A 72,089-nucleotide genomic window follows, 5' to 3' on the forward strand; every position below is an offset into this window, starting at 1 on the left:
ATACATTACTATAAAGGACCCTATGCTGGGCCTTGTGACTATGGAGCAGCACTGCATACACACATATAATAGAACCGCAGTCATTGCTCAGAACTCCTGTGAACACACACACACAGACACACACACACACACACAGACAGACAGAGACACACACACACACACACAGACAGACAGACAGAGACACACACACACACAACCCCCCACAGGTACATCTGCCGTATTTGTATAATATGACATTATCCAGCCGGCAGGATACACAGAGGACAGATAACAGACAATAAAAAGAAAGGTTGTTTAGGAGCAAACTAGTCAAGATAAATACAATATTTTACGGGGGAAAAGAATTTGTATGAAAGTCAAACTTTTTATCAAGTTCCTTTTCTTTCCATCACTCCTTCTTCCACTTGTTATATTTCTCTTTTTCTATCTCTCTTCCACTCTCTCTTTCTCTCTCCTTCTTTAACCTTCTCTTCCCGTGGGATCAGCGTTTTCATTCCGTCACCACCATTTTTTACATTCTCCCCGTTTCCATCTTTCAATAAATAATTACAGTTAAGGTGATCAATCAAAATGGAGACATTGATAACAGAGAGAAAATACCAATAGTCCCCTGGCACACTGCTCTAATGTCATAAATACAAGTAGGGGGAGTGTGTGTGTACATCCGTCTGTGTGTGTGTGTGAGGTGTAAATATGGGCTGTTTTTGGTGTGACAGCAGTTTTCAGTGATTGTGAAAGGAACCAGAAAACTGTTGCGTGACATTGAGTATTATATTACCATCGATATATTGGCTGTTGGGGGCAAAGTGTCCTCTATTACACTGCTATTTGTAAGCATTTTACACTCTATGTGCCTTCAGTAAGTATTCATACCCCTTTGACTTATTCCACATTTTGTTGTATTACAGCCTGGATTCGAACCCGTTACTGTAGTGACGCCTCTTGCACTGAGATGCAGTGCCTTAGATTGCTGCACCACTCTGGAGCCACTCGGGATTTGCCCCAAAGATAACACTTTGTATTCAGGTCAAAAAGTTAATTTCTTTGCTACATTCTTTGCAGAATTACTTTAGTGACGTTTTGGGATATTTGTATACTGTACAGACATCCTTCTTTTCCCTCTGTCATTTAGGTTAGTACTGTGGAGTAACTACAATGTTGTTGATCCATCCTCAGTTTCCTCCTATCACAGCCATTAAACTCTGTAACTGTTTTAAAGTCACCATTGGCCTCATTGTGAAATCCCTTAGAGGTTTCCATTCAAAGTGTAATTAATAACTTCACCATCCTCAAAGGCATATTCAATGTCTGTTTAGTTTTTTCACCCATCTGCCAATAGGTGCCCTTCTTTTTGAGACATTGAAAAACCTCACTGGTCTTTGTGGTTGAATTTGTGTTTGAAATTCACTGCTCTACTGAGGGACCTTACAGATAATTGAATGTGTGTGATACAGAGATGAGAGAGTTATTCAGAAATCATGTTAAACACTATATTTGCACGGAGAGTGAGTCCATGCAACTTATTACGCAACTTGTTAAGCACATTTCTACTCCTGAACTTATTTAGGCCTGGCATAACAAAGGGGTTGAATACTCAAGACATTTCAGCTTTTAATTTCTAATGAATTTGGGGGCATGAATACTTTCTGAAGGCACTGTATGTGTATGTGTATGTGTGTGTGTATAACAGTATATATTAGTATACTGTATATCATTTATATTCTCATTTGTTTACTTAAAGCATTATCTGTCCCCACAACATTGCATATCATATGCAACGTTCTTAATCTGAGGAATGATGTTGAGGTTGTTGGTTTCACAATCGCTATTGCTGCAGCAAAGCAATATCAGTTCATTTAGATAATCCAAGCCCCCCCCCCCCCCCCCCCCCCCCCCCCCCCACACACACACACACACAGCTAGTACCTATCTGCATTGGGAGCCCCTGGGCAGCTCTTTTGGTGTGAGTGATTGGTTCCTATCTGCCATGCCTGGAGGTACAGTGTGGTGCCCAGGCCTCCTGCCAGGCCAAGCCCAGAGAAGAGCGATGATAAGCAGGGAGAAATGGCAGCTCTACCCCCCACCCCCCTTTCACTGATGTACCAGCCAAAATGAGTTTCTGTTGCTTGGATGCTACGGGATTTAACACCTTCACACACATCCACACTTGCACAAAGACAGAAATGTGTGTGTGTCTGTGCGTCACTAAGCAGATCCTCATCTAAGCAGTGTGGCTTCCTCAATTAACAAGGTTTCTGATCATCATTAATGACACATACACACACATGGACACATGCACAAACACACCACACTCATCAGAATTCAGTGCTGATCCATTCTATTTCAGTGCTTTTCCAGAAAACCTGAAAGATGAGCTTCCCTCCCTCCCTCCCTCCCTCCCTCCCTCCCTCCCTCCCTCCTCCTGTGATCCAGGCTGTATCACGTCCGTCCGTGATTGGGAGTCCCATAGGGCGGCGCACAATTGGCCCAGCGTCGTCCAGGTTTGGCCGGGATAGGCCGTCATTGTAAATAAGAATTTGTTCTTATTAACTGACTTGCCTAGTTAAATAAAGGTTCAATTTAAAAATAAAAAAAAATCTGTCTACATGTTGATGTGTTTCTCCTCTACTTGTGTTTCTGATTAATATTGACTAAGCTGTTCTACTTGAAGCTGCTGGGACCCAGCAGACTTGAATAACCTCTAATTACATATGCACACACTCACACACACACACACATTTTTTTATTTTATTTCACCTTTATTTAACCAGGTAGGCAAATTGAGAACACGTTCTCATTTACAATTGCGACCTGGCCAAGATAAAGCAAAGCAGTTCGACACATACAACAACACATAGTTACACATGGAGTAAAACAAACATACAGTCAATAATACAGTGAAAAAAAAGTCTATATACAATGTGAGCAAGTGAGGTGAGATAAGGGAGGTGAAGGCAAACAAAATATATATATAAATAAAAATATTAAAAAAGGCCATGGTGGTGAAGTAAATACAATATAGCAAGTAAAAAACACTGGAATGGTTGGTTTGCAGTGGAAGAAAGTGCAAAGTAGAGATAGAAATAATGGGGTGCAAAGGAGCAAAATAAATAAATAAATACAGTAGGTAAAGAGGTAGTTGTTTTGGCTAAATTATAGATGGGCTATGAACAGGTGCAGTAATCTATGAGCTGCTCTGACAGCTGGTGCTTAAAGCTAGTGAGGGAGATAAGTGTTTCCAGTTTCAGAGATTTTTGTAGTTTGTTCCAGTCATTGGCAGCAGAGAACTGGAAGGAGAGGCGGACAAAGGAAGAATTGGTTTTGGGGGTGACCAGAGAGATATACCTGCTGGAGCGCGTGCTACAGGTAGGTGCTGCTATGGTGACCAGCGAGCTGAGATAAGGGGGGACTTTACCTAGCAGGGTCTTGTAGATGACCTGGAGCCAGTGGGTTTGGCGATGAGTATGTAGCGAGGGCCAGCCAACGAGAGTGTACAGGTCGCAGTGGTGGGTAGTATATGGGGCTTTGGTGATAAAACGGATGGCACTGTGATAGACTGCATACATCAACACAGCCTTCAATATTTCAAATTACTCCCCCAGTTAAAACACCCCTCGCCGTCAGATCACAAATTACAGCAGCAAAATTGACAACTTCAATAAATATGGATGTTATGTGTGTATGTCTGTGTATGTGTGTGTGTATGTCTGTGTGCGTCTGTCTGTGTGTATGTCTGTGTGTGTGTGTGTGTGTGTATGTCTGTGTGCGTCTGTCTGTGTGTGTATGTCTGTGTGCGTCTGTCTGTGTGTGTATGTCTGTGTGTGTGAGTCTGTGTGTGTCTGTGTGTATGTCTGTGTGCGCCTGTCTGTGTGTGTATATCTCTGTGTGTCTGTCTGTGTGTGTATGCCTGTGTGTGTATATCTGTGTGTGTGTCTGAAGTTGCAAATTAACATTGTGTTGCCATGTCTCTCTTTCTCTCTTTCTCTCTCTCTCTTTCTCTCTCTCTCTTTCTTCCTTTCTTTCTTACTGTGCGTACGTATGTAACACCATGTGATCTTTCAATGTAAACCGTTATTTTTACACATACCCACCCACACACACATCATTGTAATGTGCTGGGTGGAAAAATCTCTCTGTCTGAGAAAACATTCCTACTGATTAGTGGAGAATGTGACTGCTAGCTAAACTGGCTTCAGTAATGTGTGTGTGTGTGTGTGTGTGTGTGTGTGTGTGTGTGTGTGTGTGTGTGTGTGTGTGTGTGTGTGTGTGTGTGTGTGTGTGTGTGTGTGTGTGTGTGTGTGTGTGTGTGTGTGTGTGTGTGTGTGTGTGCAATGTATGTGACAGCCAGTGAAATTAGCATGCCCCTTTCTCACATAGATAACACAGCGATGTTGCTTTGCATGCGAGAGGGGAGGCTGTGCTGCGGTTCACTACCAGCATAGAGTCTTAAATACAAAGATACGCTAGTTGGCAGACATCAAACACAGATCTGTGCCCTGTGAATCTCCATCTCTCTTTTTCTCTTTCCCTCTCACGTCCGCTACCTCTTCTCTCCATCCTCACCACCAATCAAAGGAAAATTATACGGATTTGACCAAACATGAAACTAACAGGTGCTCAATCTCTCTCTGCTGTCCAAAGTGCAGAGGAGAGGGGGAGAGAGAGATACAGAGGGGGAGAGAGAGGGGAGGGAGAGAGAGGGGAAGGGAGCGAGAGAGAGGGGGAGGGAGAGAGAGAGCGAGAAATAGGGGGGGCTTGAGGGAGAGTGAAGGGGGTGAGAGAGGGGGAAAGAGAGAGAAAGAGGGGGAGAGAGAGAGGAGGGAGGGAGAGAGGGGAAGGGAACAAGAGGGAGAAAGAGAGAGGGGGGGAGGGAGAGAGAGAAGGGGAGGGAGAAAGAGAGCGACAGAGGGGGGGTGAGAGGGAGGGGGGGTTGAGGGAGAGTGAGGGGGAGAGGGAGAGTGAGGGGGGAGGGAGAGAGAGAGAGAGAGCGAGAGAGAGAGATAGGGAGAGAGAGATAGGGAGCTAACAGGCTCTCTCTCCATCTAATATTACCCAGTCAGTAAATTAGATTTTAGATAAGGCAAGAGAGAGGAGTTTTGAAGTTGATAAAACAGACTTTACACTTTGAAGAGGAACAGATCAGAAAACAACATTAGAGAAGGAGAGAGCGAGGAGGCTTTGTGGAACAAAGGGGGGCCTTTCACTTTCACTCCCACTCATCCCTTCATCTCTATCCCTCCCTCATCCATCATCCCTTGTTCCTGCTCTCTTTCTATCAAACCGGTCTGTCATTCTGTCACTCTGCCTAATATCATACAGCCTCAGAGCAGAGTATGACTTACCTTCCACAGGAGGGCAATCAGTATGTGTGTGTGTGTGTGTGTGCAAGCGTACAAGCCTGTGTTTGTGTGTGTGTGTGTGTGTGTGTGTGTGTGTGTGTGTGTGTGTGTGTGTGTGTGTGTGTGTGTGTGTGTGTGTGTGTGTGTGTGTGTGTGTGTGTGTGTGTGTGTGTGTGTGATAAATACACCACTGTTCTTTTGACTGGCTTTTGTCTCTTTTTATCTCTCTAGTCTCTTGTTAGATCTCTCATTTTGCCCTCCTGTTTACCCACGTACCCCCATGATGAGGTAGCTAAAGGACTCGATGCAGGGTACACACACCTCTATGGAAATATTACACTCCTCCAAAAATACCACTCACACACACCTGCATGGAAAAATACACACCTGTAAAACTACCACACAAAACACACACCTGTATGGAACAATAATACACACCTTGATTAGTTGAAATGCAGAAATACACACCATGGAACAATGAATTAAACACACAATGGTGCAGATGGGGATCTGCAACACACACGCTGCAGAGACCAGTATGTGTGTGTGTGTGTGCGTGCGTGTGCTTATACTGGTAAGTATGGTGAGTATGGTGACATCCTAAAGACCAAGCACAATGGCAGAATCAGTGTTTATCAACGTAAGAGCAGAGCCTCTGAGAATGGTAATTTCACGCTCGAGCGAGTTGACTCATGGTTGTGTGTGTGAGAAAGAGTAAAAGCGTTGACTCAAGACCCATGTTCCTTTGAATAAGAAGTCTTCATAAAGGATAGCCTGGAGCGGTGGTTAACACACACACAGACACACACACACACACACACACACACACACACACACACACACACACACACACACACACACACACACACACACACACACACACACACACACACACACACACACACACACACACACACACACACACACACACACACACACACACACACACACACATCAACTATCCTCTTACTTTCTTTCACTCTGTTCCTTTCTGCGCTTCTATTGTGTTCTCTGTCTTCCTCTATCTCTGTCAGTGTCCTCACCAGGTTGTAACTTCCTAGTTACCATGGTTAAGCTTTCCCATCTCTCTATCTATTTGGATGTATACATAGAGCCCCCCCCCCTCTCTTTCTCTCTCTCAGGGGAACACGTTCTCCCTCACTGTGAAGATATTAGCAATTATCTGCTTGCGAGGAGCAGGCTGGAGATAAAACCATCTACTTTGTGTATGATTACATTATAGTTCTGCTCCTCAAAAGGGCTATAGCCCTGTGTGTGTGTGTGTGTGTGTGTGTGTGTGTGTGTGTGTGTGTGTGTGTGTGTGTGTGTGTGTGTGTGTGTGTGTGTGTGTGTGTGTGCGTGTGCGTGTGCGTGTGTGTGTGTGTGTGTGTGTTTAAGCCTTGTGGGGAAACTCTAACCCTTCAGTTAATGTATTTTGGCACTAGTGGAAATATTACACTTCTGTAATATTGTTAGATAATTTATGCTTCGAGCATTGTTTTTATGGGAATGTGTTGGAGCTCTTATACCCGGTAATAACTGAGACCAGTGTGTGTGTGTGTGTGTGTGCGCATACACACACAGAGTCACCGGTAGCTGATGAAATCTCATTATCAATGTATGTATTCATTATGTAGCAGCATCGATTACTGTCTGAACAAGATCAGTTCAACTTATAGGGGACTCTATTGACTGACGCGCAAATACTGGAGATATAGGATATTGAGCAACATGATGTGTCCTTAGTCATAGGATTTATTCACCGTAATTAGTAAAGTTTACTTTGTTTTCTTATGAATTACGAGAAAAGGAGAGGAGCGGAAATGGAATGGTATCTTTTACACAACTTAAAGATAACCCACAGTAAAATCACCAAGAGGGTATTCAACTCTTATGGAGTCAAATGTAACACTCATTTGGGGTTTATATGGTCCCACCCCCATTTTGTGTTAAAACTACTCTGGTCATGGTGTTGATACTTTTGGAATTAAAATGACACTAAATGGAGTAAATATTGGAGTTTAACTCCAATTATCATTTTTGTTGTTGTTTTTAAATCAACTCGCTTGCCATTTGTCACGTTCTGACCATAGTTCTTTTGTATTTTCTTTGTTTTAGTGTGGTCAGGGCGTGAGTTGGGTGGGTAATCTATGTTTTCTATTTCTGTGTTGGTTTTCTGTGTTTGGCCTGATATGGTTCTCAATCAGAGGCAGCTGTCAATCGTTGTCCCTGATTGGGAACCATATTTAGGTAGTCTGTTTTCTGTTGGGTTTTGTGGGTGGTTATTTTCAGTCTTTGTGTGTCTGCACCAGACAGAACTGTTTCGTTTCGTGTTATTCTCGTTTATTGTTATTTTGTTTGTTTGTTTAACGTATTCTATTAAAATGGATACTTTTCACGCTGCGCCTTGGTCCTCCTCTCTTCATACGACGAACGTTACACCATTTTACACCTTTCTGTGCTGTTTTGAATTTCATTCCTCTTTCAGTTGACTTCCTTTGAGTTGTAAGGGTGTAAAGCCTTATTTGAATATTTCTTAATGTGTCATATTATGGTGATTTGCAATGTGATATCCAATCTCTGTTGGAAGCCAGCATGCAGGAGGATATCCTGCACTTTTACATCACTCACAACTTGCATTTAAAATACCTGTCAGAATACCATGTAAACTGGAACAACTATCTCAATAACTGTTGCTATAAATCCAACCACATACAGATTGGATAAGTTAAAAAAATATATGTTTCTTATCTTTGTTTAGCATAATATCAAAAACAATCAATGTACAGTTGAAGTTTAAATACTCTTAGGTTGGAGTCATTAAAACTCGTTTTTCAACCACTCCACAAATTTCTTGTTAACAAGTCGGTTAGGACATCTACTTTGTGCATGACACAAGTAATTTTCCAACAATTGTTTACAGACAGATTATTTCATTTATAGTTCACTGTATCACAATTCCAGTGGGTCAGAAGTTTACATACACCAAATTGACTGTGCCTTTAAACAGCTTAGAAAATTATGTCATGGCTTTAGAAGCTTCTGATAGGCTAATTGACATCATTTGAGTCAATTGGAGGTGTACCTGTGGATGACCTCCACAAGTCTGGTTCATCCTTGGGAGCAATTTCCAAATGCCTGAAGGTACCACGTTCATCTGTACAAACAATAGTACGCAAGTATAAACACCATGGGACCATGCAGCCGTCATACCGCTCAGGTATGACGGCTGTCTCCTAGAGATGAACGTACTTTGGTGCGAAAAGTGCAAATCAATCCCAGAACAACAGCAAAGAACCTTGTGAAGATGCTGGAGGAAACAGGTACAAAAGTATCTATATCCACAGTAAAAAGACTCCTATGTCGACATAACCTGAAAGGCCGCTCAGCAAGGAAGAAGCCACTGCTCCAAAACCGCCATAAAAAAGCCAGACTACGGTTTGCAACTGCACATGGGGACAAAGATCGTACTTTTTGGAGAAATGTCCTCTGGTCTGATGAAACAAAAATAGAACTGTTTGGCCATAATGACCATCGTTATGTTTGGAGGAGAAAGGGGGAAGCTTGCAAGCTTAAGAACACCATCCCAACCGTGAAGCCTGGGGGTGGCAGCCTCATGTTGTGGGGGTGCTTTGCTGCAGGAGGGACTGGTGCACTTCACAAAATAGATGGCATCATGAGGGAGGAAAATTATGTGGATATCTTGAAGCAACATCTCAAGACATCAGTCAGGAAGTTAAAGGTTGGTTGCAATGGGTCTTCCAAATGGACAATGACCCCAAGCATACTTCCAAAGTTGTGGCAAAATGGCTTAAGGATAACAAAGTCAAGGTATTGGAGTGGCCATCACAAAGCCCTGACCTCAATCCCATAGAAAATTTGTGGGCAGAACTGAAAAAGCGTGTGCGAGCAAGGAGGCCTACAAACCTGACTCAGTTACACCAGCTCTGTCAGGAGGAATGGGCCAAAATTCACCCAACTTATTGTGGGAAGCTTGTGGAAGGCTACACGACACGTTTGATCCAAGTTAAATAATTTCAAGGCAATGCTACCAAATACTAATTGAGTGTATGTAAACTTCTGACCCACTGGGAATGTGATGAAAGAAATAAAAGCTGAAGTAAATCATTCTCTCTACTATTATTCTGACATTTCACATTCTTAAAATAAATTGGTGATCCTAACTGACCTAAGACAGGGAATTTTTACGAGGATTAAATGTCAGGAATTGTGATCAACTGAGTCCAAATGTATTTGGCTAAAGTGTATGTAAACTTCCGACTTCAACTGTACATGCAAAAACACAGAAAAATCTACCTGCAACAGAGCATCCTGGGAAATATGACAATGACGCCCATCCCACATCTGTGCATAACTACATACAGTAGATTTAACTTCCTGTCTCTGGTTACTCTTAATGGAGTTAAAAGTACTCCGTCCTAATGAACTCCAGTTAGCAACACTAACTCCAGGGAGCGTATCACTTTCCTGAGGGTTAACTCCCAGTAGAGTCAATTTAACCCCCCAGAAAGTTACACTGTGATTACAACTATCCTTGATTAACTGCAATTTGGAATTTGACTGATTATATTTCATACATTGTCTACTTCTTCTTAGCACAGACCTTCCCTTGGCCAGTGGACTGGAGAGAGAGAAGGGAAAGCAAGGGAGAGAGGAGGGTGAGGAGGAGAGCTGGTAAGAGATACACAATCTGGTTGTTTTTATATCAGTAACTTCCCCTGTCTACACGTATTAGCCCTATGCTTGTACACACGCACACACACACACACACACACGCACGCACGCACGCACGCACGCACGCACACACGCACACACGCACACACGCATACACGCACACACGCATACACGCACACACGCACACACATCCAATCCTATCCACCCTATGCTTGTCTGGTTCCATACAGCTATTGTCTATTCCACAAACGCACTGTCCTTATCTGCCGTTCTCATGCACTCAGCACATTGTCGACCCGCACACCCCCACCCAGCCAATAGTCCTGTTTACACAACGGATCACACACACAAACACACTACACGCATTGCTAACAAAGCAGATTTTCCAAACCAACATACCCTCTGGTCTGTGCAGACCCAGGGTTTGTTATCATTAGTGATGGAGGGAATGACAGAGGGCAGGAGAGAGAGGCGTGTCCAATCCCAAACCAACCCCTTGTCCCTAACCCCTAGCCCCTACTACTCCCTCTGATATGATTAGATAGGTGTAAGCAAAGATTCCCCTTAGACCAGGGCTCTCCAACCCTGTTCCTGGAGAGCGACCGTCCTGTAGGTGTTCACTCCAACCCTAATCTAGCACACCTGATTCTAATAATTAGCTGGTTGATAAGCTGAATCAGGTCAGTTACAACTGGGGTTGGAGCAAAAACCTACATGAAGGTAGCTCTTCAGGAACAGGGTTGGAGAACCCTGCCTTAGAGGACAAGGTGTAGCCTTATCCAGGTGAGACACTAAAACAGCATCTCTTGCTGGCCAGGAGGGTAGGCTTCTACTGAATGTTGGCCAGGAGGGGTAGGACTACTGAATGCTGGCCATGAGGCTAGGACACTGAATGTTGGCCAGGAGGGTAGGACTACTGAATGTTGGCCAGGAGGGGTAGGACTACTGTATATTGGCCAGGAGGGGTAGGACTACTGAATGTTGGCCAGGGGGGTAGGACTACTGAATATTGACCAGAAGGGATAGGACTACTGAATGTTGGCCATGAGGCTAGGACACTGAATGTTGGCCAGGAGGGTAGGACTACTGAATGTTGGCCAGGAGGGGTAGGACTACTGAATGTTGGCCAGGAGGGTTAGGCCTACTGAATGTTGGCCCGGAGGGTAGGACTACTGAATGTTGGCCAGGAGGGATAGGACTACTGAATGTTGGCCAGGAGGGGTAGGACTACTGAATGTTGGCCAGGAGGGGTAGGACTACTGAATGTTGGCCATGAGGGTAGGACTACTGAATGTTGGCCAGGAGGGGTAGGACTACTGAATGCTGGCCAGGAGGGGTAGGACTACTGAATGTTGGCCAGGAGGGGTAGGACTACTGAATGTTGGCCAGGAGGGGTAGGACTACTGAGTGTTGGCCAGGAGGGGAAGGACTACTGAGTGTTGGCCAGGAGGGGTAGGACTACTGAGTGTTGGCCAGGAGGGGTAGGACTACTGAATGTTGGCCAGGAGGGGTAGGACTACTAAATATTGGCCAAGAGGGGTAGGACTACTGAATGTTGGCCAGGAGGGGTAGGACTACTGAATGTTGGCCAGGAGGGTAGGACTACTGAATGTTGGGCAGGATGGTTATGCCTACTGAATGTTGGCCAAGAGGGGTAGGACTACTGAATGCTGGGCAGGAGAGGTAGAACTACTGAATGTAGGCCAGGAGGGGTAGGACTACTGTATATTGGCCAGGAGGGGTAGGCCTACTGAGTGTTGGCCAGGAGGGTAGGACTACTGAATGTTGGCCAGGAGGGTAGGACTACTGAATGTTGGCCAGGAGGGGTAGAGTCTACTGAATGCTGGCCAGGAGGGGTAGGACTACTGGATGTTGGCCAGTAAGGTAGGACTACTGAATGTTGGCCATGAGGGGTAGGACTACTGAATGTTGGCCAGGAGGGGTAGGACTACTGAATGTTGGCCAGGAGGGGTAGGACTACTGAATGTTGGCCAGGAGGGGTAGGGCTGCTGAATGTTGGCCAGGAGGGGTAGGACTACTGAATGTTGGCCAGGGGTGTAGACCTACTGAATTATGGCCAGGAGGGTAGACCTACTGAATGTTGGCCAGGAGGGGTAGGACTACTGAATGTTGGCCAGGAGGGTAGGACTACTGAATGTTGGCCAGGAGGGTAGGACTACTGAATGTTGGCCAGGATGGTTATGCCTACTGAATGCTGGCCAGGAGGGGTAGGACTACTGAATGTTGGCCATGAGGGTACCACTACTGAATGTTTAGCCAGGAGGGGTAGAGTCTACTGAATGCTGGCCAGGAGGGGTAGAGTCTACTGAATGCTGGCCAGGAGGGGTAGGACTACTGGATGTTGGCCAGGAGGGATAGGACTACTGAATGTTGGCCAGGAGGGTAGGACTACTGAATGTTGGCCAGGAGGGTAGAACTACTGAATGTTGGCCAGGAGGGGTAGGTCTACTGAATGCTGGCCAGGAGGGGTAGGACTACTGAATGTTGGCCAGGAGGGGTAGAGTCTACTGAATGCTGGCCAGGAGGGGTAGGACTACTGGATGTTGGCCAGGAGGGATAGGACTACTGAATGTTGGCCAGGAGGGTAGGACTACTGAATGTTGGCCAGGAGGGTAGAACTACTGAATGTTGGCCAGGAGGGGTAGGTCTACTGAATGCTGGCCAGGAGGGGTAGGACTACTGAATGCTGGCCAGGAGGGTTATGCCTACTGAATGCTAACCAGGAGGGTTTTGCCTACTGAATGCTAACCAGGATGGGTTGGATTACTGAATGTTGTCCAGGAGGGGTAGGCCTACAGAATGCTGGCCCATGGACTAACTCAGTGTTTTCCAACTCCAGTCCTTCAGAACCCCCAACAGTACACATTTGTGTTGTAGCCCAGGACAAACACACCTCATTCAACCCATCGAGGTCTTGATAATTAGTTGACAGGTTGAATCAGGTGTGCTCGTCCAGGGTTACAATAGAAATGTATACTGTTGGGTGTACTAGAGGACTGTTGTTGGAAAACCCTGGACTAACTAAGAGGCCAACATCACATGGTCATAGAGTAGGAGTCACTAGGTCCTATCATGATACGTGGAATGTCCAGTGGTCCCTGACTTTACACATGGTGGCTCTCAAATATTTCTCCTCTGTTTAACAATACAATATCCAATCATTGTTTCACAGCATGCTCCTTACTCAGTTAGTCATGAATACCAGGGAAATATCTACTTGGAAATGCTTCAAAGCTAAAATTGGTCTTAATTGCATATTAAGTGGCGTTGTTCATGAATTAAATATGATTAAGGTACGATGTGTTGATTTAAGTACCAATTACTGACCTCGGTTATGAGCTGTGGTGATATGCTAATTAGATGCTAATTGTATTAATAATAGATTATACCTTATAACTTATGCGCAGGTTGAGTAGCCAGTGTCACACTGTACAGGTCAAGAGAAATAAGCGTAGTTTTTTATGGGAGAGATGGTGGGAAGGGAGAGATTGAAGGAAAGAGAGTGTAAGTTGTATAATTGAATAAGTTGAAGGTTATCCGTAAGGTAAATAACTGTCATTTTATATGGTCAAAATAACCAGAGATATGACTACTCTTCATCATTCATCAAAGACTAATCTATGTGCCCAGTAGGGTAGAAAACAAAAGACAGGAACACAAGGAGAGCAAGGAGAGAGAGGGGGAGGGAGGGAGGGAGGGAGGGAGGGACGTTCATTTCATCCTTGTTGAAAGACAAAGGAGTCAATATAAGGACTTTTTAGAGGCCGTCTTTCACCGTCTCTTTGCGAAGGAGTTGTGTGTGTGTGTGTGTGTGTGTGTGTGTGTGTGTGTAGGGGGGGTGTAATATTTCACGTCTGAAAGCTTTAGTGGGACTAGATTGCCTCTTCCTCATCCCCTGCCTCACAACGGTGAAGTCAAACATCTAATTCCTCATCAAATTACACACACACACACACACACACACACACACACACACACACACACACACACACACACACACACACACACACACACACACACACACACACACACACACACACACACACACACACACACACACACACACACGCTGGCCCTAGTATTGTCTCTGCTCATCTCCCGTAATTAAGCCTTCAGCATTGATCCGGGGGATGTTTTGTAAGGTAACCTTATTCCCCGCCACAGCGGTTTAACGTTTTTAACCGTGTGTTTGTGTGTGTGTGTGTGTGTGTGTGTGTGTGTGTGTGTGTGTGTGTGTGTGTGTGTGTGTGTGTGTGTGTGTGTGTGTGTGTGTGTGTGTGTGTGTGTGTGTGTGTGTGTGTGTGTGTGTGTGTGTGTGTGTGTGTGTGTGTGATGAACAACTACTGAGCTCTTCAGCAGATACCTGCTGTGGTTGAGCCCAGAGGTGAGTGTGGTTTGACCATGAAAACCAAGGCTGGTCAGCTCTGGTCTGAGGCTATGTGTACGCTGTTGTGTGTATGCACGTGTGTGTGTGCGTGCATGTGTGTGTGAGTTACCGTTAAGGTATCTGATATAGAAACATTTAGACAGCATACGGGAAGTGGAGTAAGAACAGTCTAGATTTCAGACCCTATCTACTTCAGACACTATCCAGTCTATATAACATGGTGTAATGGAACCTAACAGATAAACTATTATCAGTCTCTCTCTCTGTCTCTCGTTATCTCTCTCTCTCTCTCTCTCTCTCTCTCTCTCTCTCTCTCTCTCTCTCTCTCTCTCTCTCTCTCTCTCTCTCTCTCTCTCTCTCTCTCTCTCTCTCTCTCTCTCTCTCTGTGTCTCTCTCTCTCTCTCTCTCTCCGTCTCTCTGTCTTTCTCTGTCTCTCTCTGTCTCTCTGTCTTTGTCCCTCTCTCTCTCGCTCTCTCTCTCTCTCTCTGTTGCGTTTTATGTATTATTAGATGTGTTATAAATATTCATAGCAGTTTATAGCTCCTTATGCATTACATGCAACCATTCATAGTGCATTCTGCACACTGACTGGTAAGTCATAGAAAGTTCAACCGCCATACCATAATAAAGTCTGTGTCAAAGTTTGACTTGAGAGACTTTTTAATGAAGGCTCTTTTTTCTTCCCAATATGTCTGAAGTCCTGAGAGCTCTGGAGAATTTTGGAATAATTCGGCTTTCTGTGGCTTTTTCTGCTCAGGCAAATCTTAAGACCCCTCAAATGGACCCCTCATCACACAATCAACCAATTGGCTTAATTTCACCCTTATCTTCATACGGCCAAGTATTCTCCTCTCATCTCGCTGAAGATCGCTATGTCTGAGGGATGTGAGAGAAAAAACGTTTTCCCCCTCTCCCTTCCTCTGTTTCTCTCTCTTTCTGATGTCACATGATAATAATGTTTTTGATACAGTTTATCTTTGATGTGTGTGTGAGTGAGTGAGTTTGTTTCTCTTTGATGACAGGCCCAAAATTTATATAAAGTGGTCCATTGTGGGGTTGGTTCTTTGACGTCGCTGTAATGAGGTCTGGACCTTGGAGCCTGGAGGTCTACGGGTCAAATGGCAGTTTTTTGCCCCCAGGGCAGTGAGCCCAGCCGGGCATGGAGGGCCTGGGAACCCCCCTCTCTCTATGGAGGAGAACAGGCTAGTGCTTTAAGGGCTGAGAGACTGCATGGAGACCACAGAGAACTGATAAGACTGGGTTATAAGAGTAATATGTAGGACTGAGTGTGGGAATGAAAGATTGAAAAGAAAGGAAGAAGGATTAAGAAACCCTGGTCTGTGAGGCAGAGAAACGACTGATATTCAGAGGTTTAATTAAAATACATTCTAATCAGATGATTGGGTTATACACTGAGTGTACAAAATATTAAGAACACCTGCTCTTTCCACGACATAGACTGACCAGGTGAATCCAGGTGAAAGCTATGATCCCTTATTGATGTCACTTGTTAAATCTACTTCAATCAGTGTAGAGGAAGGGGAGGAGACCGGTTAAAGAAGGATTGAGTCATGGGTTGTGTACATGTGCCATCCAGAGGGTGAATAGTCAAGACAAAAGATTGCACTGCAGTGCTGCTGAACTTCATCTGGAGCACTGGGGTGTTTGACCTTGAGAAGAGAGCAGTTTTGTTATTAACTTGTCACTCTTGTCTGGTTCTGCTGTTGCTATCCTGCTATCTGTTGTACTTCTCGCCACCATTCTAATCTACACAGCAATCTTCAGTCAATTCCTTTCTTTCTTTCTTTCCCTCTCTCTTTCTTTCTTCATTCTCACGCATTCATCCCATAATCTGTGCTGTGATGTGCTGGTCTTGTCAAAAGGAAGTCATTGTGTGCTGATTTCTGAAGCTGTTTTCTGTTTCAGACGTGGTATTTGGAGTCTGTGACAAGGGGGGAAAAAATGTTTTGGAGCTGTTCCCAAAACACTGGTTTTAATGATGAAAATGGACCAAAAGCGCCTTGCATCTCTTTAACCCTGGCTGAGAGACTGTAGATGGGATTTAGAATGAGTTGGCTGCCCGTTGAAGAAGGGAATGAAACATAAAACAAAGCAATAAATAAAGAAGAATTGACAGAATATAATTGTAAATGTAAAGGAAGACAGTTTGATGTTTTGGTCTTTATCTAAAGCATTCTTGCATGCATGCGTCACCACACACTACTTCTCCAATATTTCCCCTCTTTCCTTGACCTCTCTCTCTCCTTCATCTTCCTCCAACATATATCTCTCCTTCCTATCCTCTGTCTCTCTTTCTCTTTCTCACCTCCCCATTAATCCTCTTATCCTCTCCTGTTTTCTGGTCACGTCCTTTCTTCTCTAACTCTCCTCTACCTTTTCTCCTCTCTTTCTCCTCTCTCTCTCAGTCAACTGTCCTCCCCACGCGGGCAGCAGAAACACTGCAAATCACCAAGATCTCTTTCTAATCCCTCTCCTTTTGTCCTCTCTCCTCCATCACCACTCCCCCTTCTCCCCCTCGCTCCATCCTCCCCCTCCCTCCCGCTTTCGTTCTCTCCCCCATCCATCTCTCTCTCTCTCTTCCCATCACTTTCTCTCCCCAATCCCTCTCTCGTGCTCCATTTCTCCATGCCTTCTCTGTTTCTGATCATGTTTGTCCTGGAATTCTGCTGTTGCCATGGCAAACCTTCTCTGATTGTACGGCCATTCCACTGTTCTGTGGAAGATCCTCACATACTGCATCTTATGGCCACTGTGGAGCGCAGGTTCAGTACGTGTGTGTATTGAACCTGCGCTCCACAGTGGCCATAAGATGCAGTATGTGAGGATCTTCCACAGAACAGTGGAATGGCCGTACAATCAGAGAAGGTTTGCCATGGCAACAGCAGAATTCCAGGACAGCCTGCGTAACAGAAGGCACAAACAGAAGCTAAGCCCTGCAAAGTGACAGAGTGTGTATCTCTATGTGTGTATCTCTATGTGTGTGTCTCTATGTGTGTGTGTGTGTGTGTGTGTGTGTGTGTGTGTGTGTGTGTGTGTGTGTGTGTGTGTGTGTGTGTGTGTGTGTGTGTGTGTGTGTGTGTGTGTGTGTGTGTGTGTGTGTGCGTGTGCGTGTGCGTGGGTGTGGGTGTTTAAGTTTAAGCGTGTGTGTGTGTGAAAAACAGAAGTGCAGCCCTGCGAAGTGACAGCCTCACAGAGGATAATGACGACTATATGAATCCATCCAAACTGCTCCCATCTCACCACCAGTTCACCAGGGGCTCAGTCTGATTGAAAAGAACAAGTGAAGAGGCGTAATGGTTGAACGTTTTATCATGTATGAAAACAATTGTGATGAAGGCCTGAAATGCAAGCGACAGGCACACACACTCCCTCCATGTAGGGTCACACATAGACCCTTGTTTTAACCAACACACACACACTCCCTCCATGTAGGGTCACACATAGACCCTTGTTTTAACCAGCACACACACACACTCCCTCCATGTAGGGTCACACATAGACCCTTGTTTTAACCAGCACACACACACACTCCCTCCATGTAGGGTCACACATAGACCCTTGTTTTAACCAACACACACACTCCCTCCATGTAGGGTCACACATCAGCACACCATCAAAACTAAACGACACAGTTTGGTCCCATACATCTTTATTATGGTCTTATTATTAACCACCCACTTCATACATCTGCGTGTGAGTGTGCGTGTGCGTATGCGTGTGTGTGTGAGCCACGTGTAGGCCAGACTACCTCCCATGCATCTTTCTTTGTCTTTATTATAATGAACGATTGGTACAGCACCCCTGTCTCCGTGACAAATGAACACCTTGTTCTCTGTGACCCAAACTGTGATCCGCTGTTTGTTGTAATGCACCAGAGCAGTGCTTGAAAAATAGCCCCCTCTGAAATAGGTCTTCTACCTGACCTGGGAGAGTTACTGTATTCACACAGGACTACTCTTATTGTAATCTATTCCTGTGGGGTTGAGTTGGAATAAGTTGGTTTATTACATTTTTTATTTAACCTTGAATTAACTAGGCAAGTCAGTTATGAACAAATTCTTATTTACAATGACGGCCTACACCGGCCAAACCTGGACAACGCTGTGCCAATTGTATGCCGCCCTATGGTATTCCCAATCACGGCCAGTTGTGATACAGCCTGGAATCAAAACAGGGTGTCTGTAGTGACGCCTCAAGCACTGAGATGCAGTGCCTTAGACCACTGTGCCACTTATATTACCTTTAAATGCAGCATTGTCCAAATCTACAATTGGATTGAATCCCAGCCATAGTTTCAGTCACCAGAAAAGTTGATAATTGCGTAACGTTGGTTTCCTGACGTGAAACCTTCATGTTCTGCATAATAAGTCATTCTGGCTTCCTGTCCTTGTAAATGAAAGGTTGTCTTTATAAATAATAACTCAATAATTTCTACTTTATAGTGTGGACCTACTGTGGTCATTGTGGAGAGGGAGGAAGAAGAGAGAGAGAGAGAGAGAAAGACAAAAAGAGAGACAGAGAGAGAGAGACAGCGAGAGAGAGAGACAGAGAGACAGAGACAGAGAGAGAGAGACAGAGAGAGAGAGAGACAGAGAGCGAGACAGAGAGAGAGAGACAGAGAGAGAGACAGAGAGAGAGAGAGACAGAGAGAGAGCATGAGATAGATATATATAGAGAGAGACAAACAGACACAGAGAGAGACATTACAAGAGTATTTCCATTCACCATTTAAAGACAATATAGTGTACAATTGTGGTCTAGATCAGTGGTTTCCAAACTTTTAGTCCCGTACCCCTTCAAGCATTCAACCTCCAGCTGCGTACCCCCTCTAGCACCAGGGTCAGCGCACTCTCAAATGTTGTTTTTTGCCATCATTGTAATCCTGCCACACCCACACTATACAATATATTTAATAAACATAACAATGAGTGTGAGTTTTTGCCACAACCTGGCTCATGGGAAGTGACAAATAGCTCTTATAGGACCAGGGCACAAATAATAATAGAATAATAATCAAAAATGTTGCTCTTTATTTAGCCATCTTACATATAAAACCTTATTTGGGAATACAAAATGGTGAATAACTCACCACAGGTTAATGAGAATGGTGTGCTTGAAAGGATGCACATAACTCTGCAATGTTGGGTTGTATTGGAGAGAATCTCAGTCTAAAATTATTTTCCACACACAGTCTGTGCCTTCATTTAGTTTTCATGCTAGTGAGGGCCGAAAATCCACTTTCACATAGGTACGTGGTTGCAAAGGGCATTAGTGTCTTAACAGCGCGATTTGCCAAGGCAAGAAACTCTGAGCGTTAATGCAGACAGAAAAGAGCTCCAACTTCTTAATCATAGCCTGAATTTAGTCCCGCACATTGAATATAGTTGAGGAGAGTCCCTGTAATCCTAGATTCAGATCATTCTGACGAGAAAAAGTATCGCCCAGATAGGCCAGTCGTGTGAGAAACTCGTCATCATGCAAGTGGTCAGACAAGTGAAAAGTATACTCAGTAAAGGATACTTTAAGCTCGTCTCTCAATTTAAAAAAAAATGTGTCAATACTTTGCCCCTTGATAACCAGCACACTTCTGTATGTTGTGAAAGCGTTACATGGTCGCTGCCCATGTCATTGCATAATGCAGAAAATACATGAGAGTTCAGGGGCCTTGCTTGCTTTAACAAAGTTAACCATTTTCACTGTAGTGACTAAAAAGTATTTCAAGCTGTCAGGCATTCCCTAGGCAGCAACAGCCTCTCCGTGGTTGCTGCAGTGTACCCAAGTGGCGTCGGGAGCAAATACTTGCACGCGCGTTAACACTCCACTATGTCTCCCTGTCATGGCTTTTGCACCATCAGTACAGACACCAACACATCTTGACCACCAAAGTCAATTTGATGTCACAAAGCGGTCCAGTACTTGAAAAATATCCTCTCATGTTGTCCTGGTTTCCAGGGGTTTGCAGAAGAGGATGTCTTCCTTAATTGATGTAACGGACATATACGAGTATAAGAATTAAGTCCTCCACATAGTATGGTGTTTGCCTGTCCCAGCCACTCGGTAGCTCACCTTATAAGACACTTCTAGCCCCTTCTTATTAATGGTATCTGTTGCTTTTATACGTCTTACTACTCGAAAGTCGTCTTTATTCTTGCTCAAAAAACTCCCGTGGCTTATTTTTTGAAATGGTCATTATTCATTTCTAAATGTCTGCGCAGGAGTGAAGGTTTCCCGCGAGAGAGTAACGGTTAATGTGATTGGATGTTAATTATTTGAGTAGGCTACCTGTATTTGACATTGTGTTGTTATTTCGCTGAACACTAGATGGTTTAATTTTATTTTTGGCAGTGAAACGAGGCTACTCAGGTGAGAAAAAAACCTCACCCAAATGTATAGCCCCGTTGGAAAATATAAATGTACTGTTTGAAAATGTGAATCACATTTTTATTTGGCGTAACCCCGACCGCATTGGGGGTACCCCTGAGGGTACCTGGTCTAGATGGTTTCTGCTAAGGATAATTGTATTGTCATTCATTTCATAAACATTTATTCTAAGACTTGAATATAGAATTGATATGTAATTTCTCCTGTGTGCAGTTCCATTACTAGCGAATCAAATGAAAGCATTATAATGTATATATTCTATATTGAACCAGTGGCGATTTTAGCATGTAAATCTTGGTGGGGCAAAAAAAAAAAATGTGGAACGCATGCCAGCAAAGCCATTACACAACACAACACTAAACAATACATTAATTGCCCTATAACGGTGACAAACAGTGCCCACAAACTGTTAGGGCCTACATAAAGCTGTCCCAACACCACTGCTAAACCTGGCTTTCAGCGGAGCCTTGTCTGGCAGCGAAGCAGTTCATTCAGCCAAAAACATAGCTGATATGGCTGACTTGTTTAAACAAATGTGGTTTCTACTGACAATGGAGATGTACAAATTATGGCATAAGGGGACGACAAGCAGATAAGAGGCAATCCGTAATTTCGATTAAGACATTAATGAGCGAGCTAGGACGGACATAGTCAATATAACTATTTGTTCAGCAACAGAATTCAGAACATGGTCCGTTCTTACAGTGTTCTCCCTGTACACCAAGTCAGAACCGTAGGATAAATAGATGGGGCATATAAACAGACAATGAAAGCTCTTACAATATTCGGTGATTACATTTATCTAAAACAAAACAAACCCCAAACAGCAAGCAATGCAGGTGTAGAAGCACGGTGGCTAGGAAAAACTCCCTAGAAAGGCCAAAACCTAGGAAGAAACCTAGAGAGGAACCAGGCTATGAGGGGTGGCCAGTCCTCTTCTGGCTGTGCCGGGTGGAGATTATAACAGAACATGGCCAAGATGTTCAAATTTCATAAATGACCAGCATGGTCAAATAATAGTAATCACAGTGACAGGTCAGGGTTCCATGGCCGCAGGCAGAACAGTTGAAACTGGAGCAGCAGCACGGCCAGGGGGACTGAGAACAACAAGGAGTCATCATGCCAGGTAGTCCTGAGGCATGGTCCTAGGGCTCAGGTCCTCCGAGAGAGAGAAAGAAAGAAAGAGAGAAAGAGAGAATTAGAGAGAGCATACTTAAATTCACACAGGACACCAGATAAGACAGGTGAAATACTCAGATATAACAGACTGACCCTAGCCCCCTGACACGTAAACTATTGCAGCATAAATACTGGAGGCTGAGACAGGAGGGGTCAGGAGACACTGTGGCCCCATCTGATGATACCTCCGGACAGGGGGATATAACCCCACCCACTTTGCCAAAGCACAGCCCCCACACCACTAGAGGGATATCTTCAACCACCAACTTACCATCCTGAGACAAGGCCGAGTATAGCCCACAAAGACCTCCGCCACGTCACAACCCAAGGAGGGTGCCAACCCAGACAGGAAGACCACGTCAGTGACTCAACCCACTCAAGTGACGCACCCCTCCTAGGGACGGCATGGAAGAGCACCAAGTAAGCTTTTAATTTGACACGTCAAATAACACAATTCTATTATAGAATGTTGTGTGTGCTGAATTTACAGGTGCAAGCCAAGCACCACAACTACTAACGTTATGTGTTTACAATACCGCGTTTGTAACGTTCGTCCTCCTCCTCGTCTGAGGAGGAGCAAGGATCGGACCAATATGCAGCGTGGTATGTATCCATATTTTATTTCTTTAAGCGACGTAATGAAGAACACTTAAACAAAATACAAAATAACAAAAACGACGTGAACAGACCTGAACTTGAGAACATAAAACATGAACGCACGAACAGGAAGGAACACACGAACGAACGAACGAACAAACGAAACGAACGAAACGAACGAAACGAAACGAAATGAACGAAACGAAACAGCACTGTGTGGCGAACAAACACAGACACAGCAACAATCACCCACAAACAAACAGTGAGAACAGCCTACCTTAATGTGGTTCTCAATCAGAGGACTCTTTGTTGAATTTGCGATTTCCAACTTGTTGTGTAATCTTTATGCCGATGAGCACCGATACGTTTTATCTATAGTTTCTCATCATTATTTATCTTCATGTGACAAGGATTAAAAAGGATTTGCCAGTAGATTGTCGACTTGATGACAACTGATGATGACTGCTAGCTAAGACTTTGAAAGTAAGATGTTGACATGATCAGTCCTATCAAAGCTACTGTAGATAGAACGTGATTTGATGTCATTCTATTTGTGGCCAATGACCTTGAGCCTTCTTGGATGGGCACTTTTAATATAACTCTACGGTAGAACCCAAGGGGCAAACATTTTCGAGCTCTAACTTTAGAATTGTGGATGAGTACTGGCAAGCCCCCCCCCCCGTCCCCCCAAAGAAAAAGTGTGGTTGCTCTGCCCCACCTGCCCTGAATGACAGGTCACCACTGTATAAAACATAGATAAATAGATGGGGAAATAGTGAGGCCAAAGGAGAATACATTGCTAGGTGAGATACATGCTTTAGGAGTGAAAGCGAAGGAAGGAAGGAAGGGAGGGAGAGATGGAGGAAGAGGGCAGAAAGGGAATGGAGTGCAATACTGAGGGGTGCTGAGGCAGTGAAACAAGGGGTACTGAGGCAGTGAAACAAGGGGTGCTGAGGCAGTGAAACAAGGGGTACTGAGGCAGTGAAACAAGGGGTGCTGAGGCAGTGAAACAAGGGGTGCTGAGGCAGTGAAACAAGGGGTGCTGAGGCAGTGAAACAAGGGGTGCTGAGGCAGTGAAACAAGGGGTGCTGAGGCAGTGAAACAAGGGGTACTGAGGCAGTGAAACAAGGGGTGCTGAGGCAGTGAAACAAGGGGTGCTGAGGCAGTGAAACAAGGGGTGCTGAGGTAGTGAAACAAGGGGTGCTGAGGCAGTGAAACAAGGGGTGCTGAGGCAGTGAAACAAGGGGTGCTGAGGCAGTGAAACAAGGGGTGCTGAGGCAGTGAAACAAGGGATGCTGAGGCAGTGAAACAAGGGGTGCTGAGGCAGTGAAACAAGGGGTGCTGAGGCAGTGAAACAAGGGGTACTGAGGCAGTGAAACAAGGGGTACTGAGGCAGTGAAACAAGGGGTGCTGAGGCAGTGAAACAAGGGGTGCTGAGGCAGTGAAACAAGGGGTGCTGAGGCAGTGAAACAAGGGGTGCATATCGCTGATGTCAGATAGCATTTTTTAGACCTGATTTGCTAGTTTGTTTTAGTTTAACTTTGTGAAAATATGTATATTTTGTTTTATATTACTTTATTAGAGTTTTATTTTTAGACAGTGGGAGGCTAGGAGACATTTGTTTTGTAGAGTATTTTTTGTCACGTCATTTCTTGCCACTGCAGGCAGTAATAGATAAGGTGATGAATCAGGTTATTGGTTAGGTTAGGTTTCAATTATAAAGTCAATCTCAATGTGACTTGGATTTAAAAGGAATAACGCAGTGACAGGTGCTAAAAATATGGTGGAGGGAAACTATCCTGAAACTATCCAGCCCATGTTTACACTAATCCAATGCCTTTTCACTTTAGCAGTACAAGGAAGAAGAATCAAGTTAGCAACCTAGCCAATGTTTCCCCTGTCCACTTATCTCTCTTGGACAGATTCTGCGGGATGGGTAGGATAACCAGCAGCAGTAGTTCCGGTGTTTAGGTTTTTTTGTCACTGATTATTTAGACAGATAATGGATTGGCAGGTGTCTTTAAAATTTCAGAAGGGGAGGGGACATTCTGCCTATAGACGTGTCTGTAACGTGCAAAGATAGAGCGTGGAGGTCCTTGTTCCAGTTCCACTTCTCGTTCTAGCATCTCTTCATCGCTTCTCTTAATATGTATGGGCCCAGAACTTAATCGAGCAGCTGACCAATTACGCAAAGCTTTAGTTAACTGAGATTAGCGAAGCATTTAACTGGCTGATTCAGTAACCCCCCTAAAAGCTTGAAACCCCCATTGTAACCCCCATTTGATTGTTGTCCAAAAAACTCACTCACTCACTCACAAACACTATGGTAATGAAACCAAAACGACAACTGAAGGTTGTTGATCGGCTGGTAAAACACACACAGATACATAGCTGGTGACTATGATAATGATAATAGTTTGTCCTGTGAATATTGACAAAACTAGACATACTCACACACTCAGCTCTCCTCACTCCATCTCGCTCCTTTTTCTCACACCTTAAAACTCAGTCGCAGGGAGTCTCCTCACCCCTTCTCCACCTCCCCCTCCCTGTGTGTGTACTCAACCATCCGTGTCACCCCTTACGACTCCTCCTCACCCCTCCTCCTCATCCTCCTCCCGCTCCATGCGTGTGTACTCCCCCTTCACCCCTACCTCTCCTCCCCCCTCTTCTCTTCTCCCCCCCTACCTAGCCACCCTCCTCCTCACCCTCCTCCTCAGCCCCCCCCTCCACTTCTCCTCCCCCCTCTCCTCTTTTCCTCCCCCCTGTCTACCCACCCACCCATCCTCCTCTTCCCCTCACCCCTCTCCTCCTCTTCACCCCTCTTCTCCTCCCCCTGTCTACCCACCCCTCTCCTCTTCACCCCTCTTCTCCTCCCCCCTGTCTACCCACCCCTCTCCTCTTCACCCCTCTTCTCCTCCCCCTGTCTACCCACCCCTCTCCTCTTCACCCCTCTTCTCCTCCCCCCTGTCTACCCACCCCTCTCCTCTTCACCCCTCTTCTCCTCCCCCTGTCTACCCACCCCTCTCCTCTTCACCCCTCTTCTCCTCCTCCCTGTCTACCCACCCCTCTGCTCCTCTTCACCCCTCTCCTACTCCCCCTGTCTACCCACCCCTCTCCTCTTCACCCCTCTCCTCTTCACCCCTCTCCTCCTCCCCCTGCCTATATGTGTATTCAGTTCTCCTCTCCTGATTCAGAGGTGTTGGGTTAAATGCGGAAGACACATTTCAGTTTAATGTATTCAGTTGTGCAACTGACTAGGGTATCCCCCTTTCACTTCCCTTTCCTCCCCCCTCCTCCTCTCCCCCCTCCCTGTGTGTGTACCCTGTCCCAGAGGTGTTGGTTCATAGTGAGGTCAACCTCCAGTCAAACCGTCTGGATTAATATTTCACCAGGAGACTGATGCATATTTCATCACATCCATGTCTTCCCCATGTCACACTCTCTTCAAATTACCCCTCTTTCTCTCTCTCTCTCTCTCTCTCGCTCTCTTCCTCCTTGTCCCTTTATCTTTTCCATTGTCATCTCTCCATTGTTACCTTGTGGATTGTTCACTCTCTCATGGTTGTTCTCTATTAAATGTAACACGTCGATAGATTGTCCACAAACTAATTTGGAACAAAACAATTCCTTTGAATTAAAATCCAACTTAAATAGTATACAAAGAGTTTTATTGAAGAATTATTTGAGCTTAATAGATTTGATAAGTCGACAATACTACCATAGTATTTGTAAGAAAAAGTCCTGCAGACTGTCTGGTTTGAGACAGTATATAGCGTGAAATAATTAACCCCAGTGGTCTGCTTCCTGTTTGTCAAAACCAAAGCACCTCTCTACCACGACCTTCTGATGCCTTCCATCTGATCTCCTTCAGTAGGTTACACACACACACACACACACACACACACACACACACACACACACACACACACACACACACACACACACACACACACACACACACACACACACACACCTCGGCAGAGTGCATCTGATGCTTTTCAGTAGTAGTCTCAGTCAGTGAACTCTGGCTGACCTAACTGATAACTGGTTTCACCCAGCTACGACCTTACACACTCTAGTCTCACCATCACACCCCTGGAGAGCAATATACACACACAGAGGCACACACACACACACACACACACACACACACACACACACACACACACACACACACACACACACACACACACACACACACACACACACACACACACACACACACACACACACACACACACACACTCACTTTGCACGCTGTCGTGATCTCCAGTCTAGTTAACTGGTGTTGGGAGTTGCATCACACTAGACAGTATTCATCTATATTTAATCACAGATGGAGACTGTGAAAGAAAGACAGAAAGAGAAAAAAAGAGACACAAGGAGAAGAGAAGAGATGAGAGGCTAGATGGTACAGATTTAAGCAGCCATGAAGCCAGTCAGCTCTGAGGTGTCCTGTCAGTATGAAGGAATGTGTCTTTAGAAATGATGATGAAACACCTCGATTGTCTCTCTCTGTCATGTTTTAGAGAAGAGATATTGAGGGAGGGATTTAACAAAGAGAATAAAAGAGAAGGACGAGGGTTGACAGAGGGGAGGGGAGGGGAAGTACTGTAGGGTGTGTGTGTGTGTTTTGTCAGGGCGATAAGACGCTCTCCATTAACAGCTCTGATTTTCTCTACACTTCCAATTAACATGTTTAATTAATAATGAAAAGCTCAATCTCCAAACACACACATGAACACACACACGCATGTGCACCACACACAAACACACACATACGCAGGGAAAGAGAAAGAGTACAGACAAAAGGAAAGACAGAAAGGTTAAGAGGGATAGGAAAAGAAAGAGGGAGCAAATGGTTGACAAATGGAAGAAGAGGGATAAATAGAAAGGTCATTAGAAATGGGTAGAAAACAAGAGAAGGGGGTGACAGGAGAAATGGAGGGATGGAGGGAAAGACCGATTAAGGTTAAGAAGGGTTTCTGTAATACATGTTCCTTACCCTCCATCCAGTCTTAATAGCGGTCCTACCACTTTGTGACGTAACCTAGGTTACCAAACACTGTAGTTTGACAGCAGATATCACTTACCACACACACACAGACACACACACACACACACACAGCCCCGGGTTCCAGTTAATGCAGCGCCAGTGTGATTGCTGGGTGGGAAATGTAACGACACTATCATTCCCAGGTTGTGTGTGTGTGTGTATTCTGTTATCATTCCCAAACTCATCATACCCAGGTAATTTCCGGCTCTAGCTCCTGCAACAGTGCTTAACTTAACACATACAATCATGCGTACACACACACGTGCGCCCCCACATGTGCATGCCACACACACACACACACACACACACACACACACACACACACACACACACACACACACACACACACACACACACACACACACACACACACACACACACACACACACACACACACACACACACACACACACACACACACACTGGTGTATAGTGATGGCCCTAGGGTGCCATCTAGTGTCTAAAATGTGTGTTTGTGTGTGACGGGGAAAATACGTCTCATGTCTAATCTGATTCATATTCTCACTGAACTGTGGAGAAGAGGGGGAAGGAGATATACAGAGAGAGAAAGAGAATGTGACTTAGGGGTAAATGAACAGGTAAAGGGAGAGAGAGAGAGAGGAGGGGGTATGAGAAAGGGAAGGGTGGGGGGGGAGAGAGAGAGAGGGGTTATGAAAAAGGGAACGGTGGGAAGGAGGAGGGACTTTAGGGTCTACTTCACTAAAAGCATATGGAAACACGGTGCCAAACTCATTATCCACACACACACACTGTACACACTTCCCTTGACTAAGCAGAACTGACCCTTCAGTACAGCCAATCACTTACCGCAGTGTGTGTGCGCGGGCATGCGTGTGTGCGCGCGAGCATGTGTCTGTGTGTGTGTTTGTGTGTGGTGTGTGTGTGTGTGCGCGCGGGGGTTATCAGTAGTGTAAAGGATGGGTGGTAATTGAATAATGACAGTACAGATCCTGATGGATCACCTGTCACTACACTGTCCTCCATCCCTCCATCCTTGTCAACCTCTCCTTTCTTTCAATCCCTCCATCCACAGCTTCACGTCAAATCAGCCATCAGCAGTGTAAGTAGGCTAAAGGCCCAGGTGTGTGTGTGTGTGTGTGTGTGTGTGTTACCCCCTTATAACAGCGCCTAGAATCCACTTATTCCAAAGCAAAGAAGCCTTTGAGAGCATTTTGTCACAATTTCTTTAATGTATTTAAAAAGGTTGCAGAACTACAAATACAAGCAGGTGAAGAGTATTTACACACAGGTCTCTTTAGAACAATTTAAATCCTGCAGACAGACAGAAAATACTGTAGTGTCACAGCACCAATATACCTCTGTAGAATGAGTTACTTTACGGGTATAACATTAACAAAATAGAGAGGTCAAAAGGAATTGTTTTGATAGAGAAAACATTCTCCAGAAGAAAGAAAAAAATGTACTTCCTGTTCATTCAATGGTGGCAATGATTTACAGTACAAACATAATTTCATTGGCTTCAAACATCTTATCACATCTCCAATATTTCAGCACCTTCCAGGTCAATCAAAACGCTCTGGAGACATGGTTTAATGCAGTCAGCATTTGTTTGAATTGCTGTGTATAGAGTATCATGGATTACTGCTCTGCGTAGAAGTTCCTATTTCAGCACAGATCTAGGATCAGCTTACCTTTCCAAAATGGAACATTAACCACCAAAACATTAACCTGATCTTAGATCAGTGTCTGGTGGCGACTTATAGCTGTAATCCCCTCTCTGTCAGGTGTAGAGTGACTAGCATGGTGGTTTGCTATACCAACCGTGGGAACGCAGTGAACCAAGGGTATATATATATATATATATATATATATATATATATATATACGCACACACACGCACGCACGCGCACACACACACACACACACACACACACACACACACACACACACACACACACACACACACACACACACACACACACACACACACACACACACACACACACACACACACACACACACACACACACACACACACACACACACACACACACACACACACACACACAGTGATTCAGTGAGATAATGACATTGATATTTTTCTAAGGAGGAAAAGTGACTACTGGAACTGTGTGGGAGGAAAGAAACACACCGGATATCTATGTAGGGAGGGGGGCGAGGGGAGGAGGGAGGGAGAGAGGGGGGCATGGAGGGAGGGAGGGGATGGAGGGAGGGAGGGAGGGGGGCATGGAGGGAGGGAGGGGATGGAGGGAGGGAGGGGGGCATGGAGGGAGGGAGGGGATGGAGGGAGGGGGGGGGGCATGGAGGGAGGGAGGGGATGGAGGGAGGGGGCATGGAGGGAGGGAGGGGATGGAGGGAGGGAGGGGGGATAAGATATGGAGGGAGGGAAAGAAAGTTGTGGAGAGATATTGAGGGGAGAGATTGAGAGGATGCTGGTTGATATCTTTCTAGAAGGATCAGCACAAACCTGTGGGAAGAAACACATGGCATGAAAGAATGAAACCACACTGTCTCTTTCTCCACTCTCTCTCCACTCTCTCTCCACTCTCTCCACTCTCTCTCCACTCTCTCCACTCTCTCTCCACTCTCTCTCCACTCTCTCACTTTCACACTCAAAGGCCTGCAGGACAGTTGTGTATGTAGGACCCAACCAGGAAGTGTAACTACCCACGACCCTGAGCAGGTGGTGGGTGGAGTCAGAAAACAGGGGATCTGATTGGGCGTAGCCTACTGAGCTGAACATGGTGGTGTTCCCAAACACATTCTATAGAGAGAAGAGAGGGGGTGAGATGTCAAAATACAATTACCCACACATACATACGCAGACACACACACACACACACACACACACACACCTGTAGGCGTTCCAGGTATTTCCAGACTCCACACTTGTCCTCTAGTCGTACCACCACAGCGTTAGCTGGCACCACAGCCAGGTGACACGTCTCATGGTCAAACAGCCCGGCCTCGCTGCCATCCGGGCACAGCAGCTTTAGGTCCTCCAGTTCCAGGTCCATGTTTCCATATTGTTGCCTAGGGTAGAGTAGAAGAATTGGGTAAGTGATGTGGAGGAGGCTGATCAGAAAAACTATGAAATACTGACACCTAGTGTCTCGAGCGAGAAATGCTGAAGTTTGATAAGAGGAGACATTCTGAATGTTGGTGTTTGATTAGATTTAGATCAGACTCTCACCATCCATGTTGTCAGAAATAGTGGTGTGTTTGACAAATACCACATCGCCCAACTTCTCAGCCACACACCTGGAAGAAAGACTCAAGTCAAACACAGCTAGTTAAATAAGACATTGTTTCTCAAACCAGTCCTCTGGGATCCACAGCAATTCTACCTGATTCAACTAATTTAGGGCTTGGTGATTCGTTGACTAGTTAAATTTGTAGACTGGTGTTGGAATATATCAAATATGTGGGATGGTTACGTGCCCCCATTGATTTATTTGAGAAACTTTCAAGTAGGAGAAATAGATCCTTTCCTCCTCTCCTCTCATCCCTATTGCTTCTCCTCCCTACCTCAGTGCCCCAGCCTCTCCCTCTCTCCTCTACCTCAGTGCCCCAGCCTCTCCTCCTCTCCCTCTCCTCCCTACTTCAGTGTCCAGCCTCTCCCTCACCTCCCTACCTCAGTGTCCCAGCCTCTCCTCCTCTCCCTCTCCTCCCTACCTCAGTGCCCCAGCCTCTCCCTCTCTCCTCTACCTCAGTTCCCCAGCCTCTCCTCCTCTCCCTCTCTCCTCCCTACCTCAGTGTCCCAGCCTCTCCTCCTCTCCCGCTCTCCTCCCTACCTCAGTGCCCCAGCCTCTCCTCCTCTCCCTCTCTCCTCTCTTCCCTACCTCAGCGCCCCAGTCTCTCCCTCTCTCCTCCCTACCTCAGTGTCCCAGCCTCTCCTCCTCTCCCTCTCCCCTCTCCTCCCTACCTCAGTGCCACAGCCTCTCCCTCTCTCCTCTCCACCTCAGTTCCCCAGCCTCTCCTCCTCTCCCTCTCTCCTCCCTACCTCAGTGTCCCAGCCTCTCTTCCTCTCCCGCTCTCCTCCCTACCTCAGTGTCCCAGCCTCTCCTCCTCTCCCGCTCTCCTCCCTACCTCAGTGTCTCAGCCTCTCCCTCTCTCCTCTACCTCAGTGTCCCAGCCTCTCCTCCTCTCCCGCTCTCCTCCCTACCTCAGCGCCCCAGCCTCTCCCTCTCTCCTCTCCTCCCTACCTCAGTGCCCCAGCCTCTCCCTCTCTCCTCTCCTCCCTACCTCAGTTCCCCATCCTCTCCCTCTCTCTTCTCCTCCCTCAGTGCCCCAGCCTCTCCATAGTGTCTCTCTCGGTGGTTGTTAACACATATATGTCTCGTTGTCGTCGCCTATGCAGACTTCACACAGGTTCTTAGGGTTGTTTCCTCTGGGGTCGTGTTCTCTGTCCTTTACTCCTGGTACACAGTTGTAGCCAAAGAAGTCCCCCACCGCTGGAGGGACACACAATAATACCAACAATACACACAAAGAGTCAGGGCCACACAAACACACACACAGGTCTCACCTTTGGGAAAGTTGCATTGTTCATCGATACTGATCTGTGAGGTGTTGACCAGGAAGCCAATAGGAACAGTCCAGCCCCCCGTGGTACGGATCCCTGGGTGACAGGAGCTACAATATCCAATCAATCAATGAGTCAATCATTCAAATCGCAAAGTTGGTGTGGAAGAGGAAAGGTTTTCTCCGCTGTCTATAAGGACAAGCCACCTGGTACCGACAACCTGGATGGTAAATTGCTGAAGCTGGATTCCTCTTTGCCTCATCTTCAATTTAAGCCTAGAAGAGGGTATGGGCCCTCAGGCCTGGAGGAAGGAAAAGGTCATTCCGCCGTCCAAGAATAACCACCCTTTAATGGTTCAAACAGCCGACCAATCAGCCTGTTACCGGTGCTTAGCAAACTTTTCCAAACAATCGTGTTTGACCAAATACAATGTTATTTTACAGAAAACAAATTAACAACACTGTATTTCGGATCAATTTGATGTTATTTTAAAGGACAAAAAATGTGCATTTCTTTCAAAAACAAGGACATTTCTAAGTGACCCCAAACTTTTGAACGGTAGTGTACTTTCAGCATGACGATCGGGAAGGGCACTCAACATGCTCGGCACTGACACAAATGACTGATGATTGGCTGAAATAATTTGGTAATAAGAAGATTGTGGGAGGTGTTTTGTTAGATTTCAGTGCAGGTTTTTGATATCATTGATCATGACCTATTACTGATAAAACGTATGCGTTATGGATTTACATCCTAATCATGGATTCAGAATGATCTATCTAATAGAACACAGAGGGTTTTCTTTAATAAAAGCCTCTCTAATGCAAATTAAATTGAGTGTGATATACCGCAGGGCACACCACACTTCAGTTTTTACTAATGACCTTCCACTGGCCTTGAATAAAGCATGTGTGTCTATGTACGCTGACGACTCAACCGAATACACATCAGCTACAACAGTAGAATAAATAACTGACACCCTTAATATAGAGCTCCTGTCAGTTTTAGAATGGGTAACTAGCAATAGGCTGGTGCTAAATATCAAAAACTAAAAACATTGTTTTTGGGACAAATCACTAACTCAACCCTACATCTCATCTAGATCTATTACTGAATAATGTGGTGATTAATTTCCTCAACTTGCTCAAACTGCTAGGTGTAACCCTAGATAGCAAGCTGTAATGGTCAAAACATATAGACTCAATAGTTGCTCAAATTGGAAGAGGTCTGCCCATGATAAGGTGTTGCTCTGCTTTCTTGACACCTCAGTCGACCAGACAGGTCAGGTCTACTGCCCAGTTGTGTGGTCATTTACGGCAAAGAAGGATATAAGTAAATTGCAGTTGGTCCACAACAGAGCAGCACGTATTGCACTTAGATGTACACGGAGGGCTAATGTCAGTGGTATGCATGTCAGTATCTCCTGGCTCAAAGTTGAGGAGAGATTGACTGCATCACTATTGGTCGTTGTGCGAGGTGTTGACGTGGTGAAGGTACCAAACTCTGTCACACAGTTCGGAGACTCATCGGTACAACACAAGACATGCAACCAGAGGTCTCTTCACAGCCCCCAGGTCCAGAACAGAGGCTGGGAAACACAGTATTAAATAGAGCCATGATTACATGGAACTCTGCCACCCCAGGTAACTCAAGATAGCAATAAAACCAGTTAAAAAAGTAAGGTAAAAGAACACCTTACGGCACGACGGGGACTGTGAAGAGACACAGACATTTTTATATACTACGTATTGTATTAAGTATTGTATTATGTATGGCATATTGTATTAAGTCTTGTATTATGTATTGTATTATGTTTTAAGTATTGTATTAAGTCTTGTATTAAGTCTTGTATTAAGTCTTGTATTATGTGTTATATTATGTATTGTATTAAGTATTGTATTATGTATTTTATATTGTATGATGTATTGTATGATGTAATATGTATTGTATTAAGTATTGTATTATGTATTGTAGTATGTATTGTAGTATGTATTGTACTATGTATTGTAGTATGTATTATATATTTTATTGTATATTGTACTATATATTCTATTATGTATTGTAGTGTTATGTATTCTATGTATTTTATTTATTTGTTTGGACCCCAGGAAGAGCAGCCACTGCCTTGGCAGCAGCTAACTACGGATCCTAATAAAATAAAAATCGAACAAACAATCAATCAATCCGTCTATCTGTTCTCACCTGCGTTCATGCATCTCCAACAGGGACAGGTCACTGGAGGAGCGACGAGCCAGGGCTACAACATAGTAGCTGATACCATCTGAGAGAGCAGACAGGATAAGGTAAGATAGATTCAAGTTTTACACATGGTTTCCTTCTCCCTCTTTCCCCCCTCCTCACTCACCCACTCTGTTGTAAGACTCTCCAGCAGCCAGTTCTAGTCCATAGCACCAGCCAGCTGTGTAGAAGTCATCTGCAAACATGGCTGCTGCATCCGCTGTACCATTCTGAACAGACATAGGTAATATTACATGTTGCACAATTCAACAACACTTTCTCTACAGGTCGTTTAAGGTTGCAGAATTCTGGTAACTTTCCAGAAACCCTGATTGTAGGGTTCCCAGATTTCCTGCGTATTCTTTTGTAATTCCATGGATTTCTGCAGCCGTAAGGCTGTTTTACCACTCACCTTGATCTTCTCCATACAGTCTGTGGGACTTTGGCCACGGACACACAGCAGCGTTCCTCTGATATTCCGAGCTGTAGCACTCCCAGCCAGATCCAGACATTTCTGCTCCTCTGCCTCCGACACTACACACCAGGAGACTGGGAAAGACACGGAATGTTGAACTGTGTTCAACTTTATTCCCACTGGAGAAAAACAGGTACAAGCATTGTACCTTCGCACCTGTTGCAAATGCTACAGAAATTCTCAATAGCTTTCACATTATGATGAGGTTCATCGTAACCAAGGTGAAAACACAGAATACATCTGACCTAAAGACTCCCAGACTTACCGGAGGTTTTCTGAGTGGAGAAAGAGATGAATGAGAAGAGAAGAGTCACGGCCAGCCTTCTGTCCAGATGATCCATGTCGACTGACAAAAGCAGAGAAATCTTCTCCCTCTCAAACACACACTGGGAAGACGAAATCTCCTCTCACACACGAGACACACTCCAACTGAACGCTACAGTGGAGAAACCAGTCACCTGAGGTTTTATCAGGAAAAAATGCTTTCACATTGACCCCCTCTTATACCCTTGTTCTTAGGAACCCTCAAGCGGAGAGATGGGTGGGGGAAGGGGGGGGTGTCAGGTAAGAAGAAAACATTTCATTATTCTCCTCCATTCCGAAAATTCTAACCCCTGGTAGATAATCTCCTGACAGCTGTCTAACGTTTCTCCTTCAATTATCCCCTTGGCTTTAGAAAGCGCGAGGAGGGGAGAGAGAGATGGGAGGAGATGGGGAAAGAGAGGGAAAGGAGAGAAGAAATGCAAGGGGAGGGGAGAGGAAGAGAAAGAGAGAGGGTAGAGAGAGGTAGAGGAGGGGAGTTGACAGAGAGAGAGGAGGGAGAAGAGAAGGTGAAGAGAAGGAGGGAAGAGGAGAGGTAGAGAAAGGAATGGAAGTTGATGGAGAGGGTGGGGGAAAAGAGAGAGAGAGGGGAGGAAAGGTAGAGTAGTAGAGGGGGGAAGGGGAGGCAGGCTGGCTACTTGGCGTACCCTCTCCAGTACACCTAGCATATCCCAGCAATCTCTCTAATTAAAAGAGTGACGCAGACAGTGTCTCTGTGTGGAAGTCTGGTGGGAGGCCTTGCCAAGGAGAGCGGATACTCCCTGTGTCCCGCTCTGCCTGGGCTGAGATTAAAGATGTAGCCTAGCCACCATAACAGGCTGTGTATGGTTCAGGTGTACGGTAGCCAGTCAAGGAAAACGTATTGGCTATCTGATACCTCTACCCCTCTCTCTGGATCTCAGCTCAGGCAGGCAGGTACACATACACACACAGACACACGTACATAATGTCTAGCTCTACCTTGACTTAAGAGATTTGAAATATTGTTTCTACATCTGGAATAGGCTAAAAACTGGTAGAAACCAGTAGAAACAACAGTACCATAAAATCATGTGTTTGTTACCCAAACCGCTTTAACTATTGCATCCAGGGTGCAACTTTCACTGGGGACAGGGAGGGGGGGGACATGTCCCCCCCACAGTCTGAAATTGCATTTTTGTCTCCCCCCAGTTTCATCATTGGAGTGTGATACAAAACGAGGAAACGGTGTGCTTTAGGACCATGTGGACGCTTCAGAGCGGTCGGGTAGGCTGTTTGGAGTGTTTATCCGTCTGAAAAAAATGTAATTAAAAAAAAGTTATTGCGATGATCAGAGGCCATGTAGCTGAAGTAGTAGACTCCTCTCCCCGGTGCTGTGAAGGCACTTGAAGCGCAAGAAGAGAGGGAACAACCTTTTAAATTGTGGCTACAAGATCTTTTGGTTATAGCTAGTGGGGATGAGCTAAGATGAGGAAAATGTCAGTCAAAGCTGCAATTGAGCTTAATGGAGGGAAGCGGCCCTAATGCAAACATGGGCATATACAAGTAAAATAGCACAATCGATATGGACGCAGTCTAATGTCAAAGCCTCTATAAAGGGCCTAGTGGTTGAGGCCAGGGGTCGGTTTGATACTGGGCAGTACGTTTAGTAAAAGTAGACTACCTGTATGTATGTTGGCTGTAGACATTGCCTATATTGGTGAAGACTTTGGTGTAGATCTGGTTTCAGAACTGAAGGGTCCTACTTGTTGTTATTGTCTGTCATTTGCCAGTCGCCAAGGTCATCAGATTTCAGGTTGAAAACATTGCTCCAGATAATAGGGAGGGTGCTAAGATGATAGGACCTGAAGGGGCGTGGACACAGAGCCAAACCCAGAGCAGTGTACAGAGAAGAGATCTACTGTGCCCTCCTAACTTAATTCAATTAGGCTAAAGTACAGAATGTCACCTTTTATTTCTCATGTTGGTCCTGTGTGTGTCTCAGCTGGTAGAGCAAGGCCCTTACAATGTCACGATTGTGGGCTAGTTCCCGCTGGGGCCACCCATAAGACAATGTATCCATGCACTTCTGTAAGTTGCTTTGGATAAAAACATCTGCTACATGTCATATTCTATATTATTATAGTGTGGGCGTTAATTAGGGAAAAAGAGTGCAAAGTTGTCGTCTGTCCAAGTTATTGTACCTATCGAGCATGCATGCATTAAATTGCTGAAGAGGAGACTGAGGTAAAAAAAAAGATTGAAAAGCGGTGTGATAAAAGCTGATCAAGGCATCTGTGTCCAAAGACTTACCTTTATTTGACTTTGATTATTTATCCAATGAAATTGCTTTATAATAAAGCAATGACAAATAAGTTGATATCTGTCCAGATACAGGAGGGCACTGTAGTTCATCTAACTCTAGGCCACTACCAAGAAGACTATTTCCCTCTAGAGCTCCCTACTGTGTCCTTGGATCCATACTGATAAACAGTCAGTCAGATACCAAAAGGACCAGATGGATAGTAACATTGCCGGTAAACAATTTAGGGTGGGTGATTTCATTGGCATCTAAGGGGGCAGAGTTGTACTTGTTTTTTCCCCAGATTAAAATAAACAGGTCTAAGATCTAATTAAAAGGTTAAAAAACTATAAGGAGTATGCTATTGAGGTAAAGCGTAAATCAAGAGTTTTCTGTTCAGACTTTGAGTTTGTGTTTTACTTGGTGCTTACGATAGGTACATTTGGGCCTTGTTGTGGACAGACTATGCCATGACTATATAATGTAACCTAATCATACATCCCAAACCTTCTTCTCCCCTTCTTCCCACCAACCAGAAACACTGAGCTACTGTCATGTTGAACTAATTAACACATTCATCAGGATGTCATACAGACTGTAAAATAAATATAATACAAAATCCTGCTTTTATTGATGCATTTATTAATACGGGAGTCATTTTGCCTCCAAGAGGCCCTGACATACAGACTCTTTACTAGAAACCATTACAGCATCCATGATGTTCTCACACTGTGAAGAGCAGGAAGCCACTGAAGATGTGATTATTTGAGTTATCATAGAGCCTGTTGCAGGGATGCGCATGTACACCACATCTCCCTCCTCTAGCGCTATACTGACTCCATTAGACAGTGTCTCATAACTGACAGCATTATATCCCTGACTATACATGATTTTCTGTCCATTCTTATACATGTAAAACGAGGTCTGGACACTCATGGCTGTGAAGCTGATGTAGTAGAGTCCTCTCACTGGTGCTGTGAAGACACCTGTATCAGAGGAGAGTAAAGAGGAATCAACGCTTTCCATTTCTCATGTTCTCTTTTGGCAACAAAAATCACACAACTCAACAGAATGCCATTGACACCTGATAGCTAAACAAGAAAAGTTATAACTTTGTAGCTACAGTAAGTGCCAGACTACTTAACCTCCTAGCCTAATGGCCATAAGAGCAACTAGCCTCAGAAGCCCAGGCTTACGAAGGAGGATTTGGAAGGATGGCCACGCATGACTAAAGAGTGACAAATACATATCACATTTGCAAGGAGCATTCAAAAAGAGACAAAGGGTTGGTTTGAAGTCAGGCCAGAGATCAGTGAAAGTAGACTACCTGAAGCTGGGTTGTAAGGCCTTGGCAATGTTTGAGAAGATTTTGGTGTATACCAGTGTGGTTTTAGCAACAAAGGGTCCAACAGTTCCTGAAATCAGTCAAACCAGCAGAGAAGGCCACCCTTGGCCTGTCTGCGAACACAGGAAAGATAACATACAGATTGGATGACAGACTGTACTTCTAGTATTCTCAAGTCCACAGTGAAAACTGCATTACACCCTCTGGCAAAAGATTAAACGTTGTTAATAACCCAAATCCAGACAGCGGATGTTCTGAAAGAGCTGTAAAATCTGGACCCCGACAAATCAGCTGGAATAGACAATCTGGACCCTCTCTTTCTAAAATGATCTGCCGAAATTGTTGCAACCCCTATTACTAGCCTGTTAAACCTCTCTTTCGTATCGTCTGAGATTCCCCTAGATTGGAAAGCTGCCGCAGTCATCCCCCTCTTCAAAGGGGGAGACACTCTAGACCCAAACTGCTACAAACCTATTTCTATCCTACCCTGCCTTTCTACGGTCTTTGAAAGCCAAGTTAACAAACAGATTACCGACCATTTCGAATCTCACCGTACCTTCTCCGCTATGCAATCTGGTTCCAGAGCTGGTTATGGGTGCACCTCAGCCACACTCAAGGTCCTAAACGATATCATAAACGCCATCGATAAGAGACATTACTGTGCAGCCGTATTCATCGACCTGGCTAAGGCTTTCGACTCTGTCAATCACAACATTCTTATTGGCAGACTCAACAGCCTTGGTTTCTCAAATGATTGCCTCGCTTGGTTCACCAACTACTTCTCCGAAAGAGTTCAGTATGTCAAATCGGAGGGCCTGTTGTCCGCACCTCTGGCAGTCTCTATGGGGGTGCCACAGGGTTCAATTCTCGGGCTGACTCTCTTCTCTGTATACATCAATGATGTCGCTCTCGCTGCGGGTGATTCTTTGATCCACCTCTACGCAGACGACACCATTCTGTATACATCTGGCCCTTCTTTGGACACTGTGCTAACTAACCTCCAGATGAGCTTCAATGCCATACAACTATCCTTCCGTGGCCTCCAACTGCTCTTAAATGCAAGTAAAACTAAATGCATGCTCTTCAACCGATCGCTGCCCGCAAATGCCCGCCCGTCCAGCATCACTACTCTGGACGGTTCTGACTTAGAATATGTGGACTACAAATACCTAGGTGTCTGGTTAGACTGTAAACTCTCCTTCCAGACTCACATTAAGCATCTCCAATCCAAAATTAAATCTAGAATCGGCTTCCTACTTCGCAAAAAAAGTATCCTTCCCTCATGCTGCCAAACATACCCTCGTAAAACTGACTATCCTACCGATCCTTGACTTCGGCGATGTCATTTACAAAATAGCCTCCAACACTCTACTCAACAAACTGGATGCAGTCTATCACAGTGCCATCCGCTTTGTCACCAAAGCCCCATATACTACCCACCACTGCGACCTGTATGCTCTCGTTGGCTGGCCCTCGCTTCATACTCGTCGCCAAACCCACTGGTTACAGGTAATCTACAAGTCTCTGCTAGGTAAAGCCCCGCCTTATCTCAGCTCACTGGTCACCATAGCAGCACCCACCGTTAGGACGCACTCCAGCAGGTATATCTCTCTGGTCACCACCAAAGCAAATTCTTCCTTGGCCGCCTCTCCTTCCAGTTCTCTGCTGCCAATGACTGGAACGAACTGCAAAAATCTCTGAAGCTGGACTCTTACCTCCCTCACTAGCTTTAAGCACCAGCTGTCAGAGCAGCTCACAGATCACTGCACCTGTACATAGCTCATCTGTAAATAGCCCATCCAATCTACCTCATCCCCATACTGTATTTATTTACTTATTTTGCACCCCAGTATCTCTACTTGTGCATTCATCTTCTGCACATCCTACCATTCCAGTGTTTAAATGCTATATTGTAATTACTTCACCACCATGGCCTATTTATTGCCTTACCTCTCTTATCCTACCTCCTTTACACATGCTGTATATAGATTTTTCTGCTTCATTATTGATTGTATGTTTGTTTATTCCATTTGTAACTCTGTATTGTTGTATGTGTCGAACTGCTTTGCTTTATCTTGGCCAGGTCGCAGTTGCAAATGAGAACTTGTTCTCAACTAGCCTACCTGGTTAAATAAAGGTGAAATATTTTTTTCAACCAGTGTCTATGTATGAATCAGTGTTGCACAGTGAAACAGCACAATGCTAAATGTTGGAGCAAGAGCTTTGAGTGAGATCTCAGGGAGAGTGATGTCACCACATGATAGAACTCTTCTACTGTGGCAGATGTGAACTATCTGGGAGTAGGGGGGAGCTGAATACAGCCAAACTGGGAGAGAGTAGAGAAGCTTTGTGGTGTTTGGATGGATTCAAAACTGAACAGAGCAGGCGAATCAACTGCTACATTTTCAATTGTGTGTGTGTTGTAGAGTTTAAACTGAACTGTGACATCACCCTTCTAAGATCGAAGACTCAACTGTGGCTCTCAGAGTGACAAGCTAATGTTTTGCCAGACGTGTGTATGTTTGACACGGATGTCAAGGCGATCACCTGTTTAACCTGCAGTTGCTCTCTTCAGCTCCTCCACCTGGCTCTCACTAGTACTCAGTCTGGTCTCCAGGGCTGAACAATCATTAAAAAGTCAGGACTACTCATATATAATGCACTTCCTATGAACAGTAAGGCTAAGTACAGTAGCACTTATAATATACATTTGTAAACATACCTGCAAGGTACCACATATTCCATAGAATTATTACAAGGTAAAGAAATATTCAAGTATTTCTGTCATTTAGGTGAACTATCCCTTTTTAACAACCAGTAAATCACTCTTACTTATTACCTGCATTCTCAGCCTCACTGGCTGTCACTCTGTCCCCAATGGCTGATACATTTAGCCCAAGCTGCTGAACTATGGAAACATAAGCTATTCAAGTTTATGTAAAACAGGTGAGAAATAATCATGATCATTCATTTAAGCAATATAGAGAATGCCCTGCATTCTTTGTCTGCAGCTCCTCCACCTGGCTCTTACTGCCACTCAATCCAGCTGTCAGGTCTAGAATGATAGAGGAAATATGAAAAACAGTTCATGTTGACCTTGCTTCTGATTGTGGAAAGAGGTGCCTGAAAAGAAAAATAAATAAATCACAGGACAGGAAACATGGTGGGACATTGTTGAGGCCTTATGTGCCTCTTGGCGTAATAAGGCCTAAGTACGTAAGTGCCTTACAAACTAAACTGAAAGAAACATCCATCCAGAATGTTAAATGTTCATTATTTCCACTCTTGCTGACAATCAAATGTAACTTTAGTTGACTCTTGACTGTAAAGCAATAAATAATAAGCTTAAATTACCTGCATTCTCTTTCTCCACTTTATTCTTGGGTACATCAGCTCCACCCTAAGATCAGTCACTGTGTTTCTCTGCTCCTTTGCCTCAGCCTCACTGGTTGTCACTCTGATCTCCATGTTCCTCAGCTTCTCTCTCTGCTCCACCACGATGGTTCCCAGGTTGTGCACCATGTCTCTCAGCGCCTTCATCTCAGTCCAGATGTCAGGTGAGGTGGTCTGTTCATTGGTCATCTCTCCATCTGAACCTCACTCTCCTGCTCTCTCTCACTGCACTGTGTCCCTGTTGAGTGATGTCACTCTCTGACCCCTCCACTCTCCTCCTGAGCCCAGGCCCCAGACAGACAGAACCAGCAGAGCAACAGTACCCCTCATTCTGAAACGATACCGGTTCAGATATGATGCACTTTATGAGGCTCAGACCCCCGACTTATATACACACACACATCTCAGTTAAGCAGTACGTGTACAAGAGACAAGTCATACTCAGTGCAAAAATACTAAAGCCATAAGGACGTTCCGATATATAAAAAAAAACATTTTATCAGAAGTTTCAACACATAGCAGTTCAATCGATGTTGCGTAAGACTGTGAGAAGTCTGCAACTGCAGTGATCTCATGTCTCAGTACAGTTTGTTTGTGAACAGGTACAGTACTATGTGGTAAAATACACACACTTGTAATATAATCAGAATCTATCAGAGCACTTCTAGAACAATTGCTGCAGCTGAAGTGTAGAGCAGACAGGGATTGAATGGGTGCATATTTTGGGGAGGGAGGGTAGTGCATTGCAGTAGTAGGCTATATGAGGTGAGGTCAGGTTTGGAGTTTAGCCGTTGGACAGAGGTTAACAACCCTAGACTTGTGATATGGGAGTAGGATGAAGTTGCCCTTACAAGATGTTCTTGGGTCAGTTTTACATTATTCCAACTAATGATTATGGATAGGGGGGGGGGGGGAGGGGATGCTGATCCTAGATCTGTACCTAGGGGAACTTCATCCCAGAGTTTATGATAGGTGTCATTGACCATTGTCAGATCTCATCAAAGTAGGTTGGATCTAAGCATTATGGCGAAGGTCCACCGACCATTCTAGGCAAAGGGAAGGTTAAGCCCTACTGCTTCTCCACCTATCCAGAGTGTTTCATATCTGCATTCTGTAAACAGAGAAGGGGGTGGAGGGGGTCAAGGGACCAGGAAAGCTGATGAAGAATGAGTTCAAGGCAATGAGTAAAAAATATATTACATAAGTGAACTTGCTTTCACCTGTCTAGCTACCTGGCTGTCTGCCCCCTGCAGAGTTGAGCTACATCAGACAGACTCATTGTAAATGCTTCAATGAATTACATGAGATGTGTGTACAAAAACACCTAAACAAAAATAACTTTGTACTGGGGAGAACCCCAAAATGGTCTGAGAACTGGGGTACCCACAATGCATTATAATGGTAACGTTGTTGTGACGTTATGTTGTTGCGCTAGAACTGCATGACCCAACCAGAAGCCTGTGGGTGGTGGTCGATTCGTTCAGCCTTTTTACAGTAAAAGCAACTGAACTAACTAGCACGCTAATTTGGATTAGCCCTACCCAAATCAGTTAATTAAGGCCAGGTAAGCACCATTTCGCAAGCTTTTGGGGAGCTAGCTGCTACTAGCCAGCTAAGGGCATGCTAACGAAGCTGAGCTAGAACAAGTAACGTTAACGTTAAGATGGTACAACGTTAGCGTAGCGAAATTGCCAATAGCTTAGTGAATTGTAAACTAATAAAACAGCAAGTAAACGTTCGCTAACTAGACGTTTTGATACAATAATACAGTGCCTTCAGAAAGTGTAGACCCCTTGACTTTTTCCACATCTTTTTACGTTACAGCCTTATTCTAAAATTGATTAAATTGTACCCCCCAATTCTCCACACAATACCCCATAATGACAAAGCCAAAGGAAAAACTGGATTTTAGAGTTTTGCAAATGTATAGAGAATAAAAAACTGAAATATCACATTTACATAAGTATTCAGACCCTTTACTCAGTACTTTGTTGAAGCACCATGACTCTACAAGCTTGGCACACCTGTATTTGGGGAATTTCTACCATTCTTCTCTGCCGATCCTCTCAAGCTCTGTCAGGTTGGATGGTGAGGGTCACCTCACAGATATTTTCAGGTCTCTCCAGGGATGTTCGATCGGGTTCAATTCCGTGCCAGGAAGCCACTCCTGCGTTGTCTTGGTTGTGTACTTAGGGTCGTTGTGCTGTTGGAAGGTGAACCTTTGCCATAGTCTGAGGTCCTGAGCACTCTGAAGCAGGTTTTCATTATCTCTCTGTACTCTTCTACGTTCATCTTTCCCTCGATCTGCTGAACAACATCCCCACAGCATGATGCTGCCACCACCAAGCTTCACTGTAGGGATGGTGCCAGATTTCCTCCAGATGTGACGTTTCGCATTCAGGCCAAAGAGTTCGAGTTTGGTTTCATCAGACCGGAGAATCTTGTTTCCCATGGTCTGAGAGTCCTTTAGGTGCCTTTTGACAAACTCAAAGTGGGCTGTCATGTGCCTTTTACTGAGGAGTGGCTTCCATCTGGCTACTGTAGTATAAAGGCCTGATTGGGGGAGTGCTGCAGAGATGGTTGTCCTTCTGGAAGGTTCTCCCATCTCCACAGAGGAACTCTAGAGCTATGTCAGAGTCACCATCGGGTTCTTGGTCATCTCCCCGACCCTTCTCCCCCGATTTCTCAGCTTGGCTGGGCGGCCAGCTCTAGGAAGAGTCTTGGTGGTTCCAAACTTCTTCCATTTAAGAATGATGGAGGCCACTGTGTTCTTCGGGACCTTCAATGTTGCAGAGATTTTTTTGTACCCTTCACCAGATCTGTGCCTCGACACGATCCTATCTCGGAGCTCTACGGATAATTCCTTCGTTCGCATGGCTTGGTTTTTGCTCTGACATCTACTGTCAGCTGGGGGACCTTATATAGACAGGTGTGTGTCTTTCCAAATCATGTCCAATCAATTGAATTGAACACAGGTGGACTCCAATCAAGTTGTAGAAACATCTCAAGGATGATCAATAAAAACAGGATGCACCTGAGCTCAATTTCAAGTATCATAGCAAAGGGTCTGAATACTTATGTAAAAAAGGTATTACTGTTTTTTATTTTTAATACATTTGCAAAAAATTCTAAACCTGTTCGCATTGTCATTATGAGGTATTGTGAGTAGATTGGATATCTTTTTTTAAATACATTTTAGAATTAGTCTGTAACAGAACAAATTTTGGAAAAGGGGAAGTTGATTATCTAGTTGATTATCCCTCTTATACCATGGTTATAATTTAACACGTTTGCTGCTAGAAATGTGTTAAAACATCCAGTTGAAATAATGCACGCTCTAGAATGCCCTTCAAGAGTATTCAACAATGCCATTGTATAATTAAGCAATAAGGCTTGAGAGGGTGTGGTATATGGCCAATATACCACGGCTAAGGGCTGTTCTTAGCCGTGGTATATTGTCCAAATACCATAAACCTCCGTGGTGCCTTACTGCTATTATAAACTGGTTAACAACATAATTAGAGCAGTAAAAATAAATATTTTGTCGTACCCGTGGTACATGGTCTGATATACCACGGCTGTCAGCCAATCAGCATTCAGGGCTTGACCACCCAGGTTATAATGCCCTTTATAAACTGGGTGGTTTGAGCCCTGAACACTGATTGGCTGACAGCCGTGGTATATCAGACTGTATACCACGGGTATGACAAATAATTTTTACTGCTCTAATTACGTTGACCAGTTTATAATAGCAATAAGGCACCTTGGGGGTTTGTGGTATATAATTAATATACAGAGGCTAAGGCCTGTATCCAGACACTGCGTTGCGTCGTGATAAGAACAGCCCTTGGCCGTGGTATATTGGACAAATTACACACCCCCTCGAGCCTTATTGCTTTAAATAACGCACAGTAAATCAGCACAGTAGAATTCGATGGCTAAGTTCATTCTTAGATGTTCGAGCTGCTTTTGAAAGCAAAAGCTTAATTGAAAACATTATTGTCGTTGCTGAATTAGATTTTCATAAAAGGGATAATGAACTCGGGGCTCTATGCGTTATCTAAAAAAATAATGCAACTCTGTGGAAGGTTAGTTCACTACTCTAGCGCGTTTTTGATTATCCATTACATAATGCACGCTCGAGAATGCTCTTCAAGCCATTCAGGAGTGTTCAACAATGCCATAGTATAACTAGCTAGCCAAGTTGTCTGCCTGCGTTAGCGAACAGTAGCTAGCTAGATGGCCGAGGAGAACAGATGTGTGGACACTGGCTGCTAGCCAGTTAGCTTCCACTAAACCTTCCAGGGCATGACACAAATCATGTCTAGCCAACTAGATATCTAGAACATTTTCGCTAGGTAGCTAACGTTGTCTAACTAGCTATGCGTGTTTTATGGTGACTGAAAAAGTCAAACCAGTAACTTTACCACAGTGTTGGTTTTGTACTTCCTAGACTGATGTACATCACATCATTAATGTGTTGTACATTGTGCAGTTGAGAAACCCGGCCATAAAATAAGCAGTAATACATGTATGATGGCTACCTGATATGAGAATGTGTCTAACTGACTGTTGCTAACGTTACTGTTTGCGCTTCTCACCTGTCCCCTCCGGAGATTTGTAGAGGCCAGACTGGCTATGTCTGAGCCATAAGGCACAGCAGAGCATCCCGACTGGACCACTACAAGTAAGACCTGCTAGTAGTAAGCCCATATCTGACCAGGGCTTGGGTCAGTTCCAATGCAATTCTATTCAGAGAGTGAATAGCAATTCATTTTCAATTCCTCTCTAAATAGAAATTAAATTGACCAATCCAGATTGGTCTAATGTGGATCTTATATTCTGCTATTTGTTTATTTTTAAATGTTTTATTTAACCTTTATTTAAGTAGGCAAGTCCGTTAAGAACAAATTGTTATTTACAATGATGGCCTACCAAAAGACAAAAGGCCTCCTGCGGCGACGGGGGCTGGGAATAAAAATATAGGACCAACCACACATCACGACGAGAGACACTACATCACAACATAAAAAGATCCCTAAGACAACAACATAGTGTGGCTATGTATTTTTCCCTGTCAACATTGCGAGTTGCAGCCCAGTTTAATTCACTCACACACGCTGCAGAGGATCGATCAATTGAGACAAAAGACATTGTGTCCCTTAAAGAGAGGAAATAAAAAGACTGTGACCAGTTCTGAGAGCTGACCGTCTCCCTCTCCCCTACAGTGCAGTGAACCAAATGGGTCGTTGTGTCTTTCTGTTCCTGCTGCTACAGACCCTGCAGACATTGGCCGAAGGTAGACATAAAGTATATCTAACGCTCTCTCTCATATGGACATTTGCTTTGCATGTGTGTTAACTTTCTTCCCTTCTTCTTCTCCTCTCTCTCTATTAGATGGCCAGTTGCTGTGTGTGTGTGAGGGCAGCGGCTGCCTGAACTCCCCCCAGTGCGAGGGCTCTCAGTGCTACTCGTCGGTGGCGGTCAGTAGCCATGGGGCCGTAGTAACACGAGGCTGCCTGGAGGGATCAGAGAAGACCCGTTTGATCTGTTCTACGGCCTCCTCCCTCAGCCATGCCCTGCTCTGCTGCTCCAGCTTCATGTGCAACCGCAACGCCACCGCCAGCTCACTACTGCCCCTCCTCGCTACAGGTAGGAACTGCACCCCTTAAACTACTTTTAAGAAAAGCAAACAATTTGGCTTGTTTCATGGCATGCTGGGTCCAGTTATAGTGATGTAACATTTTCTCTCTCTTCCGCCTTTCTCCCTCCAGCTCCAAAAGAAGAGCCTGTGAGGTATCGTGTGGAGACTCTGGCCCTGTTTGTATTGGGTCCAGTAGTGATCCTAACCCTCCTGTCAGTCCTATCTGTGTTGGGCTGCAGGAGGCTGCACCACGGCAGGCTACAGCGACTACAGGAGTTTGACCCAGAACAGGATGTGATTGACGGACTCATCACCTCTAATGTTGGGGACAGCACTCTGGCTGTGAGAAGAAAAGACTTGTATGAGTTTGTTTGCATGTATTGTATAGAGAACCCTGATGACCTCTGTCTCTCCCCCACTTCTCTCTCTAGGAGCTGTTGGACCACTCCTGTACGTCAGGCAGTGGTTCAGGCCTGCCCTTCCTGGTCCAGAGAACTGTGGCCAGACAGATCAGCCTGATGGAGTGTGTAGGTACGTAGAAACGCAATAATTAGATCAACCTGATGGCGTGTGTATCTACATAGAATCACAACACATACAACAGACAAACACATATAACAGAAATGTAAACATGGGTTTTGTAACGAATGAGGTCTCTCTCCCCATGTCTTTAGGGAAGGGGCGTTATGGAGAGGTCTGGAGGGGTCAGTGGCAGGGGGAGAACGTGGCTGTGAAAATCTTCTCCTCCCGAGACGAGAGGTCATGGTTCAGAGAGACTGAGATCTACAACACAGTGCTACTGAGACACGAGAACATACTGGGTGAGTAGGAGTCCATCTCTCTCTAAGCACATCCAGCTCCCACACGCTATATTGGACACAAGTACACAACAGCATATTGAACAATGTTAAGATATGAAATGGTAATATTCAAATAATATTTAATAATAATGGTCAGGGTTCTCCCCAAATAATGTAAGAGGGGTGGTGTTGTCATGTACAGTGCCTTCGGAAAGTATTCAGACCCCTTGATCTTTTCCACGTTGTTACTTTACAGCCTTATTCTAAAATGGATTAAGTCATTTTTCCCCCGTCAATCTACACACAATACCCCATAATGACAAAGCAAAAACAGGTTTGTAGAAATGTTTTCACAAAAAAAAGGGTCCAATCAATTGAATTTACCACAGGTGGACTCCAAGTTGCAGAAACATCTCAAGGATGATCAATGGAAACAGGATGCACCTGAGTTCAATTTCAAGTCTCATAGCAAAGGGTCTGAATATGTATGTATACAATTCTCTTATTAATACATTTGCAAAAATGTCTGTTTTTGCTTTGTCATTATAGGGTATTGTTCGTAGATTGATGAGGGGGAAAAAATAATTTAATCCAATTTAGAATAAGGCTGTAACAAAATGTGGGAAAAGTCAAGGGGTCTGAATACTTTCCGAATGGCCTGTAAGACCATTATAGGTGTTCAAAAATCTCCCGCCGTACTTAGCAGCACCCTGTTAAAAATTCCTGGGGAGAACCCTGATGGTACTATTAAAATAATAGTTATTAGTTAAGATATTTGACCTCTCGGTTTCCTTCCAGGCTTCATGGCGTCAGATATGACGTCTCGGAACTCCAGCACCCAGCTCTGGCTTATCACACATTACCATGACAACGGCTCGCTCTACGACTACCTCCAGAGGGTTCCCGTGGAGACGGGGGAGGGCCTAGCGATGGCGACGTCGGTGGCGTGCGGTTTGGTGCACCTGCACACAGAGATCTTCGGCACCGAGGGGAAGCCGGCCATCGCTCACCGAGACCTGAAGAGCAAGAATATACTGGTGACCAAGGAGCTACGCTGTTGTATAGCTGATCTGGGTCAGTAGTCTGAGTGTCTGTCTTTACATGCTACTAATTAGCGTCGGTACTTAAATCCAGTGTGAAAGAAATATGTCAGAGATTGATAGACGCAGAGCCATATAAAAAACAACGCCGGGTTTTCAAAACTTCGAATTTTTCAATTTAAATTATTGTACAAAATTCATGCAACTAATAGAATGTTATATATATGGGGGATACAATCTTCCCAGCTCTGTAGATTCTGCTGTGAGGAGGCAGAGTCATTAGACCATTTATTTTGGTATTGTCCGCATGTAGCTCGTTTTTGGTCACAGGTCCAGGAATGGTTGAAGAATTGCAACATTTGCGTAGAACTAACGCTACAGATAGCAATACTGGGGGATTTGAAAAGCCATAGTCAATCAATCAATAATATAATAATTATTTTAGCAAAAATGTTTATTTTTAATTTACAATCCGTGGAAGCTATGAGAATAGGAAGATTCAATTATTTTGTGAAGCATCACAGCACAGTTGAAAAATATATGTCAAATAAAAATCCGAAATGGATGATGTTGGAAGATAGATGGGAAAGGTTGAGTGGAGCTGAAGGGTGGGACTAATAACAAGATAAACAATGTAGGGCATACGGGATCTGTGAAATGTGTATAGGTGCGGAGCTATTGTGAAATAGCACAGTTACAAGTGGAAATCAAACTGGATGGACAACAGAAATAGAGGAGGACTAAGAACAAACAAGAGAGAACTATTATAAAGTAGACTGTGTCTGTAAAATGTGTATAAGATGTATAAATTGAAGGTAAAAACAGAAATGTTTATCAGTTTACTCCAATTGGGGGATCGGTGGTAGGGTTTGCGGGGAATAATAATAAAGGTATACTCTTTAAAAAAAGTATGTATGTCTATGTAGGTATGTGTATATATATATATGTGTATATGTATGCATACGTGAATGGATATATATATATTTACCCCAAAAAATATGGGGGATTGGAAATGATGCAGACAATTACATTGGAAGCAACATTCTTTCCGCAATATTAAGTTGATCCACCCCCCCAGAGAAAAAAAAGAAGAAAAAAAAAAAAAAAAAGAATATACTGGTGACCAAGGAGCTACGCTGTTGTATAGCTGATCTGGGTCAGTAGTGTGTGTGTCTGAGTGTCTGTCTTTACATGCTACTAATTAGCGTCGGTACTTAAATCCAGTGTGAAAGAAATGTCAGAGATTGATAGACGCAGAGCCATATAACAAAAAATCAACAGGGCAGCCACAGTCACACACAGTAGCCATTTTGTGCCAGTACTGACCAGTTTCTCTCCTCTCTCCCTGTTCCCTACAGGCCTGGCGGTAACCCACTCCCAGTCAGACAACCAGTTGCATGTAGGAAACAACCCCAAGGTGGGCACCAAGCGCTACATGGCTCCTGAGGTGTTGGATGAGTCCATCCAGACAGACTGTTTTGATGCCTATAAGAGAGTGGACATCTGGGCCTTCGGTCTGGTGCTGTGGGAGATCGCTAGGAGAACCTACAGCAACGGTGAGGACTAATAATGTTTTTATTACCTCAAATAGTTCAGGAACCTCTGATGTCAAGTGGCTTCCTCTCCTCGTCGCCTTTCCTTCACCTAGCCCCTGTAACCCTTGACCCTAACACTAGATGTCCTCTTACCTCTGTGATCAGGTATTGTGGAGGAGTACAAGCCTCCGTTCTATGACCAGGTGCCTAACGACCCCACCTTCGAGGACATGAGGAAGGTGGTGTGTGTGGAACAACAACGACCGTTCATCCCCAACCGCTGGTTCTCCGACCCTGTAAGTATGACCACTACATGTCCACACACACTGGTACCATGACCTTAACGGTAACACTAAATTAAGGTAATCCGTTCTCAGGTTTCTGTGTTTCAAACCGTGTCTTCTTGTGTATCAACTTACAATGACCCTCTCCATCTTTCTCCCCCACCCTCTCTCTCTCACCCTCTCTCTCTCACTCCCACCCTCTCTCTCTCCCCCACACTCTCTCTCTCTTTCTCTCCCACCCTCTCTCTCTCTCTAGACCCTGTGTGCCCTGGTGAAACTGATGAAGGAGTGTTGGTACCAGAACCCCTCGGCTCGCCTCACAGCCCTGCGCATCAAAAAGACCCTGAACAAGATCCATAGCTCCCTGGAGAAAGGAAAGAAATCGTGAGGAGAGGAGGACGACTGCCGGAGAGATAAAAGGCAGGGGGGTGGAGATAACAGATCAGATGGACACAGCTGCTGCTACTGAACATGAATGTTGTTTTCCGTATTGGCTGAATGCTGAACTGAACTATCTGGTCACTCCGTGTGAGAGATGGTGTTACCGTAGCCTTCCCCTGCTTTAAAGGCCTGTACACGCTGCAGGGGTCAACGCTGGGGCTCAGACCCTCTACACACACGCACTTCTGCCCATTTGTCGTTTCAATGTTCAGCCAATCATATTATGTTGCTCTACTCAGACAATCAGCTGTGTATTCCAATGTAGGTACACACACGAACGAACACACAATCTTGAGTTCAGTTACACAGGAACAGAGCCAATAGGATCAAATGAACGCTACGGTTGTGAACTCTATAGTAAAATATTTATGTAATGTGCTTTGTGTAGGGTGGGACTATGATGATTTGTAATGTTATGACTGGGAGTTGGTCTTGGTAAGGGAAAACTGATTACTACACAAGGAAACTTTATGTACCCATGTAAATGCAGTTGTTTTGGCTAGTAAGACATTGTGTATTTACAGAGGAAGTCAGGAGACATGCCTCCACATGCTTTGAATTGTGAGCTGTGAATGTATTGTTATAAATATTGGAACCACATACTGATTCAGTATTGTATGCTTTGTAGAATTCCACCCAGTGCTCTTGATTTACTTCACACCTGTGCCATGTTGGCAGAGTTTTCACCTTGACTGGTTTCAAAAGTGAAACCCAGAGTGCAGGGCCGACTCTAGCCTTTGAGGCCCTAAGCCAGATTTGGTTGTGGGGTCCCCACCTCACGACAAAACATTTTATTGCCCCCCCCCCCCCCCCCTCTTTACGGAGAGAGAATGTTTTTTTGTGTGTTTTTTTACGTGATTTTCCTGTGTTCTATATATTTCCACAGTATGAGGTTTGAATAATACTGTGAACATGATGATAATGCCCTTTTAGTGTAGTAGCTGTTTGGAATTTCAGCCTGTTTTGGTGGGAGGAAGTTTCAGCCTTCCATGGTGACATCACCATGTGGTAAATGAGTTAATAGACCAATAAAAAAAGAGTTCCAAACCTCTCCCAATAACATTTAGTTTTCCACTCCCAGACAGTGTTAGTAAAGTGTTTTGCCTTAGAAATTACTCTTGCTAAGAAGCTATTTTTGACCATTTTAATTGAAAACAATCACAGGTACTTAAAGGGATACTTCTGTATTTGAGCAATGAAGCCCTTTCTCTCTTTCACCAGTTAGATGAACTGCATACCATTTGTATGTCTCTGTATCCTGTTTGAAGTCAGTCTCGTGAGCCAATGCTAACTAGTCTAAGGTATCTACTAGCATGTGCTAACTCTAGTTAGCAATTGCACTAATGCTAGTTAATACCTTCCTTCAAACGGCACGTAGACACAAATGGTATCTACGAGTTCATCTGACTATGGGGAAGTAGAAAAGGTATGAAATTGTATTCACTCACTACTGTAAGTCGCTCTGGATAAGAGCGTCTGCTAATTGACAAAAAAAAAGGGAGCTTATTGCCAAAATCCTGAAGTATGCCTTAAAATGTTACCCAGAAATGATTTGATATTGGCATTAAAACGGCTTGCATTGGACCGCAGAAGTTTTGGGGCAGCGAGAAAACAGAAACATTGACACATTTTGCCAAGTTCCTGTAATTCTACACATAATGACATGTCATGTTAATATATCTGAGTGAGAATGACTAACAAAATCAATGGGGCCCCCTTGGAGGTCAGGGACCGTGGGCATGTGCCCTGCGTGCCCGGTCGGTATTTGGCCATGTTTACTACATATTTAGATAGCTGGCTAGACTAGCTGACATGGTTAATTGAGTGACTGTCAGTGACTGACATAACAAGAGAAAAACTGCTGTTACACAACATTTCTAAACTGCAGCTGGTATATTCTACTATTCTTACTCTCAATAGTAAGTTGAGACCCGGCTGAGTTCCTGTTTTGGGGGGGATCCCGGAGGCCCTTAGTGACCGCTCATGTCACTTATGCCTGGAACCGGCCCTGCCGGAGTGTCAGGCAAATTTAATCACATGCAACTAATGATTCTGCTCAGTCAGGACCTTACCTGATCGGGATTAGTGGACAGGATCGCCAACGCATAGGAAAGAGACTTGTTCCTTTTGAGAGAATGTTTTACAGGAAAAGCCAGGATTAAATCCGATCCACAGTAGCCTGGTTAGCTGAAAAACACATTGCTCCTTTTGTGGGTCGGAGGTGTAACCGGATTGAATTCTGACCGTAAATTTGTAAGGAACAGTGTCTGTGGAAAATGTCTTTGTAATAGGGTTGTACTAGTACCAAGGTTTTTAAAGTTTAGCCCCTTGATAAGACTCTGTAAAGTGATCTGTTTTCACACTGGTACTGAAGATAACCAGGTGTCGCTCAATTCAGGTTCCAGGTAGAAGTTTCCCCTAACCACAGATCTATAATCAGATTACCATACTACCCACATACTAACCTTAAAACCACTACGGGGATGACATATCAGACCCTGTATCAGGCAACTTCTACCTACTCAAGGAGGTCAAGAGAGAAATGTGTTTTAAGGGCAGATTGGTGTATTTCTAGGGGCCGGATTAGATCCGTATCGCAGGAAGATCCATGTTTTAGCGCGATTGAAATTTAAAGGTAACGTTCCTGAGTTCTCGGCGACTGGCTGATGTTTTGGTCATTTTTGAATGCTGGCGGTGCTTTCACTCTAGTGGTAGCATGAGACGGAGTCTACAACCCACACAAGTGGCTCAGGTAGTGCAGTTCATCCAGTATGGCACATCAATGCGAGCTGTGGCAAGAAGGTTTGCTGTGTCTGAGCGTAGTGTCCAGAGCATTGAGGCGCTACCAGGAGACAGGCCAGTACATCAGGAGACGTGGAGGAGGCCGTAGGAGGGCAACAGCCCAGCAGTAGGACCGCTACCTCCGCCTTTGTGCAAGGAGGAGCACTGCCAGAGCCCTGCAAAATGACCTCCAGCAGGCCACAAATGTGCATGTGTCTGCTCAAACGGTCAGAAACAGACTCCATGAGGGTGGTATGAGGGCCCGACGTCCACAGGTGGGGGTTGCACATTTTTGTGGCCTGCTGGAGGTCATTTTGCAGGGCTCTGGCAGTGCTCCTCCTTGCACAAAGGCGGAGGTAGCGGTCCTGCTGCTGGGTTGTTGCCCTCCTACGGCCTCCTCCACGTCTCCTGATGTACTGGCCTGTCTCCTGGTAGCGCCCCCATGCTCTGGACACTACGCTGACAGACACAGCAAACCTTCTTGCCACAGCTCGCATTGATGTGCCATCCTGGATGAGCTGCACTACCTGAGCCACTTGTGTGGGTTGTAGACTCCGTCTCATGCTACCACTAGAGTGAAAGCACCGCCAGCATTCAAAAGTGACCAGAACATCAGCCAGGAAGCATAGGAACTGAGAAGTGGTCTGTGGTCACCACCTGCAGAACCACTCCTTTATTGGGGGTGTCTTGCTAATTGCCTATAATTTCCACCTTTTGTCTATTCCATTTGCACAACAGCATGTGAAATTTATTGTCAATCAGTGTTGCTTCCTAAGTGGACAGTTTGATTTCACAGAAGTGTGATTGACTTGGAGTTACATTGTGTTGTTTAAGTGTTCCCTTTATTTTTTTGAGCAGTGTATTTTACATGTAATAAAACAATATCTGCACTGTTACCGAACACCATCTGCTGTCTTCAATTCTGATGGTAAATAATAAACTGATTAGGTAAAAAATATAAATCAGCTCTATTTACAATGAATTTACACAGATTATACATATTATACTTACATTAGAAGTTGATCAGACACTTGTACAATGAGAGAACTATGGCCACGGTTAGCCCCCTAATCAGACAGGTCTACTGGGGCCTCATCAGTGCAGGTTAGAGTTGAGTATCAGAGGTAGTTCACTAGGGCCGGGATTCAATCCGATCACGGATTTGGACAATGCGCCACTTAAAAGGTAACTTCCGATTGAGCAGACATATGCAGGGTATACTATGAATGTGGTCTGTGAACTCGTAAACATTGCCTTTAAAACGTGCACTGCCGACAAAGCGCGATCAGATTGAATCCTAACCTAGACAAGCCTTATAGTATCTTTACACAACAATAACACCCTACCAGAGACCTGGGCCCAGATTCACAAAACACTTCTTATGCAAAACAAGTAAGACATTTCTTGTTTAGAAGGTTTTGTGAATCTGGGCTCTGGAGTCAGCAGTGGAGGTGGTCTGAGTCTGTAGTCTGGAGGGGGGTTTGGGTCAGGGTTAATTGATTTCATTGGGTATGGTCGTGCAGGGTGAAAGGTGAAAGGTCAACTGGTAGTGTCTTATGAGAGTTGAGTCAAGGTCAGGTCAGGTGTTTAAGTTATTAAGTTAATCAGGTAAGGAGCAATATGGTCATTGCAGGTCGTCCGGCAGGGTCTTATAAGGGTTGAGAATGCCTTTGGGGTCTAACATGGTCTTAATGTTCCCCATCAGAGCGACAGCCAGGCTGGCTTTACTGTAGTAAATATAGTTCCTCTTCTTCAGGCCCAGGCCGTGCTCTGCGCTGATGCTGCCCTGGAAACGGGCCGTCCACTCATAGACAAAGGGTTCGATGGACGCCAGGAGGTTGGGGTCTTTGGTAGGAGAGGTGATGTTCAGGTGGAGGTTACCATCACCTGGTGGGAGGAGAGGACACACACAGAGTCAGGCACACACGCACACACACACACACACACACACACACACACACACACACACACACACACACACACACACACACTTACCAACGTGTCCGTATCCCACCACACTTTTGGCCCTGTTTCCCAGGTGTTCTCTCATATCTGTGACCAGCTGGTAGATCCGTTCCACAGGAAGTGAGATGTCGTATTTATATGTGAAACCATCATGAGTTAAAGCCTCTGTTACCCGCTCACGCAGTGACCAGAGAGCCTAAACACACACAGGAACACACACACAGGAAAACACACACAGGAACACACACACACAGGAAAACACATTGAGGCAACATGTCTTGCATCCTCCAATGTTTTATCATTCTTTTTAATGATTCTCTTTTATTTGATATCAACATATTAAAAAATGAAAGGCACCTTGATTTTGGCCTCCTCCGTTGCTACGGTCCCGTCGATAACCTGGGATGATGTCATGGCCTCCTCCAGAAACTGGTGCAACTTCTCCTCATCGTGGGTGGGGTTAGAGCCGGACGTTTCTATGATGATGTAGAACGGACAGTCTGCGGAACAAAGCAGGAAATAGATAGGAGGCTTTGAACCAATCAGAGTTAGAATTACTCAAACGAACAATTACTAGAACGTTCAAAAGCATTAGAAAATCTGTGTGTGTACCTGTGATAGGGTTCGCCAGTTTCAGGTGTGTGTTCAGTAGTCTCATACACTCTCTGTCCAGGAACTCAAAGGCTGAGAGGATCTCTCCCAGCATGCCTCTACACCGCTGGAAGGTCTGCAGCAGCTGCTCAAAACTCTCACAGCCTGGACACACACACACGATCATATCATCACATTAAATTGTCATGACGATCATCTCACAGAAGAAACACATCACATGCGTCATATATTGGACTGCGTGAAAGTGTGTAAACATAAATAAGTCAAAAGGAGGATGCATATGTGACATCAGATGATCACCAGTTACAAGGTCATGAGGGGTCATGAGGTCAGGTCACACCCACCCAGGAAGGCCACGTTGACGGCTTTAGGTTTCCGTGGACACAGGATGGTTACGGCGGTGATGACCCCCAGCGTGCCCTCTGACCCGATGAACAGCTGTTTGAGGTCATATCCTGTGTTGTCCTTCCTCAGGGTGGCTAGGCAGTCCAGGACCCTCCCGTCTGCTAGCACCTACACACAAATACACACACAGAGTATTGGTGCTGTCCTTTATAGTTAGTTGAATTTCAAAAGGCATAGCCCCCTGTCTCCCCCCCTCCCCTACTGACCACCTCTAGTCCTAATACTGTCCCTCGTAGGGATCCGTAGCGTAGCAGCCTCAGTCCTCCAGCGTTAGTGGCTACGTTGCCTCCTATATGGCAGCTTCCCTTTGCCCCCAGGTCCAGAGGCATGATGTAGTCCCTGTCCTCTAGGTAAAGAGACAGGCTCTCCAAAACACAACCTGCTTGGCACGACAGAATACCTAGCAGGAGAGGAAGAGAGAGAGGGGTGAGTCTGGCTCAACTGGATTGGACTGTAAAACACTAGGGCAAAACTTTGATAATTGGAACAGGAAATTTGACGTGTAACTGACCAATGAATACTGACAGTAACCATAGAATTACAGACAATACTGACCGGAGACAGAGTCGAAGTTGATGACATTGTTCATGAGAACGGTAGAGAGGATGATCTCATCATAGACAGGAACACTGCCTCCAACCAGCCCTGTGTTACCACCCTGAGGACTCACTGCCAGGTTACGACTGTTACAGTACCTACAGGAGAAACACACCACAACATTAGAACACAGGAACACTGCCTCCTACCAGTCATGTAACACTACAACAGTAGAGGAAACCTGGCTTCATAAAGTAGAAGACTGGAGAATAATACCCAAGGATCTGAGAAACTTCCTCTGTAGTCTGGGGCCTCAGCAGAACCTCACTGAAACCTGCACAGACAGAGAGAGGAGATCAACACATCGACTCAATACAACAGTAACAAGTACATAAACAGTTCCTAACAACCCTACAGAGGAGACAAAGATAGCAAGCTCTTTCCTCCACAATCTCTCTTCTCTGACTGATCTTTCTACATTTTAGTTATTTAGCAGACACTCTTATCCACAGTGACTTAAAGTAGTGAGTGCATACATTTTCATATTTGTTTTTACTATTTGTTTCTCTCGCTCTCTCGCTCCCCCTCTCTTTCTTTCTCACCTCTCACTGACTTGAGCCAGTCCACATTACAGGCCTCCAGTATATCTGGGTCAGTGATGGTCCTGCCTGGTATTATCTTGCTGAAGAAGGCCAGGTCCTCTGGAGTTACCCTGGAGAAAGGCCTCCTCTCTGGGGCAGCTGTGGGTGACGGGGTGGGTCTCTCTTCCCCAGCATGGAGCTCCCGACAGCGGACGCCACAAGACCCAGGCCTGGGTGTCTGGAGCAGGCTGCTGCTGAAACCTGGGGGTAAAGTTCTGACTACGGCTGGAGGTGAGGCAGTGCTGAGGGGACTCATCCACCTAAGAGCAGTTCTCAGACGCAACCTTCTGTGGAGGAGACCAGCCATGGCTGGGACGAGAGCGGATGCCTAGAGTGGATGGGGAGGGATACTTAGTTATATTGCAAAGTGTATTATGTGGATGTTTTACATGCACTGACTTTAATTTAAATTTGACAAATTATTCCTGCATAACTAAAACCAGTAATATAACTACACAATCTAATTTTGTAAATCTAACCACAATCTAATGGTTTAAACACACACACACACACACACACACACACACACACACACACACACACACACACACACACACACCAGTAAGCTAGTGCCATGCAACAATGCCATGCTTCCCCTTGTTAACCCAAGTGGTGCTTTTCTTAGGCACTGCATCTCAGTGCGTGAGGCGTCACTGCAAACACCCTGGTTCGAATCCAGGCTGTATCACAACCGGCAGTGATTGGGAGTCCCATATGGTGGCGCACAATCGGCCCAGCGTCGTCCGGGTTTGGCCGGTGTAGGCCGTCATTGTAAATAAGAATTTGTTCTTAACTGACTTTCCTAGTTCATTAAAGGTTAAATAAAAACATACTGTACCTGTCACTGTAGTTCAGTCGTGTTTGTGCTTTTCTTAGCTCCTTAGAATGTGCACCATTCTCATTAGATGAACGACGTTTCCCTTGAAAGCAACAGCACTGCAACTTTAGATCAGACTTGTTATGACATGGGCTATTATTAGCTAACTAGTTAGCAACTAACGTTACACGTCAACCACTGAAAAATACAAGATGTGGCTATAGCTAGCTAACGTTACTTCGTATAACGTTTGCTACCAACCAATCTGGGAACGTTGTTGGATGCAAGTGTCTCTATTAATGTCGTATAATGTCGCAAATATAGCTATCTGTCACAAAGTTCAAGGGCAGATTAAACTACAACGTCAAGATTGTTGTGGTCAATCAATTGTTTACATCCAGGACAGCTAGCTAGGAACCTAGTACGTAAGAACAAGTGGGAGGTCAGGACCGTTTTGCTGAAAACACAGTTCTGAGGAGGTGCAACATAAAAAGGGCATTTCCGGTTTTGAATAAAGTAAAAGCACAATAAAAGTTTGTCTGATAAAAACGCTCCTAAAACGTTAGAATAATATTTTGTTTTATTATATAACATTTCAATGGCCACTGTTCTATGAATGATATCTGGGTATAACAAAACAAATCATAACAAAGGCAAGCTTTTATTTTATCAGCAGTTCATTTTCTGAATTTGATAATAAATGAGTCCCCCTAGGCAGACAAGGTTGGGTTGCATACCTCCCATAATGTTAATGTTCAGCTCACTCCTTTTGACCTAAAATCTTCTTGTCCTTGATGGAGTCCATGATGCCATGTAACCTAACAAGGTTCCCATGGCCTTTGGAAGTAAAAGAGTGTGGATTAGGTTACTTTCTGCATGGCCATGGCAATTTTTACGCCAAACCCACCTCTGGTGTTTGTTGGCAAAAATCTCAATTTTAGTCTCATCAGATCATAGAAACTGGTTCCAATCATAGTTCCAATGACATTTAGCAAACTCCAGCTGCTTACGTTTGTGGTTTGGTGACAGCAGAGGCTTTCTTCTGGCAACCCTTCCAAATAACTTGTCTAATTGTAGTTTTGGAGACTTGATGACCCCAAGATGTAACCAACTTCTGCAATTCTCCAACTGTGATCCTTGGAGATTTTTGTAGCCACTTGAACCATCCTTCTCACTGTGCGTGGGGGCAAAATACACTTGTGTCCTCTTCCAGGAAGGTTCATCACAGCTCCAGTTGTTTTACATTTCTTAATTATTGCCCTATTAGTGGAGATGGGTATTTTCAGGCGTGTAGCTATCTACATTACCACAGACGACAGTAGTTCATTTGACTATGGATGAGAGATTATGAGATTTGTTTTAGAATTTTCTCTACCATCCCAAATGTATAAGCACTGGTAATGGCTTTACCATTCCCTCTGATAGGCTATGTTGGCCACATTACACATATATCTCCCTGTACATCTATCCAATACTTTCAAGATGTAGGAGTGCTTAGTGTTTATACTGTGTTATACAGTATGCCTTGCAGTCAAGGGATCTTTACGGTACGCATGCTGGTAGAGGAATAAGATTTGTTGGATGTGTAATTATCTAGGCCTAAAACACTTGATTGAAGAGGAGGTTAAATCAAATTAAATGTTATTTGTCACATGCGCCGAATACAACAGGTGTAGTAGACCTTACAGTGAAATGCTTACTTACAAGTCCTTAACCAACAATGCTTTAAGATGTTTTAAGAAAAAAACTGTTAAGTAAAAATGTTTAAATAAAAGTAACAAATAATTCATCAGCAGCAGAAAAATAACAATAGCGAGGTTATATACAGGGGGCACCGGTACAGAGTCAAAGTGCGGGGGCACAGGTTAGTCGAGATACTTGAGGTAATATGTACATGTAGGTAGAGTTAACGTAACTATGCATAGATAATAGACAGAGAGTAGCAGCAGAGTTAAAGAGGGGTCTGGGTAGCCCATTGATTAGCGTTTCAGGAGTCTTATGGCTTGGGGGTAGATTCTGTTGGCTGTGACGCTGAATTCTTGCATTCTAGTTCAATAAATTATTAATTAAGGAAATCAATATCAGCTGACTATAGAACCTGCCAACAGTGCCTATTGTTAAAAATATGTTTGAAAATATTCTTATCCATGTTGATCAAGCCAATCAGAGACCTTTTCTTGCTCAAGAGCATCAGACATTCCTCCATTCATTCTATATCATATTCCTCTCCATCATATTCCCCTCTATCATATTTCCCTTTATCATATTCCCCTCTATCATATCCCCCTTTATCATATTCCTCTCCATCATATTCCTCTCTATCATATTAACCTCTATCATATTCCCCTCTTTCATATTCCTCTCTATCATATTCCCCTACATCATAATCCTCTCTATCATATTCCCTCTATCATATTCCCCTTTATCATATTCCCCTCTATCATATTCCCCTCTATCATATTCCTCTCTATCATATTCCCTCTATCATATTCCTCTCTATCATATTCCTCTCTATCATATTCACCTCTGTCATATTACCTCCATCATATTCCTCTATATCATATTCCTCTCCATCATATTCCTCTCCATCATATTCCACTCTATCATATTCCCCTCATTCATATTCCCCTCAATCATATTCCTCTCTATCATATTCCTTTCTATCATATTCCCCACTATCATATTCCTCTTTATCATATTCCTCTCCATCATTTTCCTTTCTATCATATTCCCCACTATCAAATTCCTCTTTATCATATTCCCCTCTATCATATTCCGCTCTATCATATTCCTCTCTATCATATTCCTCTCTGTCATATTCTACTCTATCATATGCCCTACTATCATATTCCACTCTATCATATTCCCCTCTATCATAATCCTCTCTATCATATTCCCCTCTATCATATTCCTCTCTATCAAATTCCTCTCTATCATATCCCCTCTTTCATATTTCCCTCAATCATATTCCTTTCTATCATATTTTCCTCTATCATATTCCTCTCTATCATATTCCTCTATATCATATTCCCCTCTATCATATTCCCTCCATCATATTCCTCTCTATCATATTTCCTCGATCATATTCCCTCTATATCATATTCCCCTCTATCATATTCCTCTTTATCATATTCCCCTCTATCATATTCCCTTCATTATATTCCTCTCTATCATATTACAGCTCCATCATATTCCTCTCTATCATATTCCATCCATCATATTCCTCTCTATCATACTACCCTCTATCATCTACCTCTATAACATATTCCCCTCTATCATATTCCTCTCTATCATATTTCCTCTAACATATTCCTCTATATCATATTCCCCTCTATCATATTCCTCTCTATCATATTCCCCTCTATCATATTCCCTCCATCATATTCCTCTCTATCATATTACCCTCAATCATATTCCTCTCTATCATATTACCCTCTATCATATTCCTCTATATCATATTCCCCTCTATCATATTCCCCTCTATCATATTGTCCTCTATCATATTCCCTTCTTTCATATTGCCTTCTATCATATTCCTCTCTATCATATTCCTCTCTATCATATTCCTCTCTATCATATTCCTCTCTATCAAATTCCCTCTATCATATTCCCCTCTATCATATTCCCCTCTATCATATTCCTTTCTCTCATATTCCCCTCTATCATATTACTCTCTATCATATTCCTCTCTATCATATTCACCTCTGTCATATTACCTCCATCATATTCCTCTCTATCATATTTTACCTCTATCATATTCCTCTATATCATATTCCCCTCTATCATATTCCTCTCTATCATATTCCCCTCTATCATATTCCCTCAGTCATATTCCCCTCTATCATATTACCCTCCATCATATTCCTCTCTATCATATTCCCTCCACCATATTCCTCTCTATCATATTACCCTCTATCATATACCTCTATCTCATATTCCCCTCTATCATATTCCTCTCTATCATATTTCCTCTATCATATTCCTCTATATCATATTCCCCTCTATCATATTCCTCTCTATCATATTCCCCTCTATCATATTCCCTCCATCATATTCCTCTCTGTCATATTACCCTCAATCATAGTCCTCTCTATCATATTACCCTCTATCATATTCCTCTATATCATATTCTCCTCTATCATATTCCCCTCTATCATATTGTCCTCTATCATATTCCCTTCTTTCATATTGTCTTCTATCATATTCCCTTCTTTCATATTGCCTTCTATCATATTCCTCTCTATCATATTCCTCTCTATCATATTCCTCTCTATCATATTCCTCTCTATCAAATTCCCTCTATCATATTCCCCTCTATCATATTCCCCTCTATCATATTCCTTTCTCTCATATTCCCCTCTATCATATTACTCTCTATCATATTCCTCTCTATCATATTCACCTCTGTCATATTACCTCCATCATATTCCTCTCTATCATATTTTACCTCTATCATATTCCTCTATATCATATTCCCCTCTATCATATTCCTCTCTATCATATTCCCCTCTATCATATTCCCTCCATCATATTCCCCTCTATCATATTACCCTCCATCATATTCCTCTCTATCATATTCCCTCCACCATATTCCTCTCTATCATATTACCCTCTATCATATACCTCTATCTCATATTCCCCTCTATCATATTCCTCTCTATCATATTTCCTCTATCATATTCCTCTATATCATTTTCCCTCTATCATATTCCTCTCTATCATATTCCCCTCTATCATATTCCCTCCATCATATTCCTCTCTGTCATATTACCCTCAATCACAGTCCTCTCTATCATATTACCCTCTATCATATTCCTCTATATCATATTCTCCTCTATCATATTCCCCTCTATCATATTGTCCTCTATCATATTCCCTTCTTTCATATTGTCTTCTATCATATTCCTCTCTATCATATTCCTCTCTATCATATTCCCCTCTATCAAAATCCCTCTATCATATTCCCCTCTATCATATTCCTCTCTATCAAATTCCCTCTATCATATTCCCTCCATCATATTCCTCTCTATCATATTTCCTCGATCATATTCCTGTATATCATATTCCCCTCTATCATATTCCTCTCTATCATATTCCCCTCTATCATATTCCCTCCATCATATTCCTCTCTATCATATTACCCTCCATCATATTCCTCTCTATCATATTCCCTCCATCATATTCCTCTCTGTCATATTACCCTCTATCATATACCTCTATATCATATTCCCCTCTATCATATTCCTCTCTATCATATTTCCTCTATCATATTCCTCTATATCATATTCCCCTCTATCATATTCCTCTCTATCATATTCCCCTCTATCATATTCCCTCCATCATATTCCTCTCTGTCATATTACCCTCAATCATATTCCTCTCTATCATATTACCCTCTATCATATTCCTCTATATCATATTCCCCTCTATCATATTCCCCTCTATCATATTGTCCTCTATCATATTCCCTTCTTTCATAATGTCTTCTATCATAGTCCTCTCTATCATATTCCTCTCTATCATATTCCCTCTATTATATTACTCTCTATCATATTCCTCTCTATCATAATCCTCTCTATCATATTCCCCTCTTTCATATTCCTCTCTATCATTTTACCCTCTATCATATTCCTCTCTATCATTTTACCCTATATCATATTCCTTATATATTATATTCCGCTCTATCATTTTCGTCTGTATTTAATTCCCCTCTATCATATTCCGCTATTTCATATTCCCTTTATCTTTTCCCTCTATTTCATATCCCCCTCTTATTACATTCCTCTAAATTATATTCCTCTCTATTGTATTCCTCTATCATTTTTCTCTATTTCATATTCCCTATCTCATATTCTCCTCTATCATGTGCCTCTATCATATTCCCTCCATGGCTGCTTCGAGTGATGTATTGTTGTCTCTACCTTCTTGTCTGTTTTGCCGTTGTCTGTGCCCAACAATGTATGTGCCTTGTTTTGTGCTAATGCCATGTTGTGTTGCCTCCATGTTGTTGTCATGTTATGTTGCTAACATGTTGTGTTGTCATGTATTGCTGCCATGCTATGTTGTCATCTTAGGTCTCTCATGATATAGATGTGTGTCTGCAAAATGACCTCCAGCAGGCCACAAATGTGCATGTTTCAGCATATGGTCTCACAAGGGGTCTGAGGATCTCATCTCGGTACCTAATGGCAGTCAGGCTACCTCTGGCGAGCACATGGAGGGCTGTGCAGCCCCACAAAGAAATGCCACCCCTCACCATGACTGACCCACCGCCAAACCGGTCATGCTGGAGGATGTTACAGGCAGCAGAACGTTCTCCACGGCGTCTCCAGACTCTGTCACGTCTGTCACATGTGCTCAGTGTGAAACTGCTTTCATCTGTGAAGAGCACAGGGCGCCAGTGGCGAATTTGCCAATCTTGGTGTTCTCTGGCAAATACCAAACGTCCTGCACGGTTTGGGCTGTAAGCACAACCCCCACCTGTGGACGTCGGGCCCTCATACCACCCTCATGGAGTCTGTTTCTGATCGTTTGAGCAGACACATGCACATTTGTGGCCTGCTGGAGGTCATTTTGCAGGGCTCTGGCAGTGCTCCTCCTTGCACAAAGGCGGAGGCAGCGGTCCTGCTGCTGGGTTGTTGCCCTCCTACGGCCTCCTCCACGTCTCCTGATGTACTGGCCTGTCTCCTGGTAGCGCTTCCATGCTCTGGACACTACGCTGACAGACACAGCAAACCTTCTTGCCACAGCTCGCATTGATGTGCCATCCTGGATGAGCTGCACTACCTGAGCCACTTGTGTGGGTTGTAGACTCCGTCTCATGCTACCACTAGAGTGAAAGCACCGCCAGCATTCAAAAGTGACCAAAACATCAGCCAGGAAGCATAGGAACTGAGAAGTGGTCTGTGGTCACCACCTGCAGCTCATTGTATATCATATTCCGCTCTATCATTTTTGTCTGTATTTAATTCCCCTCTATCATATTCCCCTTATCTTTTCCCTCTATTTCATATTCCCCTCTTATTACATTCCTCTAAATCATATTCCTCTGTCATTTTCCTCTCTATTGTATTCCTCTACCATTTTTCTCTATTTCATATTCCCTGTTTCATATTCTCCTCTATCATGTGCCTCTATCATATTCCCTCCATGGCTGCTTCGAGTGATGTATTGTTGTCTCTACCTTCTTGTCTGTTTTGCTGTTGTCTGTGCCCAACAATGGATGTGCCTTGTTTTGTGCTGCTGCCATGTTGTGTTGCCTCCATGTTGTTGTCATGTTATGTTGCTAACATGTTGTGTTGTCATGTGTTGCTGCCATGCTATGTTGTCATCTTAGGTCTCTCATGATATAGATGTGTGTATTGTCCTATATTTTAATTTAATGTATTTATATTTTTAATCCCAGCCCCCATCCACGCAGAAAGCCTTTTGCCTTTTGGTAGGCCGTCATTGTAAATAAGAATTTGTTCTTAACTGACTTGCCTAGTAAAATGAAGGTTAAATAAAATAAAATAAATAAAACATTATATCATATATTCCCCTCAATCATATTCCTCTCTATTATATTCCTCTCTATCATATTCCCCTTTATCATATTCCTCTCTATCATATTCCTTTTTATCATATTCCTCTCTATCATATTCCTCTCTATCATATTCCTCTCTATCATATTCCTCTCTATTATATTCCTCTCTATCATATTCCCCTTTATCATATTCCTCTCTATCATATTCCTCTCTATCATATTCCTCGCTATCATATTCCGCACTACCCTCCACCCATCCTCGTCATCCCTTTCCATCCTCATCATCTCAGCACAGCTACGCTCCATCGGGTCAATTTGGAACTCAACATTTTAACAGTGCAACACTCCCCAGATTTGTGAAAAGTAAACATTGTGTGTTTATACTGTGTTATACAGTATGCCTTGACAAAAATCAAACAGAGAGTAAACCTGTTCAATTAAAACATTTTATTCCTTTTTTCATTGCATGCAAAAATACAGTATCCCTCCCTGCTCTCTCTCTCTATTACCCAGTATGCTCATCCATCTTCAAGCTTTCATCCTTTCCCTGCTCTTCTATCACCCTCTCAGTTCCACCTCCAGCTGGCTCTTTTTCTTCTTCTCCAGTCTCTTCCTCTCCTCTTTCCTCATCTTTTCTCTCTTCTTCTCCTCCTTTTCTTGAATCTTTCTCTCCATCTCCAGGAACTCAGCTTGAGCTTTCTCTCTCTTTTTCAGCTCCTCAGAACACTTCTTCTCTTTCTTAATCCTGTCTTTCATCATGTCATTATGTATCTTCATCAGCCCCTCTAACCTCTTTTTCTCTGCCCTTTCCTCCTCTTTTCTTTCCTTCTCTCTCTTTTTCTGTTCTAACTTCTCCCTCTTTTCCTCAGCCTTCATGACTTTCTCCTGCTCTTTCTCTCTCTCATTCATCTCTTTCTCCTCCCTCTTTATTTTCTCCTTCTCCTTGTTTTTCATCCCCTTTCTCTCTTTCTCATCATCTTTCAACTTCTTATTCAGTTTCGTATTCTTCAAAAATGGGATTTTCTGCATGTGGTTCCTGACCAGAAAGCCCACTCTTCCCAGGATGGTCTCTGCTCTCTCTGATGAAAACATTCCATTGGAGCTCTTGGAATGGGCACAGTCCGCCCCACGCTTCCATCCCTCCCTCGGTCTCACCTCCTCCTTGACGCTCCTCTCTTCACTCTCAAGTTCAATATCTGTCCAATAATCCTGACAGGAAGACATTGACTCTAGATGTAATATTGTTCCAATGTGGCACATTCAATACACATTTGAGTGATCAACATACAATGATGGCCTCATGGGGCACACAATTTGGAGGACAGTAATTAAGGTCCTTTGTTTTTTTTATCCCCATTATATTTTACAATACCCATAGATGTTCTTCCTGGGTCCATACTAAACGTAATACAAATGTTAACCCTAGTGAGGGGTGATGGCTCATACTATGAGCAAAGAGCAGCAAGGTTGGGGTCAATTCCAGTCAATTCAAGAAGAACTCGAAAAATTCCAAATCTCTTCAATGCTTTGAATTGAAATGGAACTGACCCCAACCCTGTAAAATTGTAGTGTAAAATAGGACACCTACCTTTGCCTCTTCCAGGGTCCAGGTCCTGGGTTCATCATTGTGGGTTGCCAGAGTTAAGGTAACATCTGGGACCAGCTGGTGAGCGTGAGGGCAGAGATCCACCTCTTCACTAGTGCCCTTCACTTTCTGCTCTGCCTCCTTGTGGTCCTTGTCATGGATGCATGCCAGGCTTGGAGGAAGTGCTAGGACAGGGCTTTTATCACCTGTCAGTTCCTCTCTCTTGACAGTGGATGCAACTGCACTTGCCTCTGTGTCAACTGAGCACTCTGTGTTGTCCTCAACTGTCTCCTCTGGCAGTTGGTGGTCGTTGTTGTGGTGGAGGCATGGCAGAACTGAAGGACTTTTTTCATTCCAAGTGTAAATGACGTCAGTTGCCTCTGTGTCGACTGACCACTCTGTGTTGTCCTCAACTGTCTCCTCTGGCAGTTGGTGGTCGTTGTTGTGGTGGAGGCATGGCAGAACTGAAGGACTTTTTTCATTCCAAGTGTAAATGACGTCAGTTGCCTCTGTGTCGACTGACCACTCTGTGTTGTCCTCAACTGTCTCCCATAGCTGTTTGTGGTCAGTGCTGTGGGTGCAGGACAGCCTTAGAGGCAGTACTGCGGGTGCAGGAGGACTTATATCAGCCGAAACCTCCTCTTGGAGGACAGTAGACACGGAAGCGGCTGCTTCACTGGCAACTGGACACGTGTCCTCTACTGCCTCCTCTGGCAGTTTGTAGTCATTGTCAAAGACAAGTGGCAGACTTGAAGGCAGCACTGAGGGAAGACGTGTAGCTGCCGATGGATCCTCTCTATTAACAACTGATGCTTCTGTGGAAACTGAGCACTCAGTGGCGCCCTCTATTGTCTCCTCTGGCTGCTTATGGTCATTGTCCAAAATGTGTGACAAGCTTGGAGGCAGCCTTGGAGCAGGGCTTTTATCACCCAACAGGTCCTCTCCCTGGACAATGGATGTGTCTACATCGATCTCTGTGGCAAGGGAGGACTCGGTGGCGTCCTCTTTTTGCTCCTTTGTGGTCAGTTTGTGGTCAGACTCTCGGATACATGGCAAGCTTGGAGGCAGTGCTGCAGGGTCAGGAGGGCTTTGATCAGCTGCCATGTCCTCTTTGAGGTGAGTGGACACATCATTGGCTGTTTCACTGGCAACTGGACACTTGTTGGTTCCCTCTACTGCCGACCCTGGCAGCTTGTAGTCAATGTGAAAGACAGGTGGCAGACTTGGAGGCAGCATTGGGACAGGGCATTTAGCTGCTGATCTGTCCACTCCATCAACAGTAGCTGTGCCTGAAGTGTTCTCTGTAGCACCTGAGACCTCATAGGCATCCTCTACTGTCTGCTCTGGAGGCATGAAGTTATCGTCAAAGACTGATGGCAGGCATGGAGGCAGCACTGAAGGAAGACTTCTATCTGCCCATCGGTTCTCTGTCTTGACAGTGGCTGTGCCTGCAGTGGCCTCTTTGGCAACTCGGCACTCTGTGGCTGAAACAGCAGGCTGGGAGGTTTCCGGGACATTGAATGAATTGCCAATGAACCGCTGAGCCAGTGGTGGAAGGGAGAAAGGATAGAATCTGTCCTCTTCCTTGATATTAGATTTTGCCACTGGAGCAACTGAGACCTCAGTGGTTCCCTCTACTGTCTGCTGTGGTGGAATGGAGTCATCGTTAAAGAAGTGTGGCAGGTATCGATGCAGCATTGAAGAAAGATGTGTATCTGTCGATAAGTCCTCTCTTTTACCAGTACATACATCTGCAATGGCCTCTGCGGCAACTGGGCACTCAGCAGGGACAAAGTATGAAAATACAATGAACCGCTGTGCATCCTGAGCGCGTATGGCCAATAGAGAGGGGGGATGCAACATGGTTGGTATAGGCCTCCGATTGGTGAAAGCCAGCGGTGGGAGGGAGTCAATACAGGGAGCCATGAACTCAGTGAGTGGACGGTTGGTCACATCTCTCACATTCTGCGGGAGAAAAAAAACTGACATGTGATCATATTCGCTACATAAATACTTTATGAATGAATGCTATTTATTTATACATTACATATACAGTGCCTTCGGAAAGTATTCAGACCCCTTCACTTTTTCCACATTTTGTTACCTTATGGCCTTATTCTAAAAATGATTAAATCGTTTTTCCCCCTCTTCAATCTACACACAATAGCCCATAATGACAGAGCAAAAACAGAATCGTTCCAAATTCATTACAAAAATAATTTGGAATATCACATTTACATAAGTATTCAGACCCTTTACTCAGTACTTTGTTCAAGCACCTTTGGCAGCGATTACAGCATAGAATCTTTTTGGGTATTACGCTACAAGCTTGGCAATCTTGTGTTTGAGGAATTCTCCCATTCTTCTCTAAAGATCCTCTCAATCTAAGTTACGTTGGATGAGGAGATTTTCTGCACAGCTATTTTCCGGTCTCTCCAGAGATGTTCGATCCGGTTCAAGTCCAGACTCTGGCTGGGCCACTCAAGGACATTCAGAGACTTGTCCCGAAGCCACTCCTGCATTGTCTTGGCTTTGTACTGGGTCATTGTTCTGTTGGAAGGTGACCCTTCACCCCAGTCTGAGGTCCTGAGTCTTCTGGAGAAGGTTTTCATCAAGGATCTCTCTGTACTTTGCTCTGTTCTTCTTTTCCTCAACCCTGACAAGTCTCACATTCCCTGCTGCTGAAAAACATCCCCACAGCATGATGCTGCCACGACCATGCTTCACCGAAGGGATTGTGGCAGATTTCGTCCAGACGTGATGCTTGGCATTGGGGCCAAAGAGTTCAATCTTGGTTTCATCAGAGCAGAGCATCTTGTTTCTCATGGTATGAGAGTCTTTAGGTGCCTTTTGGCAAACTCCAAGAGGGCTGTCATGTGCCTTTTACTGAGGAGTGGCTTCCATCTGGCCACTCTACCTTAAAGGCCTGATTGGTGGAGTGCTGCAGAGATGGTTGTCCTTCTGGAATATTCTCCCATCTCCACAGAGGAACTCTAGAGCTCTGTCAGTCACCATATGGTTCTTGGTCACCTCCCTGACCAAGGCTCTTCTCCCCCGGTTGCTCAGTTTGGCTGGGCGGCCAGCTCTAGGAAGAGTCTTGGTGGTTCCAAACGTCTTCCATTTAAGAATGATGGAGAACAGTGCGTTCTTGGGGACCTTCAATGTTGCAGAGACTTTTTGGTACCTTTCCCCAGATCTGTTCCTCGACACAATCCTGTCTCGGAGCTCTACGGACAAC

At 44.3% G+C, this 72,089-nt stretch overlaps 3 protein-coding genes and 1 pseudogene across 3 annotated transcripts in view; 1 reads left to right on the forward strand and 3 right to left on the reverse strand.

Annotated features, from left to right (window-relative positions):
• Nucleotides 1-38,143: 38,143 nt before the first annotated feature.
• On the reverse strand, nt 38,144-43,663 carry LOC129840353 (complement C1q-like protein 2; annotated as a pseudogene).
• Nucleotides 43,664-43,684: 21 nt separating this feature from the next.
• Nucleotides 43,685-52,583, forward strand: LOC129840352 (activin receptor type-1-like). Its single transcript, XM_055908164.1, has 11 exons — nt 43,685-43,803; nt 46,856-46,926; nt 47,468-47,538; nt 47,637-47,891; nt 48,014-48,225; nt 48,315-48,414; nt 48,558-48,704; nt 49,482-49,757; nt 51,082-51,279; nt 51,424-51,554; nt 51,799-52,583. Exons 3-11 carry the CDS (start codon nt 47,481-47,483, stop codon nt 51,928-51,930), a joined length of 1,509 nt encoding a protein of 502 aa, XP_055764139.1. The 5' UTR covers nt 43,685-43,803; nt 46,856-46,926; nt 47,468-47,480; the 3' UTR covers nt 51,931-52,583.
• A 2,986-nt stretch (nt 52,584-55,569) lies between these two features.
• Nucleotides 55,570-60,203, reverse strand: d2hgdh (D-2-hydroxyglutarate dehydrogenase). The gene is made up of 10 exons (XM_055908373.1): nt 59,763-60,203; nt 58,886-59,252; nt 58,560-58,617; nt 58,302-58,441; nt 57,953-58,146; nt 57,686-57,854; nt 57,342-57,485; nt 57,087-57,229; nt 56,760-56,925; nt 55,570-56,651 (listed from the first exon to the last, which is right to left on the reverse strand). Exons 2-10 carry the CDS (start codon nt 59,229-59,231, stop codon nt 56,389-56,391), a joined length of 1,623 nt encoding a protein of 540 aa, XP_055764348.1. The 5' UTR covers nt 59,232-59,252; nt 59,763-60,203; the 3' UTR covers nt 55,570-56,388.
• A 7,522-nt stretch (nt 60,204-67,725) lies between these two features.
• The window catches only part of LOC129840315 (apical junction molecule-like), a 5,345-nt gene continuing 981 nt past the window's right edge, over nt 67,726-72,089 (reverse strand). Inside the window, exons 2-3 of the mRNA XM_055908118.1 lie at nt 68,855-70,816; nt 67,726-68,475 (exon numbers count right to left, since the gene is read on the reverse strand). Coding sequence (XP_055764093.1) covers nt 67,825-68,475; nt 68,855-70,816 — 2,613 coding nt within the window. The 3' untranslated portion in view covers nt 67,726-67,824. The remainder of the gene's footprint in view (nt 68,476-68,854; nt 70,817-72,089) is intronic.

The sequence above is a fragment of the Salvelinus fontinalis genome, chromosome 41 (genome assembly GCF_029448725.1).
Source record: "Salvelinus fontinalis isolate EN_2023a chromosome 41, ASM2944872v1, whole genome shotgun sequence".
Taxonomy (NCBI): Eukaryota; Metazoa; Chordata; class Actinopteri; order Salmoniformes; family Salmonidae; genus Salvelinus; species Salvelinus fontinalis.

Bases quoted from the DNA above. Each gene is read 5' to 3' on its own strand.
- d2hgdh (XM_055908373.1), bottom strand. From the start codon at position 59,231: ATGGCTGGTCTCCTCCACAGAAGGTTGCGTCTGAGAACTGCTCTTAGG. The intron at 58,147-58,301 runs GTCAGTATTGTC...CTCTCCTGCTAG, and splicing joins CAACTTCGACTCTGTCTCCG to GTATTCTGTCGTGCCAAGCA. The intron at 57,855-57,952 runs GTCAGTAGGGGA...ATTTGTGTGTAG, and splicing joins CAGTATTAGGACTAGAGGTG to GTGCTAGCAGACGGGAGGGT.
- LOC129840352 (XM_055908164.1), top strand. From the start codon at position 47,481: ATGGGTCGTTGTGTCTTTCTGTTCCTGCTGCTACAGACCCTGCAGACA. The intron at 48,415-48,557 runs GTACGTAGAAAC...CCATGTCTTTAG, and splicing joins CAGCCTGATGGAGTGTGTAG to GGAAGGGGCGTTATGGAGAG. The intron at 51,280-51,423 runs GTGAGGACTAAT...CTCTGTGATCAG, and splicing joins TAGGAGAACCTACAGCAACG to GTATTGTGGAGGAGTACAAG.